Genomic DNA, 64,911 nt, shown 5'->3' with positions numbered 1-64,911 from the left:
GTGTAGGGATTGGTACAGGTGGAGACATCAGTGTAATGACTGGCACAGGGGGAGGCAGCAGTTTAGAGACTGGCACAGGGGGGAAGCATCAGTGTAGTGATTGGTACAGGGGGAGGCATCAGTGTAATGATTGGTACAGGAGGAGGCATCAGTGTAGTGACTGGTACAGGAGGAGGCATCAGTGTAGTGATTGGTACAGGGGGAGGCATCAGTGTAGTGACTGACACAGGAGGAGGCATCAGTGAAGTGATTGGTACAGGGGGAGGCATCAGTGTAGTGATTGGTACAGGGGGAGGCATCAGTGTAGTGATTGGTACAGGGGGAGGCATCAGTGTAGTGACTAGAAAAGGGGGAGACATCAGTGTAGTGATTGGTATGGGGGGAGGCATCAGTGTAGTGACTGGTACAGGAGGAGACATCAGTGTAGTGATTGGTACAGGGGGAGACATCAGTGTAGTCACTAGAACAGGGGGAGGCATCAGTGTAGTGACTGGTACAGGGGGAGGCATCAATGTAGTGAGTGGCACAGGGGGAGGCATCAGTGTAGTGACTGGTACAGGAGGCATCAGTGTAGTGATTGGTACAGGGGGAGACATCAGTGTAGTGACTAGAACAGGGGGAGACATCAGTGTAGTGATTGGTACAGGGGGAGGCATCAGTGTAGTGATTGGTACAGGGGGAGGCATCAGTGTATTGACTAGAACAGGGGGAGACATCAGTGTAGTGATTGGTATGGGGGGAGACATCAGTGTAGTCACTAGAACAGGGGGAGGCATCAGTGTAGTGACTGGTACAGGGGGAGGCATCAATGTAGTGAGTGGTACAGGGGGAGACATCAGTGTAGTCACTAGAACAGGGGGAGGCATCAGTGTAGTGACTAGAACAGGGGGAGACATCAGTGTAGTGATTGGTACAGGGGGAGACATCAGTGTAGTGACTGGTACAGGAGGCATCAGTGTAGTGATTGGTACAGGGGGAGGCATCAGTGTAGTGACTGGTACAGGGGGAGGCATCAGTGTAGTGACTAGAACAGGGGGGAGGCATTGGTACAGTGGCTGGACAGGGAGATCTGCCTGGCTGCTCCTATTGCTGTCTATGGGCAGAAGTGACATAGAAACAGGAACGTAGGCCCCACCTTGTGGGTAGAGCTAGCCGTCGGGGGGAATCCTAAGGAAACCTAGCTATAGCAGTGCAGTCTTTTGGCTTTACGTGCCTACTTAACCTTTTACTTGAGATCCTGTCTTAGTTATCAGGATGATAAGAGAGTACCCGCCCAACGTAGATAGAGTTGTGCCTTTTTTGTCCTGTTCACCTCAATGTCACCCTCTGTGTGCTTTCAGCCAGACATGGGGAAAATGAAGATGTTGGAGAATATAGAATCTTTTGGCTCATAGTCCTGTGCAGGGGACCTGGCCTTAGGCCAGGCCCTGAAAGAAAACGTCAGCAGGAGCTCCCTCTGGCGTGAACCTGTGAACCTCCCTCAGAGAGATCCTGACTGGAACTAATTGACTAGATTTCCCTCAGGGAATAAACTACTCTCTTATTGGCCATCGATTGGTGAGATCACATGAGGGACCCAGCTCAGGGATTGGTCAGGGGAAATCACCCCATCCAACAGTGGCATAGACACAAAAGACAATACATTTAGGCAGTTGGACAGTTAACCCTTTGTAAACAATCTCCTTCAGCTGTGCATACAGTACACAAAATACAGTGATATCAAGTGGTATGACACTTGATAAAGAAGTCAGTTCGACTTCGAAACGCATGGGAGAGATTTATCAAACATGGTGTAAAGTGAAACTGGCTCAGTTGCCCCTAGCAACCAATCAGATCCCACCTTACATTCCTCACAGACTCTTTGGTAAATGAAAGGTGGAATCTGATTGGTTGCTTGGGACAACTGAGCCAGTTTCACTTTACACCATGTTTGATAAATCTCCCCCATGGTGTCTAAATAAGTTTAAATTTTTTATCATACGTTGATTCCTGGACCTGTGCCCAGTGACCCATACTGGAGCAGAGGAAAGTTGTTGACAGTCACAACTACGACCTCTGTGACCCCTGAAGCCACTGTTATGCATACTGACCATCTTCTTTGAAAAGACCATCATCTCAGATCTCCGTCTCTATAGAAATGCTTGAAAGGACTGCAAGCAGGAATAAAGACTATAAAGACTTACATAAGGGTCTAGTCATCCATACATAGAAAGTCTGCAGCACACCAAAGTAAGTGCCCTATTTGACGAAACCATTATCGGTAACAGAGGCAGCTGCAGCAGGCCACAGCTATCTTCTATGGGCTGCCCGGACGATCTAGCGATCACCCGGGTAGCCCCCCTCAGCTCCCTGCGGCCCCCCTGCACCCGCCTGTTGTCAACGCATGTAATAGCGCCGGCAGCGAGCGGGAAACAAGGAGCAAGCGAGCACTGATAGCGCTCGTTTGCTTCTCTCCATCTCCCCGTATGATTTAGGCTTTAGGCGGTGCAGCCGGTGGGAACGGGGCACCTTTGTTATCAGGCTAGTTGGCACAGGTGCCCCTGCTAGGAGCTCCTTATCTAACTGTAAAAAGGATGTCCTTGCCATTGAAGATGATCTCCTGGCCCCCTCTGGTCTGTTTGAATCCACTAGAATGGAACAGAAAGCGCCAGAGTTGTGCAATTTGCATAACTCCCATTAAACCATCTTTGGGACGTCTCTGTGTTGCTCCAACATGATAATGTTATTCCTGTAGTTTCTCTGCCAGAGCAAGGAAGGAAGAGAAGACAGCAGAGTGCTGCACAGGTGTCATGAAGCAAAATTGGTAAAATAGGATGTGTACCATATACAAATATGTACAGCTAGGTTCATACAACGTTAAAAACAACAACAAAAAACAAAGCTAAATCTCTAGTGTAAACAAAACAGCATGTGAACAGATGAAAAAATTGCTGTGTTTTTGCAAATACAGGTGGTAAATAATGAGCATGTTCAATTTCCCATTGACATCAATAGAACGCATTTTATTGAAAAGAAGGCTGTATTTAAATTACGGCTGTATTTTACCTTTACGTTACAGTGTGTGAACATAGCCTAAAAGAGGACAAATGTGCTGTTTTTAGTACAGTAAAGAACCTTTTCCGAGCAAATAATCGGCCAGGAAAGTGCTCGCCAGTCAGCTGATTAGATCTTTTGACCAGCAGTAAAATCTACTGTTATCAGCCGCACATCTCTCTGTGTAAACCCTATGTACGGCTTGATATTTACAGTTAGGGCCAGAAATATTTGGACAGTGACACAAGTTTTGTTATTTTAGCTGTTTGCAAAAACATGTTCAGAAATACAATTATATACATAATATGGGCTGAAAGTGCACACTCCCAGCTGCAATATGAGAGTTTCCACATCCAAATCGGAGAAAGGGTTTAGGAATCATAGCTCTGTAATGCATAGCCTCCTCTTTTTCAAGGGACCAAAAGTAATTGGACAATGGACTCTAAGGGCTGCAATTAACTCTGAAGGCGTCTCCCTCGTTAACCTGTAATCAATTAAGTAGATTTAAGGTCTGGGGTTGATTTCAGGTGTGTGGTTTTGCATTTGGAAGCTGTTGCTGTGACTAAACAACATGCGGTCAAAGAAACTCTCAATTGAGGTGAAGCAGAACATCCTGAGGCTGAAAAAAAGAAAAAATCCATCAGAGAGATAGCAGACCTGCTTGGAGTAGCAAAATCAACAGTCGGGTACATTCTGAGAAAAAAGGAATTGACTGGTGAGCTTGGGAAAAGGCCTGGGCGTCCACGGAAGACAACAGTGGTGGATGATCGCCGCATACTTTCTTTGGTGAAGAAGAACCCGTTCACAACATGAACTGAAGTCCAGAACACTCTCAGGGAAGTAGGTGTATCTGTCTCTAAGTCAACAGTAAAGAGAAGACTCCATGAAAGTAAATACAAAGGGTTCACATGTAGATGCAAACCATTCATCAATTCCAAAAATAGACAGGCCAGAGTTAAATTTGCCGAAAAACACCTCAAGAAGCCAGCTCAGTTCTGAAAAAGTATTCTATGGACAGATGAGACAAAGATCAACCTGTACCAGAATGATGGGAAGAAAAAAGTTTGGAGAAGAAAGGGAACGGCACATGATCCAAGGCACACCACATCCTCTGTAAAACATGGTGGAGGCAACGTGATGGCATGGGCATGCATGGCTTTCAATGGCACTGGGTCACTTGTGTTTATTGATGACATAACAGCAGACAAGAGTAGCCGGATGAATTCTGAAGTGTACCGGGATATACTTTCAGCCCAGATTCAGACAAATGCTGCAAAGTTGATCGTAAAGCGCTTCATAGTACAAATGGACAATGACCCCAAGCATACAGCCAAAGCTACCCAGGAGTTCATGAGTGCAAAAAAGTGGAACATTCTGCAATGGCCAAGTCAATCACCAGATCTTAACCCAATTGAGCATGCATTTCACTTGCTCAAATCCAGACTTAAGACGGAAAGACCCACAAACAAGCAAGACCTGAAGGCTGCGGCTGTAAAGGCCTGGCAAAGCATTAAGGAGGAAACCCAGCGTTTGGTGATGTCCATGGGTTCCAGACTTAAGGCAGTGATTGCCTTCAAAGGATTCGCAACAAAATATTGAAAAAAAAATATTTTGTTTGGGTTATGTTTATTTGTCCAATTACTTTTGAGCTCCTAAAATGTGGAGTGTTTGTAAAGAAATGTGTACAATTCCTACATTTTCTATCAGATATTTTTGTTTAACCCTTCAAATTAATTGTTACAATCTGCACTTGAATTCTGTTGTAGAGGTTTCATTTCAAATCCAATGCGGTGGCATGCAGAGCCCAACTCGCGAAAATTGTGTCACTGTCCAAATATTTCTGGCCCTAACTGTATATGTGTATCTCTGTAATGTCTATGTATGTGCCCCCAGAATTGTAAATACTGTGGAATCTGTTGGCGCCATATAAATACAAATTATTACTATTCTACATGCAGCCCCCATATTATCCCCTTCAGTTCTTGGTAATGAAGAAAATGATAAGGTTCACCCCCATGTCCCCCATCATATAGCTGCAGCCTATGCACTAGCTGCCATTGATAGTGACCATACCTGTGATCGGAGATGATACTTACAATGTGTGCAGTCTGGTTATGGACAGAAGTGGTTGCTCTGGTGAAGCTTCGGTACCTGCAGTCGGATCTGTGCCCTTTTATATGTTCTGCTTATGTAACAACTGTAGCTTAATGCAAACTTATGCAGACTGCACTGAACACTTAGCTCTTGGCAATGCATGACTTACCACCAGCCGGAGCCTCATCGAGGTGACTAAATTACAATGGCTGAACCTTGTGATTATTGGAATATCTAAGTCAAGGGAAACAATCTTAAGTGGAAAAAAGGGTCTCTGTTTCAAGGTAATGTCTAGAAATGACCGAGATGACTCGTCCAAGCTCACTATTCGCTGAGTATTGAGGTACTTGAAAAGACGTGATACTCAAACTAATACCACGTGGTGCACAAATAATTCATAGTTTCCTTCCTGCATGTTTGGCAGCTTTACTTAGCCAATAAACATGCGGGGGAGGCACAGAGGTCCTGATACTTAGCAGCTATGTTGACCTGTATTATACAGTCTAAGCAGTGTCAGGCCATGTTCACATGGTTTATAACACCGGCCGTCCTCTGACCAGGCCGGATCACAGAACGGCCGTTGTTACTGAAGATCATCCCAGCCCAGAATTCAGGGTGCGCCCGCATCCAAATTCACCAATGCACGCTCCATTGTGTGAACTGACAGGTTCTCTGCGGCCGCTATTCATGTCAGTTTCTCGTGTGGCTGGATAGAATCCCGGTCGGAGCGTATACTATGTGTAATTTTCTGACTAGTGTTATCCTCTTCTGGAAAACAAACCCCAAATCATCTGCCATGCAGTACAGTACCAGTATTGTACGGTCTAATCAGTATCAAAGTACGACAGAGCACATGGGAAAGACTAGTGGAAATGGACGAGGCGTGGGCATACTGATGAGGGTGCCGGCAGAAGCCATGGACCTGGGCATGTTAAAACACAGCCTGCTGCTGAGGAAGAACAAGAACACGGCTTATGCAGGATCCCTGGCCACCGCTCCCGGTTATCAGGGCCGCGCAGTATGCCACTACTGAATACACAGCAGCCCAAGAGGGGGTTGATGTAGATGGTGGATAATGCAGCCAGTCAGTTTGTCATGTGTGGTGACCCCCAGTGTGGAGGTACGACAGGTCACTTGCTAGATGGTAAGGTGTGACGCCAGCACTATGGTGGTTGGCCTAGATGTAGCCGGGCCCAAACGTATGATGGCACACCTGCTTATAGTTTAGAGGACCGGTTACACCTTGTTTCCCTGTGGTCAGTGACCTGCTGGGTTGTTGCGGGGTCCCTGGGGCTATTATCACGGTGGTCCGGAGTGGAGTAGTGACCCACTATCGGTACTGCCACCCACAGAAAGGTAAATGTCACAAGGATTGTGTAGGTGCTGTGTTGGTGCTTGGTGAAGAATCACAGAGTCTCTTTATCATAAATAAAATCTGTTTATTCTGAGAGGACTTCTATGTAGCAGAACATATAGATATGCCTTGACAAAACACTTTCAAACTTAATAGTTCAGGATCCAGATCTGTAGTGAGAGTGTAGTGTAGTTCAGTCGTGCTGACTGGGTTGCGTGCTGAGAAGTAGTAAGGAGCAGGGGTCGTGAGAGTCCCAACCCAAGTAGTTGTGCTCTGCTGGGATTTTGAAGGTAGAAATAAGAGAATACTGAATACTTGTAAGAGAGTCAACACTTTTGCCCGTGCATCGACTTTTGTTGGAATGAACCATCCATTGCCCTACCAGTGTCGGGGGACCCGTCCTAGAGGGTGACGCAAGCCTCAGACCTTGTCACCTGGGATAAGTGGACTGCTGAGGGTTTCCTGCTGACAACCACGCTGCGAGAGAGAGTTCATAGGCTTTTAGCAACTTTGCTCTATCCAGATCAGTTCCTAGCTTTGGCTTTATGGAGACTGTCCTGCACTGTGACTCTCTGAGATGATCTCTGACTTGTCCTTTCTACGGAAGGGTTTAACACTGCCAGGGCCCAAAAGACTACTGTAGAGAGCGTTCTAGCTTGCGTACTTCCTCTACAAAGTCCAAACATAAAAGACTACTACACTTCCTCTACCCACGTGATTTCCTATCTACAGCCCCTGTTAGGTGTACAGCCCCTGTTGGGTAAAGAGGGCATAAAGAAGAAGTAAAGAGAGAGATGATAGGACAGAAGATTTTTTCAGAGGGTCACACCAGGCTCTCACCTCCAATATTTTTGAGAGGGTCACAACAGGCTCTTACCCACAATTATAAGGAGGGTCACAACAGGCTCTCTCCCACGATTTTTAAGAGGGTCACAACAGGCTCTTACCCACAATTATATGGAAGGCCACAACAGGCTCTCGTCCACAATTTTTACAGGGGTCACCACCAGGCTTTCGTACATATTTTTACCTTTTGTGCATAAGGCCTTATGTTATATGTAATGAAGGGTGTATGAGATTGCCTCTTTCCTTTAAATTTAAATAACCCACAGTTATGGGCTATGGCTTTCTCACAATGGAATGAAAAGAATGTAGCCATTGCAGACCTAAAGAGGGACTTCGGGCTGGGGTTATTTTTAGTGTATGGCCGGGGAGGGGTTGGATATAGACGCCGCCAGTCACTTACCTTCCCAGTTCCAGGACTGGGTCCCGGATCGCACAGCCCCGTTCTTCTGTCCCCCTGTTGCTTCCTGGTCTGAGCTGCGGCTTGAGATGTGACATCTCAAGGCAGCTCAGCCATTCAGCAGTTGTAGCGGGGTCCCGCCTCAGCCACTGAATGGCTGAGCTGTCTTGAGACGTCACATCTTCAAGCCGCAGCTCAGACCAGGAAGCAACAGGGGGACAGGAGAACGGGGCAGCGTGATCCGGGAGCTGGCGCTGGAACCGGGAAGGTAAGTGGCCGGCGGCTTCTATATCCACCTCCATCCCGGTCAAACACTAAAAAAAAACAACCTGGAGAACCCCTTTAAGTCATCAGATGCCGGGCTAATACATTACCTACCCGCACCCCCACCTGCTTCCCTGGCTCCCGGTCCCTAACATCACGATCAAACGACCAACAAGAAATTGTTCATTGTTCGTTTGTGCGGACGCCAGAATGATTGTTAATAATTCACTAATCATTCTCTGCATTCGTTTGCTGTAATTCCACATACTGTACCTTCATCATTTACTAATATTTCAGTGTAATGCTGCGTTTACACGTTTATCGTGCGAATTTGCATGATAACAATCGAATTCGAACGATAATCGTACGTGTAAACGCAGCGAACGATCAAGCGATGAGCGAGAAATCGTTCATTTTGATCGTTGAACAAGTTCTCAAATCGTCGTTGGTCATTTGCAAAAAATTCGCAGATCGTTCCGTGTAAACAGTCTTTCACCGATTTAACCTATGTGCGAGATAGGCTTAAGCGATCGCAAAACGATTTTTCCGTACGATATATTGTACGGAACAGGTAACAGGGTAAAAGGGGGTAAACAGGTCCTCAAGAAAGACTGATATACGAAGTTTGTGGTAGAGGAGTACATATATTTAATAAAAAATAAGGATAGAAGTATAGATAAAATCGAGCACAAGAATTGTAGATGTATAAATTTTCACATGCTGAATGATACACCTCAATTACGATACATGATTAAATAGAGGAGAACAAACATAAATAAAGCACATTAATAAAACACATTAAATAAAAACACATAGTGCATGATAATAGATAATGTGATAGAAATGATAATGAAAAGAAAGAAGGTTACTAATAAAAAATAATAATTGATAAAAAAGTGAAAAAATTAAAAACGAAAAACAAAAATAAAATAGTCCAAAAAAATAGTTCAAGAAAATTAAATGAATGCAAAGGTATTCATATATAGGCAGTAATTGGATGGTAATTAAACATATGTGGGGTGATCAATCCCAACGTTGTTAAAAATTCATATAGATAAGAAGTGGATGTATCTGTAGCCATATAAACGGCGTCTTGGCCGTGAATCAGGGCTAGATGGTACCGCTAGCGTACTGGCTGATGAGGCAGACCGCTGGGTTTAGTAAATGCAAAGTAACACCGTGTGTTAATCAGACTGTTGATCAATGTTCATTTAAGTTGTTACTTATTAGGTAATGTTCATAGAAAGAGACATTGGTGCTGAAAGCACCGCTCACCACTCCGGCCGCTTTAGACACTGCACCAACTGTCGGGCCGATGTATGGAGTTGGATGTCCCGATCTGTTCAGTTAGTGGTCCACGGCGTTTCCCTTTCGCAGGGCCAGCCTGAGTCTGATGTGAGTTTGCGTTGGCGGGCTTGCGCTCGCGTTAGGTGCTGTTTCCTTTTAAGATAACCCGGTCTTGCGCATGCGTATTAGCCTCTGTTGACCGCCGAACCTTGTGGGATATTTGGCGGCAATTTTGATTTGTATGTAATTCGTAGAAATAGATAGAGATGAATATAAAAAATATATGGATACTTAAAAAGAAAGTCTTATATCAATGCTGGACGTGTTTCAAAGCCTTCTTGGCTTTTTCCTCAGCAGCAAAAATGTAATAGTGGTAGAATGTGATATGTCTCATATTTGAAGGGTCACTGACATGTGTTTTAAGTCATCAATTAAGGGAAAAAGCTAAGGTTTGGACCGGACTGAGTAGTATAAAAAAGATGGTATGGATTGTTGTACATATACATGTATACTGTATACTAATGAGTATAGAGCAATATTGTAGCAAAATTAAAGGAGACCTGTCAGGCTTCGGGCGCTCATATCTCTGTGACCCGACCGGATCAGGAAGCGGGACCCGGCGGGATCAGGTGAGTATAGGGGGCTCTAACGGGGGGTCGGGAGCCTGTCACCCCAGCACGGGGGGTGACAGGTCCTCTTTAAATCACAATATAGTGAATGTAGGATTAACAAAAAGAATATATAGATAAGACAAAGATCGGTAAGAAATTAGATAGTGATAGAGTATGCAATAGTGTTGATAAATCTTTAGTAGATGTAGTATGGATTGTCATATGAATTGGTAAATACAGGGTAATAATGAATTAACAATTATGAACATTACCTAATAAGTAACAACTTAAATGAACATTGATCAACAGTCTGATTAACACACGGTGTTATTTTGCATTTACTAAACCCAGCGGTCTGCCTCATCAGCCCGTACGCTAGCGGTACCATCTAGCCCTGATTCACGGCCAAGACGCCGTTTATATGGCTACAGAACGTCTCATCCACTTCTTATCTATATGAATTTTAAACAACGTTGGGATTGATCACCCCACATATGTTTAATTACCATCCAATTACTGCTTATATATGAATACCTTTGCATTCATTTAATTTTCTTGCACTATTTTTTTGGCCTATTTTATTTTTGTTTTTCGTTTTTCATTTTTTCACTTTTTTTTCAATTATTTTTTTTTTTTATTAGTAACATTCTTTCTTTTCATTATCATTTCTATCACATTATCTATTATCATGCACTATGTGTTTTTATCTAATGTGTTTTATTAATGTGCTTTATTTATGTTTGTTATCCTCTATTTAATCATGTATCGCAATTGAGGTGTATCATTCAGCATGTGAAAATTTATACATCTACAATTCTTGTGCTCGATTTTATCTATACTTCTATCCTTATTTTTTTATTAAATATTTGTACTCCTCTACCACAACCTTCGTATATCAGTCTTTCTTGAGGACCTGTTACCCCCTTTTTTCTCTAAGTTTTATTCCACCTGGGTTAAGTACCTCTGTCAGGTATGGCATAAGGGGATGAAGGTGTTGTTAGTATATTTCCCCACTAGAGGTCTCACTCTGTTTTATAACTGTGTACCTGTCTCTATGAGCACAGCTGAAGACAATGGGTAACTTATGTTATTTGCCTGTCTACTGTTCTATCCAATCACAGGTGCAGTTGCCTCACACAGCTGGTCACCAATTACACATCTTCTCTCTCCTTTCCCCACACAGCTCCACCAATGGGAGATGGCCTTATAAAAGGGTGGTTAGTTCCTGATGGGAGGTCTTCGGTTGGTAGATGGTGGGAAAAGACACAACTAAGAGAGAAAGAGAGCTACTGCCGCAGTGAGGCTGGGCCTGGCCCAGGCCAGGACCCTTGTCAGGGACTAGAGACTTAACAGAGATTCTATGCAAGCAACTTGTTCCAGTATGCAGCCCTAAACCCTGAGGAGTAACCATGCCCACACCAGGGATCCTTCTCAAGTATTCTCAGGACAGTTACCAAAGCAAGGAACTGACCATTAAGACAAAAAGCAGAAAGCTATCTAAGTATCTTACTGACCTACGCATGGCTCTCCTGGGAGGTCTCGGGAAGTCTGCTGTACCCAGTAGTAAAGGCCTGGGGCTCATACTACCCAACTTGGCACTCGCTGAACTGATTGGGCAGAAGGCGGTCAGATCGTGAAGTATCCAAACATGAGTACGGGTATTCTTCTTCTACACTCTCCTATATCACAAATCCCGGCAGAATACAGTTACCTTGGTCAAGGCCCCCAAGATGGTCCCTACTCCTGCACTAAGTTACCTTTACCTTCTTTTCTACTCTTCACCTCACCTGCCTCACCTGCACCTACTGAATTTACTACTGTTATCTTTGTATTGCACTGAAGTCCTTTTCAAGTAAAAGTAATCTGTGGTTAATGCTGGACTCTCTGGTTCTATTTTTGTGTCCCCACACCTGCACCCACCACCTACACTTGGGCTACCCCTTTTCAAGCGCAGTGTCCGGGGCCGGGTACTACTACTGGCCACCGTGACAAGTGCCCAAGTCAACCCAGCCCACCTTGCTGTATACCACCACCACACAGCACCCGAGCCACGGCATATGTAAACATTATTGTATATCGTATAATACAGAAATGTTCCAGTATGAAGAACTGAAGGAATAGCATCACAATTAAACACTTAGTCATGGGGCTACATATGAATAATCCAAACAAGCTCATGAGAATAATAATCATATCAGTTGATGTAGAACAACACTTGTGATTACAGTCATACTCCATGGCTTCATGTAGATAAGCCAATGTGAATATAGTCATGTGGGTACATGGGGATAGGCCTGAGGATAGTTCCCAAAGAACTGATTACAGATAGAGCTTCATTAGAAACATCATTAACAGAACATGATGACCAGGAGGTTATGGCTCTACAGGGCATTCATGAACCCAAAGGGGGCTGTAACTGGAATATTCACCATCAGGTTGTTAAAGAGACTCTGCCAGAAGGTTCATGTTGCCCTATAAAAGCATAGCATAAACTAGCAACTTTAGTGCTTGACCTGTTGTGCTTCAGGAGGTGCTTGAGAAGAAGTAAGAGAGGTAGTTGTAGTGGTGCTTGTAAGGTAGAGGAGAGGTGAGGAGTTCCTTGGTGCTTAGCACAGCATACTGAACGTAGTGGTAGTAGCAAAAGAACTGTTGGTCTCTAACTGCATCTGTACACTTTTGTGTCTAGACTCAACTGCCTCCCCAACAGGCGTCCTGGCGTAAGCCAGGCCCTGGCTTAACTTCTGCAGAGACTGTTGCTTTTGTGTCCTTCCTCTCTGAGAATCTGGATAAGACTGAACTGCACTTCCTCCACCAGTGAAAACTCCTCCTACAGGGGCCTCTGTATGCCTGCCTGTGAGTGGTGGGGCTAAAATGCCTGTTTTAGGCGCAGATGAGCTTGATTGGCATAAAAATATTCGCAAATGGTATATTTGCAAATATTTCATTCCCCATATGTGCCTCCTACGCCAGTGGGACAAGGAGGGGGCGTTCCAGGGAGTGCGGCAGCACACATAGGGGGGCGCAGCCTCTGCATGCGCCACATTTATCATTTTTCGGGAGGAAAAATAACAGTGAAACCTACGCCAGCTCTGAGCTGGCGTAGGTTTCAATTTATTCGCATGGAGGGGTTCCGTGCGCACAGGATTTATGTACAGGAAGTGCGCAGAAGGAGAGGAAAGACACCTATGGTGGGACACCACACCATGAACACCCGCTCCCTTTGCCCACCGGCAGCTGACTGGCAGTTGTCTATCTATATTGTTTATATATACACTGCGTAGTAGGCAGACAGCTGTCAGTCAGCAACCGGAGGGCGGAAGGAATAGTGTGGCAACAAGCTCATTCTTCTACATATGAAGAGTGTATGGCCTCTGGGGGTCTCACCACTTACAGTATATGGGTACAACTGTATTGTTGCATCTTGTTGGTTGTTATTCAGTAGTCTGCACTGTTTAATGGCAGCTCACATGTACACAGAATAAAATGTCTGCCACTCATTACAGTGTGTGAGCATCTGCATGCAAAACCAATTAAGAGAACATGGTGGCAGTGTAGTGACTCGGTACTTGCCCCTAAGTTTCTATTGCACCTGAGTAAGGTAACTCCCTCAGGTTCACACAAGTGGGATGAAGTATCCACTGCAGTTAGTGTTTTTCCCACTAGGTGTCATTATTGTGTTTGTTCATAGTTTATGCTATGCACAGCTGGAGTATGCCAAGGGTTAACTATTGTATGTCACATGTTGCCTTTTGTCCACTTATAGGTGCAGGTGCTTTTCCCTCCTTTCCTGAGCCTTTTTTTCTTTTTTGTTTCTCTCTGCACACTCACAGCCCACCAATCAGAGACAGGGTTGGCCTCATTGAGGTGAGGAGGGGTGAGTGGCCTGTCTTAGAAGCAGTGGGTGTTACTGAGGGGGCGGGCTTAGCAGCAGTGGGTGTTACTGAGGGGATGGGCTTAGCAGCAGTGGGCATTACTTAGGGGCTGGCTTCACAGCAGAGGCTGTTACTGAGGAGAAGGGCTTAGCAGCAGTGGGCATTACTAAGGGGGCTGGCTTCACAGCAGTAGGTGTTACTGAGGGGGCGGGCTTAGCAGCAGTGGGTGTTACTGAGGGGACGGGCTTAGCAGCAGTGGGCATTACTTAGGGGGCTGGCTTCACAGCAGTGGGTGTTACTGAGGGGGCGGGCTTAGCAGCAGTGGGCATTACTGAGGGGGCTGGCTTCACAGCAGTGGGTGTTACTGAGGGGGCTGGCTTAGCAGCAATGGGTGTTACTGAGGGGACGGCTTAGCAACAGTGGGCATTACTTAGGGGGCTGGCTTCACAGCAGTGGATGTTACTGGGGGGGCGGGCTTAGCAGCAGTGGGTGTTACTAATGGGGCTGGCTTGCACACAAGGAATGCTGGCCTCAGTAGTTTAAGACGTCACAGGAAAACACAATATGAAACTTGAAGTGAAGAGACTATGGATTGTAGGGAACAGCTCCACAGCAGCCACAAAAAAAGATTATATAGTAGCGAAACTTGGCAGGGATATTTAGATAAGAGTTAGACACATCAGCATTTTTTATTTTTTTTGCTGATTGTTGAACAAACCCTTTAAGCCTGGGTCTTAGTCTGTTAGTTCCTGAGCTGTCAAGTACTGCTGTCTAAGAGGGAGTTTACCTCAGGGCCTGGCGTTTGTCGCCAGGTACCCACTCCAGCTACAGACCTGATTTATTTACAAGTTGCTACTCAACAGCATGGCCTGCTTACCCTAAAGAGGGGCAACTACCACTAAGGAACCTAACCTGTCTATGTCTGGGGTGAACACGTTCTAAAGGAAATACATCATCTGACCAAGACTATCCCCAGTGGTTGGCAAAACGCAAGTAAAGCAGAAGTACTCCACTGAACCTAACCATTGCTTTTGCTTCACCATCTTCAGCCAGGGGCATAGCTAATGTCTCATGGACCCTGGTGCAAGAGGTCAACTTGGGCTCCCCCCAGGCAATGCTGTGGTGTCCCACCATTGGTGTTCCTATTGGTTACACCCTTCACAAAAGCCTGTACTCAAGTGTAAGTGGTAATGTAGAAGTACCAGAGTTTTACCACCAGATGTTGTTGTTGTATCCTATTGTATTTTGATATTGCACAGCTGTAGGAACCAAAGGGTTACTGTTTTTTATGAACCACCTGAATCTTTACACCAATGAGAGGTCTTTCTTTTCCTAACCTATCCTCTTTCTTCTTGTATCTCATGCACTTCACACCTTATATGAGCTGTAGGAAGGAATTCACATGGGTAGAGGAAGTGTAGGGTCTTTTTGCCTTGGATTCTGTAGAGGAAAGACGCAAGCAAGGATGCTACCTACAGTAGTTCAGTTGAGCCCTGGCTCCTGCCAGGTCCCCCAGTTCCAAGCAGTTGTAGTTGTAGTCTAGACGTGAACACATGCACATGTGGGACCTAGACACAGTTTTTCCTCCAGCAACACTAAAGAACACTATGCAGTGTTAAACCAATACTAGAGAGGACAGGAATCATCCTAACCCAATGCTGAGAACCAGAAAGAGCACAGTGCAGGACAGTATCAATCAAGAGTAAAGGAACTAATCCGGATAGAGCAAAGTTTCTAGAAGCCTAAGCACTCTATCTCGCAGCGCGGGTGTAAGCAGGGAACCCTCAGCATACCGCTCATCCCAGGTAACAGGGTCTGGGGCTTGTGTCACCCTCGAGGACTGGTCATCTGACACTAGTGGGCATTAGGTGGTATCAGAATCAAAGAGTCAAAACATGGGCACAAGTATTCTCTTCTTTCTCTCAAGTATTCTACTTATTCTACCCTTCGAAATTGCGGCAGAGTACAGTACTACTTGGATTGGGACTCTCTCGACCTCCTCCTCTCTACTCCTCTGAACTATCTACCCTTCAGCACGTAACTCCAACACGGTTGTAGTTTTCACAAGTTTTCAAGCACAGTGTCAAAGCAAAGCTGTATAACCTGCTTCCGAACTTATATAAACCGATTCTATTTATTCAAAAGGGACTGTGATTCTTCACCAAACACTTACACAGTATTCACCACATCCTTGGGTCATCTCCCCTTTTTGTGGGTGTCAGTGGCAGCAGTCCGGGTGGGTCATTACTCCACTCCGGACCACCATGATAATTGCCCAAGGGACCCCCAAACAGCCAGCCTACTCCACATAAAAGCAGGTGTGCCAACATACCTGTGTGCCCAACCGGCACTGGCGTCACAACAACCTAACATCTGGCTGGGCTGTGCCTCGACCAACCACTATAAGAGTGATGTCACCCATCAACACCTGGCAGGTGACTGGTGGCTCCGCCCCACAGAGGTGAGGCACCACAATGCCACGCAACTTCAAGTGCCACTTTCAACCACAACCTGTTTGTCATAGCAGCCACAGATTTATTGAAGGCTTCCAGGCCTGCCACAATTTTGCGACAAAGATACCGGGGGGATCTCTCCTCACTGTACATATACCATCATACCGGGGGGCCCCGCCGCAGCCTGTGATTGGCTGAGTGTGGCCTGTCAGCTGACCGGCCATTCTGAAGATAGAGCGCGCGGGACCTGGGGATGAAGACAGCGTGGAGAAGAAGCCTGGACAGGTAATGTATGATGCTGCAAGGGCTGCGAGGACATCGGTAACGATGTCCTTGCAGCCCTAGCTCAACGATCATCGGGCCGTGGAATAGGCCCAGTAAACGAGCGGCGATCTAGCAGATCGCCGCTCGTTTACATCGTTGATCGTGCCCTTCTCGGCCCATGGAATAGGACCCATAGTGTGGCTGGTCTGTAGGGTTTCCCAAATGGTCAGTAACCTGCCGTGTTGTGAAGGGTCCCTTTGGCTCTTGTCACAGTAGTTCTGAGTGGCAATCGACCCACCCGTACTATCGGTACCACCACCCACAGAAGGGGGAAAAATAACCCAAGGTGTGCGGTTAGTGTGTATAGGTGCTGGTGCAGGGGAAAAGATGATATAAAAATATAACAGCTTTACTGTACAGTCTCTTGGTAATACAATATACTTTTGTAGAAAATAGATAAATCTTTATACGGACTTTAGTACTTGAACTAGTTTGTGCTGAGGAGATGCTTGAAGAACTAGAGAAGAGGTAGTTGTAGCAGTGCTTGAAGAGTTGGAAGTAGAGTAGCGTAGAGGAGAAAAGTTTGTTGAGGGAGTCCTAACCCAATGTAGCAATGTACTCTGCTGGAACTTGAGAGAGTACTTTAGATTGAGAAGTTACTTGTACTGTGTATAGACTTTAGTCTTACCACCTTCTGCCCTACCCGCCTGTCCGCTCCCTCTCCTCTCCGCTCAAAGAATGAACATGTTCACTGAGCGGAGAGACAGGCGTACGCTCCCCCATAAGCTAAAAGCAGCACACTGAGCACGGACGGATTCTGTTAAGTATATAATGTGCACAGTATGTGTATTGTGTGAGTACAAAATGTCTGTATGTCTGTACAGTATGGGTGTATATGATGTATGTATATGGTGTATGCATCTACAGTATGGGTGTATAATATGATGTATGTTTATGGTGTATGCATGTACAGTATGGATGTATATGATGTATGAATATGGTGTATGCATGTACAGTATGGGTGTATATCATGTATGAATATGGTGAATGCATGTACAGTATGGGTTTATATAATGCCAGTATATGGTGTATGCAAGTACAGTATGGGTGTAGGTGTATATGATGTATGTATATGGTGTATGCATGTACAGTATGTGTGTGTATCATGTATGTATATGGTGTATGCATGTGCAGTATGTGTGTATATCAGGGCTGTGGAGTTGGAGTCGTGGAGTCGGAGCTAGTTTTGGCTGGAGTCGGAAAAAAATGTTCTGACTCCAGCTTTAAAAAAAATCTTTAAAAAATTTAGAATTGGGTTTTGATATGAATTTTATAAGTTTTGCTCATCAATATATTTTTTGAGCAACATTCTAATAGGATACTGGCCCTATTACATAAGGGTGGTCGGGGAATATATCAATAATAGGACACTGGCCCTATTACATATGGGTGGTCAGGGAAAAGTAGTCAGCCACTATTTGGCAGCTTGTTTCTGAGCTGGAAGAGTCCATTGTGTGGGGGGAGATCTGTGCTGGTCTCTTCCTGGATGCTGGATGACTGTATATGAGCAGCAGTGTAATATGAAGATATGCTGTGTAATATAGAGGAGGAGAAGACATAAGTAGTGTAGCAGTAACCTCTGTCCTCAGTGTGGTGTTTCCTCTCTGGGAGAAGATTGTGTTTTTCTTCAGTGTTCTATGGCAGCAGCTGTGTGTGTGCTATGGCTGCAGCAGGCTTTGTGTGTGTGTGTGTGTGTGTGTATGTATGTAAGTGTGCTATGGCTGCAGCAGGCTGTGTGTGTGCTATGGCTGCAGCAAGCTGTGTGTGTGTGTGTGTGTGTGCATGCTATTGTTTGCCCCCTATGTGTGACCCCTCTCTATCAGTATGACTGACCCCTCTGTATCACAGGGATCTGGCATTGTTAGCAGTGTTTCTTTGTGTATGGTGACTGTTTAGTTAGAAACATAGAAGACTGTCAGCAGGAAAAACCACCCGCTCCATCTAGTCTAGTTCTGAGTTGTTCGGGACATGGAGGCTGGAGACTGGCTGCATCCTCTGCACACACAGGAGAATCTGCTTTATATACAGTATTCCTTTATTCACTCAGAAGTTGCACCAGGATAATGTAGGACATTAGGGAGAAGCTGCTGAGCCAGTGTGATGAAAAACTCCCCTGGTATCTGACTGGCCATTTATGAAGGAGCAGGAGTCGGAGTCGGTCCTGATAAAATTCAGGAGTCGGAGTCGGAGTTGGAGTCGGAGCTGCGGCTTACCGACTCCACAGCCCTGGTGTATATGATGTATGTATATGGTGTATGCATGTACAGTATGTGTGTATATGATGTATGAATATGGTGTATGCATGTACAGTATGGGTGTAGATGATGTATGAATATGGTGTATGCATGTACAGTATGGGTGTATATCATGTATGAATATGGTGTATGCATGTACAGTATGGGTGTAGATGATGTATGAATATGGTGTATGCATGTACAGTATGGGTGTATATCATGTATGGATATGGTGTATGCATGTACAGTGCAGTGGCCCAGAACGGAGGTTTTCTCAAATTTCTTTCAAAAGTGTATATTGGTGTCAGGATTTGTTCTTATTTGTGTGTTTCCTAATTGTTCCTGTTCTGGAAAAGTGGTCCCACTGCAAACTGTTTGTATTATGTCGGCTTCCCCCCCCCCCCCCCCAGTGTCCAAGTATGGTGCTTCTCATGTATATTCATCTACCTATGGTCCAATGGTGTGATAATGCAATAGGCTTGGTGAGTCACGTGACTGTTCCCCTACTGCCATGGTAACTTCAATAGCCGTCGAGCTTTGACTAGGGATACCATGTCACTTCCTGTCTACCTCAGTAGTCTTCTCCCAACCTTCAAGGGAGGAGGTTGTGTAGTCCTTTCCTCTTCCTTCAAGAGGGAAGGTTGTGTGTGGTCTCTCTCCACTGTTAGGAGAGAAGGACGTGTGCTATGCTGCTCCAGTGCTGACCAGAAGTAGTCCAGTCGGAACCTGGTTCCTTATTCTCAAGTTCTCCAAGACTCTCGTCTCTAACAAAGATCTGGGTGTCGTTCTTTAGTCACTATTCTCATCATCATCTATTATCATCAACATCAAGTATTCATTTCAACTCAATTCCGCCCAGTATCATATCTTCAGGAAACATTCAAAGGAAAAAGGGTGGGTGGATCCAGCACTTCCAAAAACATTAAAGTAAATACTGTTAAAACTTCATACTTCATTTCATCCTGATTAAAAAGCTGTGGTGCACTCTGGCGAGTGCAGTGACTGGATGACGCGTTTCGCGCATGCGCGCTTAATCATGTCTACAAGCCAAATCCAAATGCGTAGGTTAAAAGGCCAAAATTGGCCAATAGAAACAGTTGTAGTGTGTCACGTGTTTGTGAACACATGTTGCGTAAGAACGCAGATGTATTAGACACAATGATTGCCAGCAAGTATATCCCGCATTTAAACCATATGACTGTTGCATTTATGCTTGTACTTGCGTTACCATTAGGAGTACATTATTGAGGTCACTGATTGTTTGTTGAAACACAATTTTTTTACATTTAATGGTGATTTTTTTCTGCAGGTACAAGGAGCTCCTATGGGTGCTCGCTTCTCACCCACGTTAGCTGGATTGTACATGGCGTGGTGGGAGGAGAAGCATATTTTTTAATCTGCTAATCCCTTTCGCCAGTCCATACGGCGGTATGGTCGTTTTATAGACGACATACTCATCGTATGGACTGGCAATCCTGCAAATATAACTGATTTTGCACAGTACATTAATCAGAATGATTTAAATTTACACTTCACGCATGAAGTACATAATACTCAAATTGCATTTCTAGACATCAGTTTAAGGGCCTCCGAAACAACAGGACAGGTAATAACTTTTTTATACCACAAGCCCACGGCAGGGAACACAATATTGCATGCCAGTAGCGAACACCCAGCCCATACAATACGAGCTATACCAGTGGGTGAGTTCACACGGATTAAGAGAGCGTGCTCAAATGAGGAGTCCACTAAACAACATCTAAATGAAGCAACAAAGCGTCTTACCCAACGGGGTTACAGCTCCAAAAACATTCAGAGAGCACGTAGCATAGTTGCAGGGAAATCAAGAACAGACCTATTAAGGGAAAAACAAAAGAGAAACAGACAATTAGATGACAGTAAAAATACAAACAGTCAATGCAAGGATGATAGACTAGAAGAGGAAAAAGATCAGACAAACACTACACCCATAACCTTTTCCACCTGCTATTCCCAACAATATCATAAAATTGTTAAAATATTGCATAAAAATATCAATATCCTCAGACAAGATGAAACACTTGGCAACATAATAGAGGGTGGACACCGCTGCGTTTCTCACAGAGGAAAAACACTGGGGGACATAATATCACCCAGCATGCTAAAAACCAATCCCCCACAAACATTACGGGCCAAATATTTGGGTTCCCACAAATGTGGACAAACACGTTGCAGTACGTGCAAGTACACTAAAAGTACGTACACATACACTAATAGCTCATATACTAATGAACGTCAAATCCGAGACTTTATAAATTGTGAATCACACCACATTGTATATGTTATAGAATGTACCACATGTAAACTCAAATATATAGGATGCACAATTCGCAAACTAAAAAATCGCATCAGTGAACACATAGCGGATATTAGAAAGGGTATAACCTGTAAATGCTCAGGAGCTGCCAAATACTTCTCTCAGATCCATGCAGGCAATGTTTCTTCTTTTCTTTTTTATGGAATTACAAAAGTGAACAAACCCATCAGAGGCGGGGATTGGCAGAAAAAATTGCTCCACATTGAAGCCGAACACATTTTCCGCTTGGACACAAGGGCCCCAAAGGGTTTAAATTTTAAGAATGACCTTCTGTTCCATTATTAGTATGCACATTGGGGCCCACTTTGCACTCCATTTTCCATGTTGGAATCCAGTGTATACATATCAAACTGTATATTGATGTCTATGAGAAATTAAAGTGTCACTGTCGTGATTTTTTTTTTTGCAGAAATCAATAGTCCAGGCGATTTTAAGAAACTTTCTAATTGGGTTTATTATCCGAAAAATGCATTTTTATCATGAAAAAGCAGTTTGAAGCTCTCCCCCCTGTCTTCATTGTTCTCCTATGGAGAGAGCTAAAGAAAAGACCAAAACAGGACAACAAAGAGTTAATCTACAAATCCCTCACCCGTTATCTGTTCTGACCATCACCAGTGACCTGTCTGAGCTCGGATTACAGCTGTCACCCAGCTCTGTGCCTGTAATCCTCTGTTATCTGCTTTCTGCTGCCGGCTAACTCCCTCCTTCCTCCTCCCCCCTCCCCTCTCCCTAGAGCAGACAGGGGACGTCTCCTGCAACAAGTCACAATTTTCAGATTTTTCAGAGTGGATGAAAAAGAGGAAGGAGGGGGGGACCTGGGAAAAGGCTTTTTACATGCAGATAATGGCAGATTTGGCTAATAAACCCAATTACAAAGTTTCTTAAAATCGCCTGGACTATTGATTTCTGCAAAAAAAAAAAATACGACAGTGACTCTTTAAGGGCCAATTCACACGGCATGCGTTTTCCATCTTACATATTATATCGCAGTGCCTCTTGTAATGATATGGTCTAGGCAAGAGAGTAAAATGCATGTTTTCTATACACTTTATCTGTGCACTAAATACCATGTATGTATTCTACAATCTGTATTTTCTCGGTATTTTCTGGAATCTCAGAATTGCAATTTTTGGAATCTTTAAATTGCATTTTTTCCAAGCAACACAGATTTACATAGTATTTATCAGCTATAGAATTGCAAAGTATTGTATTGGCTTGTTTTTCGTAGTTTGGTATAGTGCGCAGTGTATGTTCATAACACTTGTTCACACTAACAGAAATGTAATTAACCATAATTGCGTTTTTTTGCACATACACACCATGTTTTATTGTAATAGCTATATGCAACCATATGGTAACAGGCCAGTAGTTTATTGGTTACTTATGGTAATATAATAGTAACGCAAGTACAAGCATAAATGCACCAGTCATATGGTTTAAATGCGGGATATACTTGCTGGCAATCATTGTGTCTAATACATCTGCGTTCTTACGCAACATGTGTTCACAAACACGTGACACACTACAACTGTTTCTATTGGCCAATTTTGGCCTTTTAACCTACGCATTTGGATTTGGCTTGTAGACATGATTAAGCGCGCATGCGCGAATCGCGTCGTGCAGTCACTGCACTCGCCAGAGTGCACCACAGCTTTTTAATCAGGATGAAATAAAGTATGAAGTTTTAACAGCATTTACTTTAATGTTTTTGGAAGTGCTGGATCCACCCACCCTTTTTCCTTTGAATGTTTCTTGTATCAGCGGGCTGGCTACCCGGGATCCGTGCACCCCCTCCTTAATCAATAATCGGTCCAGGACAAACACAGGTGAGCTGACATTTCTTACTATTTCCACGTATGTTATCATATCTTCAGCACTACTACTCCCATCAGTCTCCTTTCTTCAAGTAACGCTATCATCACAGCCTATTGTAGCATCATCCATTTCACAGTTATATTCAAGTCCACCTCAATCCTGGTTGCATCCAGAGAGACTGTTGCTATTGGTTACCTCGGTTATAATAAACGCACAACTAGAACCGTTGTTTCTGAACCCTGGCATTGGTCTAGTTATTAGTACCTTGACTAGGGACAACAAAGAATTGCTCGGGCCCCGCATGGTCAGGTTCCCGTGGGTTAGTCAGCTCCCCTTGTGCCAATACCGTGACCTAACATCTGGCAACTGGCTACCCGGGTCCTACCCAGTACTACCACCTACTACTACCCTCAACGGGAGGTCCCAGCGCACAGTATGTGTGTATATGGTGAATGCATGTACAGTATGGGTGTATATGATGCCAGTATATGGTGTATGCAAGTACAATATGGGTGTATATGATGTATGTATGTGGTGTATGCATGTACAGTATGGGTGTATATCATGTATGTATATGGTGTATGCATGTGCAGTATGTGTGTATATGATGTATGTATATGGTGTATGCATGTAGAGTATGGGTGTATATGATGTATGAATATGGTATATGCATGTACAGTATGGGTGTATATGATGTATGAATATGATGTATGCATGTACAGTATGTGTGTATATCATGTATATGGTGTATGCATGTACAGTTTGGGTGAATATCATGTATGTATATGGTGTATGCAAGTACAGTATGGGTGTATATCATGTATGTATATGGTGTATGTGCAGTATGTGTGTATATGATGTATGTATATTCTGTATGCGGGTCCTACCCAGTACTACCACCTACTACTACCCCCAGCGGGAGGCCCCAGCGCACAGTATGTGTGTATATGATGTGTGTATATGGTGAATGCATGTACAGTATGCAGGGCTCCAGATGGCGACCAAACTGGTCGCCAATGCGACTGACCTTTTGCAAATGGCGCCCAGATTTATTAATCTGGGCGCCATTTGCGACTGGCCCCGGCGGCGGCGCGCTGTCTCTTTAAGATGCGCGGCTGATGCGCTGATGCGCAGCTGCCGGGGGTGTCCCGTCCTATCCCCGGCAGCGCGGCTCATCAGTGAGCTGCCTGGGGCCCTGACTTCCGGCACAGGAAGCGCGCGTCAGAGACTCTTCCTGTGTCAGAAGTCACAGCCCCGGCGTACAGGGAGCTCACTGACGCGCCGCGCTGCCGGGGATAGGACGGGACACCCCCGGCAGCCGCGCATCAGCCGGGGACAGCGTCCGAAGAAGAAGAGGATCGCCGGGGGAGCGGGTTGTCAGGTGAGTTTGTGTGTTTGTTTTTTTTAAATACTGCTTAGCATAGAGGAAAGGGGGGGGGGGCTTTATAATGGGGGGGAAGAGAAGGGGGGCATCTATAATGGGGGGAGAAGAGGGGGCATCTATAATGGGGGGGAGAGGGGGCATCTATAATGGGGGGGAGAGGGGGCATCTATAATGGGGGGGAGGAGGGGGAATCTATAATGGGGGGGAGGAGGGGGCATCTATAATGGGGGGGAGGAGGGGGCATCTATAATGGGGGGGGAGGAGGGGGCATCTATAATGGGGGGGGGGGAGAGGGGGCATCTATAATGGGGGTAGAGGGGGTCATCCATAAGGGGAGGGGGTATCTATAAGGGGGGGAGAAGAGGGGGCATCTATAATGGGGGGGGGGGAGAGGGGGCATCTATAATGGGGGGGGAGGAGGGGGCATCTATAATGGGGGTAGAGGGGGGCATCTATAAGGGGAGGGGGCCATCTATAAGTGTAGGGCAAACTGGCTGCAGACACTGGGAGATAGATATATGCACAATTATTATTATCAGGGCCCCTCAGGTGTCTGTATTGTAGGGGGTCACTTGCATTAGTCACTAGGTGAGAGATATATCTATCTATATATATATATAAGTCTAGCTCAGTATGTATAGACTGTTGCAAGCTTTTAAAGGGAACCTGTCTCCCCCGGTGACGGGGTGACAGGCTCCCAACCCCCCGTTAGAGCCCCCTATACTCACCTCATCGCGCCGGGTCCCGCTTCTGAAGATGGTCGGGTCACGGAGATCTCAGCCGCTGCAGCCCGGCGCGCACACTGAGAGATGAGTCCAACGCTCATAGAGAATGACAGAGCACTGGACTCTCCCGTCATTCTCTATGAGCGTTGGACTCATCTCTCAGCGCACGCCGGGCTGCAGCGGCTGAGATCTCCGTGACCCGACCATCTTCAGAAGCGGGGTGAAGATGAGGTGAGTATAGGGGGCTCTAACGGGGGGTTGGGAGCCTGTCACCCCGGTACGGGGGTCGACAGGTTCCCTTTAAGTTCAAGTTCAGAAGAGTAAGCCTCATTAAAAGGCTAGCCAAGTGAAGCTGAAGTACTGAGTCAGACTGGATATGGTTGTCAGACTGTATATGGTTGTCAAGTTGCAAGTTTCCATGTTGAACGTTTTCAAACTAAGAAAAGAAAGGATCTAAAGGAGGAGGATGCTGTGGCCTCTGCACACAGTAAGTCCCAAGTAACATAACATTAATTTTACATGGTTTAAAATGTTGGCGACCAAATATTCTATTTGGCGCCTAAATTTTTCAGGTTAGGAGCCAATGGCTCCCAGGTAAATTTTTTAGTCTGGAGCCCTGGTATGGGTGTATATGATGCCAGTATATGGTGTATGCAAGTACAATATAGGTGTATATGATGTATGTATGTATGTATGTGGCGTATGTATGTACAGTATGGGTGTATATCATGTATGTATATGGTGTATGCATGTGCAGTATGTGTGTATATCATGTATATGGTGTATGCATGTACAGTATGGGTGTATATCATGTATGTATATGGTGTATGCAAGTACAGTATGGGTGTATATCATGTATGTATATGGTGTATGTGCGATGCCCTGGCCCCTGGGGGCCACTTCCACAGTGCTGGTGTTATGAGCGGGCAATGACCGGGGCAGCTGCAGGGGTTATACTTGTCACGGTATAGGCCTGAGGGCAGCACAGCTGTAGGGCCGGTCTGTGGAATCTGCGGGTGATGATGGGCATGCGATTCTTCGCTGCACTTAGTCAGGGCACCAGTTAGTGGACACCAATGCCAGGGTTCAGTAACAGCGGTTTTATTATAGATGAGGTAACTAGTAGCAACAGTTCTGTCCGGATGCAACCGGGTATATAGCAGGCTTTGACAAATAAGGCAGGAGTGGTGCTGCATAGGCTGTGAGAATACGTGCCGGATGATGGGAGTAGGAGTATGAGAGAAATAGCGGTGCTGGGTGGATTAGCTTGAGAATAATACTTGCTGTGAATCCTTGCAGCGATGAGGAGAGATATCGGAATGACACCCAGATGAGAGAGAAGAATCCGGACACTTGAGCAGGCAGATACAGCCGAAGACTTGAATACAGCAGAGCACTCGATCCACAACTCCTCTGAGGCAGGAGAGGGACGACACACACATCCTCCTTGCTTGGAAGCAGGGGGAAGACTAACTTGTTAGGAGGAAGTGGGAGGTCACATGGTTGCTCCTGGCCAGAACTAGTCGGCCATTGGAGGAACCATGGTTACAGGTCACGTGATCAACAGCCTTGCATACCACTGTACACTGTAATAATACACAGGAATACATGACAATACACATGAAAATGCACATTACCAGAGAATACTAGGGGAAAACCAGCAGCAGTTGCAGTGCAAACACTTACCAGAACAGGCATTGACACAGAAATAGAAATGGCCATAATAGGAGTAGTAGTCTGCATGTTCTGGGACACTGCATACCTCCCTAGCAAATTTGAGCCGACCTCGGCGAATCTAGAAGGCAGCAAACATGAATAGACTGGACAATCAAACAACAGGAATGAATGATGAGAGTGAGTGTGATGAGGTGTGTGTTTCCCACGCCCAAGGCACAGGTGAGAAGAGAGAGAGGATGAGAAACCCTAGTGGCAGGACCTCACCTAGGGGTGCCTAACGTACTCTGGCGACCAGGTAGCTAGTGCGTGAACCATCTGACGTGTAAGCCAGGACAACTTAACTGCTGGCGGGTGACCCTCAATATTCCAGCCAGTTAGACAGTAGGTTTTCTGTTAAATGTGTTACCCTACTGGAAAAGAGAACTGTGAAGACCTGTGTACTACCTTGGCGTGTCTGAGTAGTGTCTTGGATACCTGGAAGAGAAAAGAACAAAATAATAAAAGCAAACATACATGGGGAGCTCCCTTTCATAACGCTCAATCACACAAACAAGCACTCCACAGGCCAAACACACGAAAAGATATCCAAGGTGCGATATGTATGGACAAGTGTGAAGGTTAGGTATGACTATGTGTGATAACTACTGTGTTGGGACAAGACAGAGGTGAACAAATACTGGAACCAAAAGGAAGGAAACACAAGGGACAACAAATACTGCGAGGTCTTGAGGAGAACTGGCTCACATGAATCTGAATGAAACCTGAGAAAAATCTGAATGAAAATCTGAGAAAAATCTGAATGAAAATCTGAGAAAAATCTGCAAACGAACTGGCTCAACTAAATCTTTCCAGCTATAGATATGATAATAATACACAATACTGAGACTGGATGAGAAAATACACTCCTACATAAACTGGACTTTCTCTGAGGTATATGTAACCTGACTTCTCTTACTCAGAGGAGGAGCTATCTGACTTAGACACTGGAAAATATACTGTTTTACAAAAGAGGCGCTCTACTCTGAGGCAATCTATGTAACCTTGTGCTTACTCAGAGGAGGAAATACAAAGACTTCAATAACACTGGAATGCAATAGTACAATAAGTGCAATAAAGAAATAAGTGCAATAATACCCTGTGTGGAACACACAATCACAGGAAAGTGCATTAGGAAGGAATGGGTTAAGTGTCTCTGTTAGGTAGAGTCTCTTGTAGGCAATTGGAACATCGTCCATGTAAAAGGCTCTGGGACAGGCACTAGAGAACCTTTTGTTACTGTAAGTGTCCATCAGCTCATGGCTGGTTAGTACAGGGAACTTGGTCAGGAGGACCAGGCACGAACCTTGAACGTTGCATAGCAGGAACTAAATGGTGAAACAGCACACAAAAAAAAAAAAACACAGTCATAGAACTCAGCCTTTGAAGAGAACACCTAATAGAGGTGTCCTGGAAGACCCCAAGTGGCACCCCTCTTCTTCTCCCAGGGGTAATACCGGGAGGAAGCCGGAGCAGGAGCCTCATCTGCTGCGGTGTTGACCACGAGGCTAGGGGTCACGGTGGTCACAGGAGAGACAGTAGGGGCCACATGGTAGGTAGCGATGGTGGTCGCAGCTTTAGCCACGGCAGTGGTAGGGGCAGTCACCGTAGTAGCCATGGTGAGGGGGGCTTTAGCCACCGGAGGTAGCAAGGTTAGGGCCTGCTTGATCTCATCCGACAACTTCTTGATAACTGGGTCGTCCCCAAACACCCACTGAGGCAGGGATGGTGACTCGGGCCCGGGGAGCCTCCAGGGACTGGCGTAGCAGGTGGCCTTAAAGTTATCCCCCTGGCTAGAGGCAGGAAGAGGGGCGCCCGGAACCCCGGTACTCACGGATCCATCGTTTTCTGGCGAGGTCGATCCTCCTGTGGAGAAGGCAACCTCGGGAGTGCTGGAGCAACGAGATCCCGGTGAGACGCTGGCGATGGAGACAGGCTCTTCCTCCGGACCGTTGGAGACTGGGGTAGAGCCCCAACTGATATCGCTGTCGGAGGGGGGCGGCATTAAAAGGCACGCAGGATTGAGCAGAGGCAGACTCTCAGGCAGTGTAGGCATCACAAGCGCTGGGGCTGCAGGCAGGTGCTCTTCATAGGCCGCCATCTTGCGTTCCACTGGCCGGAACTTGTAGCAGGAAGGGGAGGAGCGCCAGGCTGGAGGACCAGGCTCCAAAGTCTGCCCAGCAACAATGACGTCAGTGGAAGCGGCCGGCCAATCAGGAGAGACACAGTCATTATCAATGGCGCCAAGCAATTCCCGCTTCTCGGCCGCATGGCAGTTAACCCTCTCGTCACTGGGGGATGGCGCAGGTAGAAATAACAGCAAGAAGCGGCCATTTTGTGTACAGTCCCAGCCGTGCAGCGACTCAGTTATCAGAACTCCCATGGCAATTTTAGCAAAGTCTCTGGAGACGATATTAAACTGTAGATCTGGTACACCGCATGGCGGGTATATCCTGTTCGTGACGCCAAAAATGCGATGCCCTGGCCCCTGGGGGCCACTTCCACAGTGCTGGTGTTATGAGCGGGCAATGACCGGGGCAGCTGCAGGGGTTATACTTGTCACGGTATAGGCCTGAGGGCAGCACAGCTGTAGGGCCGGTCTGTGGAATCTGCGGGTGATGATGGGCATGCGATTCTTCGCTGCACTTAGTCAGGGCACCAGTTAGTGGACACCAATGCCAGGGTTCAGTAACAGCGGTTTTATTATAGATGAGGTAACTAGTAGCAACAGTTCTGTCCGGATGCAACCGGGTATATAGCAGGCTTTGACAAATAAGGCAGGAGTGGTGCTGCATAGGCTGTGAGAATACGTGCCGGATGATGGGAGTAGGAGTATGAGAGAAATAGCGGTGCTGGGTGGATTAGCTTGAGAATAATACTTGCTGTGAATCCTTGCAGCGATGAGCCACTGTACAATGTAATAATACACAGGAATACATGACAATACACATGAAAATGCACATTACCAGAGAATACTAGGGGAAAACCAGCAGCAGTTGCAGTGCAAACACTTACCAGAACAGGCATTGACACAGAAATAGAAATGGCCATAATAGGAGTAGTAGTCTGCATGTTCTGGGACACTGCATATGCATGTACAGTATGGGTGTTTATCATGTATGTATATGGTGTATGCATGTACAGTATGGGTGTATATCATATATGCAGAGCAGAGGGGCTACATCATGTAAACTTTATGAGGAGTGGGGCCACTCTTGAGGTCTTTGCACTGGGCCCACCAGTGTATTAAAATGGCTCTGAGTTTCTGGCTATGGACACTACATCTGCACCCTCTATAGATGTACTCCAAGTTTTGGTCACTTTTAGAAATATGTTCATAATCTCATGTTCTCAGTGTTGTTGATGTCGCTGAATATAAGAAAGTAACACGACTGCAGGTTCATTATATACTGATTTATTTACCATTATGGTGACATGATTCATAGAAAAGCTGCTATTATAGATCACAATTCAAACATTGCGTGTGGTAAATGATTATTTTTTCAGCTTGTTAATCTTAAATGCAATACATATTGTATAAGGAGGATGCATACAGAAAGGAGGATGGACAGAAATGGTCCTCCTCCTGGGGTCGGCCATCTTCTTTCCTTTCCCTTGGTGTAGAGATGCATTGGGACTGTTGGGCTTCGTCCCCTCTCGCTATTTTAACTAACAATATGGAGACGGGAGAGTCCTGTCCTCTGGCCATGGAGTAGGAGATGAAGGGTAACCTAAGCTAGGCCTCCATTTTACTAGGCCCCAAAGAAGTTGCCATGGTTACCTATCAAAATATGATGTGTAGCATCTAACAGGAACAATATGGGATTTGTGTATATTGTAGCTTTAGCTGTAAATCTGGCTATACACCTTCACTAACTGTTTGGCCATTAGTTATCGCTCTCATCTACCGCCCGTCCTCTCCATAAACAAGAACGCTCAGAGTGGCCCCATTCATCTCTGAGTGGCAGAGGGTACGGCCGGCTATAATCTAAGGTGTATGGGGACCTTAAGTCTATTTAAACTATTATGCTATAATATGAAGGAATCTAGAAGGAGATTATTATAAGGGTCCTCAGACTTAAAGGGCTTGTCCAGGTTCTTAAAAACATTGCTGCCTTATATAAAAACAGCTTACAGCTTAGCCCTTTTCTCGTCAGCCATGTTTTTATGATCCTGGAAAAGGAGGAATTAAATGGAGAAAACCACCTAAATGTAGTTTCTGATATGTAAGATCCCACTGGCCCATCAGAATACCTATCCTTCCCTGGGCTCAAGTACGTACACCGTAATAAGCCCCAAAGGTCACGCAGAAGACATCAGTTGACATTGTTCATGTTGGCTGATCGTTCCAGTCGTTTGTCTTTAAAACATGTTGAAAAACAAACGACTGTGATAGCAGCGATCTGCTGCCATCGCTCCGTGGAATCGGAGCAGCGGCAGCAGACCGCCACTATCCACTATAGGCTGCCCAGACAATCCAGCGATCACCCAGGCAGCTGATAGCGCTTGTTTGCTCCTCACTGTCGGCCCAAGGCATAGGGGCTTTAGGTCCTAACCTTCCACAGCCTCCCATGCTGGAGTGGGTATGGAGTGTCTGTGGGTGCTCACTGTAGTTACACTCCTGTTAGGGATCTCTCTGCCACCATTCTTCTGTCCTCAGGGGGGTGGTTTGGTGACTGACTGGGGGTGTTTGCATAGGAAAGGGTTGCGAGTAGTGCTATTAGGAGGTCACTATCACTAATGAAGATGCTCTTTGGGGGTAGTTCACTGTATTAGGTGGTCTCTACAATTACAGAGGGCGAGCTGGAGGTTTACTGCATTTAATGAAGAAAGGTGAACTATAAAGCATGGTGAGGGATCAGGTGGTGATGTGGGTCCCATGCTTTATAATTAATCATCTCACCATCTCATCCTTTAAGCCATCACATTACTGCCCCTTGCCCCATTGGGCATGCGATGATGAATTATCGGCCCTGCTCTCATCCAGAACCCTATTATGGAGGTGTGAATAAGATAATCTCCTTCAACATTGTAGTGTTTGCTATATAGTATAATGATTATTTGCTTAGCTTAGGTTGTAATCATGACAATTTGGCCACTATGCAATAGCTCCATTAGACCGCCATTGCCTGTTTGATAACTATTTTGCAGCAGGGGGTAATGGGTTATCAGTTGGGGGGGTTGATGTATTTAAGATTCTCATATCTCGGCAGTGCAGCACAGGCTCTTTACCCAGGCCAAGCTGGTAGGTCCAGATATATATCTTATGCTTAGGCTGCAGAGTAATGGTGACAGTCTCCTCAACTTGGGTAGCTTCGTTCCAGCTTTCTCTGTCTGTGTTGACACTGGATCCACCATATTCAGCTGTCATAGAGAACTGAGTCTTGGCAATTGCGGCCGTCAGAGCACCACTTTCTACTGAGACGGTAGCTGACACATTCCAGTTATGCTCTAAACTAGACATCTTCTCCTTTTCATATCCAATCGTCTTAGTGATCTTCTTCTCCCACTGAACAGGAGAATCAGAATCATTACTGATGGTCTTGATACATACCCAGTTACCAAAAGCTGGACCCTTGGTAATGCTTAAACCTCCTGGTAGAAAGCTGATGACACTGGGATGGAAGGAGAAGCTCTCAGAATTCTCATTTTTACTGAAGTCAGTGCTTCTTAGGTATTGGAATCCCCACTCATCTTGAGGCTTCAAAAAATAATAGTACAAAGTGGTGCCAAAATAGTAAAGTCCATCCTTACATTTGGCGTGTAGAGGATATTCTACACTGTCTGTGTCCTCGTGCATATTCTTGGTTTTACGGTAAACACCGCGGCTCTGATAGATGATATAAAAGTTATCATAAGCTGACAAGTAGTGGTCTCCTCCCTGGCATTTGGGATGTAAGGTGTACACCACGGCATCACCATCTGTGTTCATGTTTGACACACGGCGATAACTATTCCCCTTAATTATGTAGAAGAGGTCAGCTTTATGACCCAGGTAATGATCTCCATCTCTACAGGCTGGATGCAACTTGAAGATTGAGAGATCTTCACCACTGTGGAAGCTGGTTGATTTCATGTAACAATTAAGATCGGATCTGATGATGTAAAAATATTTGTCGGTAGCACAGATATCCACCCCTTTGGCCAGTTTCTTTGGGACAATTTTTCCAGTCATGATTCTGGTTCTGAAAGAGACAAAAAGTCAACATTTTCTAGAAAAGCAAACGGCCACAGAAGTCATCTTACAAGAAAACCAGATAGTCAGTTGTGCTGCTGATTCTTGAAGAATAAGGACCCTATTACACAGAGCGATAAATGTCAGAATCAGGTCAATCTGGCTGATTATCGCTTATAGAGATACAGTAGTTTCTTTAGGTCCAGAGTCCAGACCTAAAATTATCAGACAAAGGGTGCACATCACTACGTGTAATAGCTATGTGTAATATAGATGCGTGGCCGACAGTTGATGATTGTAGTATAGAATAATAACATATTAACTCACCTCACCATGGTCCTTGGAGACCTTCTCCGCTGTCTGCAGCTCTGCCTTCTGTTACAGTATTTGCACTGACAGGCCGCGGCCACTCAGCCAATCACTGGCCACGGCCTGTCTCGGCCAATGGTCGGCTGAGTGCCGCAGCCTGTCGTTGCAGAGACTGGAACAGAAGGCAGAGCTGCAGATACCAGAGAAAGCCTCCAAGGACACTTGGGAACGTGGTTAGACGAGTTAATACTTTATTATTTTACAGTAAAGGCAAGGGCTGCACGGACATCGCTAAGGATGTCCGTGCAGCCCTTGCTGCCCAATAGTCTGCCTGTGTAATAGCTCTAGGCTCAAGAGTCTAGCAGATCAGCACTCATTTACAGTTTATGATCGGGCCGTCTAAGAAGACCCTAAAAGCCTCTTAGTTTAATCAAGATTATTTTTATTTGATAAAAAGCCATAGATGGAGGCAGCTATAGGTGGCGCAGAGGAGGCAGCCAAATCTGGGACATGGGTCTTGAGGGGGCTCAACCGTCCCTTTGTTTTATAGAAGACACCTTTACTATAAATGGCATATGATAGTGTGGGAGAGGAGCCATTACTGATTGAATAGAGCACAGTTAAGGGGCAGACACCTTCAATAACTGTCAGCCAAACGTTTAGGCAACAGTTATCTCCCATCCTCATCAAGCACATGAACATTGGGCACAGCCTCACATTACTGTGTTCTCTATGGGGATGGGTAAACCGCAGTCAAACTGCTCTGGTGACAGCTTATCTCTCAGGCAGTGTCAGGCAGTGAACTTCAAACATGCCAGACCTTTATCTTCACCCACATAATATAAAATAAATAACTAAAATAAAAAAAAAAAATAAAAAAATTAAAATATGGCCATATTTTCAGAATCATAATATTTTCAGTATCATAATGTGCTCTGTTGAAGCCAAAATTGAACGGGTCCTGGTACGGCTGGTCCACTAAGTTTATACCACCTGGGTAACCTACCTCTGTCAGGTATATTTATATGTATCTTCATGTTGGAAACCAAAGTTACACTACCACTTTTCCACCACTAGGTGTCACTAGAGCCTATGTGAAGTCCTGTATTCTCTATGCACAGCTGACGGAAAAGGGTTAACTTGTGTGTGTTCTGGGTTATGTAATGTTTTGACCAATTACAGGTGCAGGTGCCTCACACACCAAAGAGCCAACCACAGTCTTTCTTACACTTTTTTCCTCTCATTTCTCCACCAATCAGGGTTAGCCTTAGTTTCCCCTATAAAAGGGTGGTTAGTTCCTGGTTAGTTTTTCTTGTTGGCTGCAGTGAGGAGAACACGAGAGAGAGAGTTGTTGCTGCAATTTCCAGCCAGACCTGGCTTAGGCCAGGGCCCTGGGAGGTCTTTTGTCAGTAGTGGTGGGGAGGGACAGAGACACAGAGTCAAAGCTGCTGCTAAAACTTACATCCAGGCCTGGGATTCAGTACGAGTCTTATCTCCCTAGCCATGTCGGGCTAGTGTCCTGAGTTGGTGAGGCTACTGTCAAGCATAGTTGCCAACATTTGAAAAATTTTTCTAAGGACACTTTAGCATTAAAAGGGGTGTGGCTTATTTTGGGTGTGGTCTTGGTGGGGTGTGGCCTATCACGGGTGTGGGTTCAAAATTTTCCAGTTAGAATTTACAGTCAGAACAACACAAAAGGAGCATTACACACCCCAGGATTAGGTCCCCAGTACAGTACACAGCCCAGTATTAGGTCCCCAGTATATTACACACCCCAGTTACAGGTCCCCAGTATATTACATACCCCAGTATTAGGTCCCCAGTACAGTACACACCCCATTATTAGGTCCCCAGTTACAGGTCCCCAGGATACTACACACCCCAGTTGCAGGTCCCCAGTATATTACACACCCCACTCAGAGTAGGCTGAGACTCAGAGATAGCACTTTACTGACTGACCTTATATACTGGAAGTTTGTACCCATACGATGCAGCTGCATCATCCTACTACCCCCTTCATCCTCTTGCCCCTCCATCATCATATTACTACCCCTTCATCATCCTCCTACCCCTCCATCATCATACTACTACCCCCTTCATCCTCCTGCCCTTTCATCATGATAGTACTACCCCTCTTATCCTCCTTCTTGCACCTCTTAGTAAAGAGACAGGAAAATTGGGGCAGGGCTTTTTTAATTTTTTAATTTATGACTGGTGTACCAGTAGACCAGTCTTAATAAATCTCCCACTGTGTGCAAAAAGTGCAAACATGTTGATACATATGCCCCTATGGGTTTGAGTGCCATGAGTGACGTGTGAAAAGTTTTGATTGGTTAGGGTCTGAGTGTTTACTTCGACCAATCAGGAAAACAAACCGGAATAAGTCCATGCTCTGGCGTGCCCACTTCTGGCTCTGTGTCACTTCCTGACTGTACAGACTTAGTCAGCCGCATAAAGTTTCATTATGCGGCCATCCAAGTGTAACGCCCGGAGTAGTGGATCCACTGGACCGGCACCAGCGATGGCACAAACCTCACCAGGGAGCGGAGTCTAAGGGGCCGCTGGTTTTCACCAGAGCCCGCCGCAAGGCGGGATGGACTTGCTGCGGCAGGCGACCCCCAGGTCGCTACCCCTGGCTTGGTTGCTGGTGTCGGCAGGCGAGGCGTGGCAGGAGCAGTAGGCAGGAGATGGCACTGGCAATGGTCTGCAGGTGAGAGCGCAAGTGACAGGCTGAACGCAGGAACAGATGGAGTGACAGGGAAACAGGAACCAGGAACAGGGACTAGGGACCGGGTAACGGATAGGACTCAGGAACAGGGACTTGGGACCAGGTAACGGATAGGACTCAGGAACAACAGGGGGCTGGGCCAACGCTATGGGAAGCATGTAGAGGCTCCAACACTAAGGACAGGGCATGCTGGGATTTATAGGGGAGTGATTGGTGACACTAACCAATTAGGAGCGCACTGCCCCTTTAAATCTGAGACAGCCGGCGCGCGCGCGCCCTAGGAGGCGGGGACGCGCGCGCCGGCCGGCACAGACCGCGACATGCACGGAGGAGAGGTGAGGCGCCCCAGGGGCCGAAGCAGCAGCAGCGCCGGGTCCCTACACAAGGACCCCGGCGGCTGCACGGGACAGGAGGCGGTCGCGGCGGCAACCCGGAACGCGGGAAGCCGCCGCGGCCGTGACAGTACCCCCCCCCTTTGGCCTCCCCCTCTTTCTTGCCTGCAAATGGCACAGGAAGCCACAAAGTCTTTGACATCTTGGGATAGGCTGGGCCACCAGTAGTGGCGAGAGATCCGTTGGCCGGTCTTAAGGACTCCAGGGTGCCCGGCCTCCAACGAGGAATGTCCCCACTTCAAAATACCTCTTCGAAGCGCAGGGTGAACATGAGTCTTTCCGGGGGGTACTCTCTGAAGAGTGGAGGTGACGACTGGTACTAGGCGATCAGGCGGTATAACGTGGCAAGGGACTGTGGGTCTGTGGACGAGGACCTTCTGTAAGTTCTTCCGGTGGTGAGAGGACACGACCTTAGTCTTGGGTACGGGGAGAGGGTACACCTCGGCAGAGAAGGCATCCGCCGAGTCTTGGTCTTCTGCCGGTAGGCCGGATAGAGGCTTGGCCGGGACAGGAAATGACATAATACACTTGGTCTGAGGTGACTTGAGACACTGGTGGGAACAGTCCTGACCCCAACTGAGAATCTCCCCGGTTCTCCAGTCCAGCTGAGGGGCATGTTCTTGTAGCCACGGGAGTCCCAGGAGGACCGCGGGGGAAGAATGGGGCAGGACGTAGAAGGATATCTCTTCTTGATGTAAAGGACCCACCTGGAGGACTAAAGATGCGGTCTGGTAGTACACACGGTCGGTAAGAATTTCGCCCGTGACCGAGGAGATAGTCAGGGGCCTGGCTAGTCGGGTCACGGGTAGCCGCCATCTTTGGACCAATGTTGCCGCAATAAAACTGCCTGCTGAGCCAGAATCGAGGAAGGCAGTAGTCTGATGATTCTGTCCTGAGGGAGTCCGGATGGAAACTGGCATAGACAGACTTGGAATGGTGGCATTCGCACCTAGGGACACCTGTCCCACCGGACCTAGGTGCGAGCATCCTCCGGATGTTTGGGGACGTAGGGGACATCCCAGCCGGAAGTGATCGGAACCACCGCAATAGAGACAGAGGTTCTGCTCCAGGCGCCGGATTCTTTCATCAGGCGTCAGGTGAGCCCGTTCCACCTGCATAGGAATCTCAGGAGAGGGTTGGGACATCGAAAGGTCAGGATTCTGGAAAACCGGCGCCAGCTGGGGATGGCGACGGGAATGGGTTAGTAAATGTTCATGCCGAACCTCCTCCTCCCTCTCCGAAAAACGAGTATCAACTCGGGTGGCCAGTAGAATGAGTTCGTTCAGGGAGGTAGGCAGGTCTCGGGCAGCGAGCACGTCTCTCACTCGACTAGACAGGCCCTTCTTGAAGGTGGCCAATAGGGCGGCCTCGTTCCAGTCCAATTCAGCTGCCAGGGTGCGGAACTGGATGGCGTAGTCACCAACAGAGGAGCTGCCTTGAGAGAGGTTGAGGAGAGCAGTCTCGGCTGAAGAAGCACGGGCAGGTTCCTCAAAGACGGAGCGAAACTCGAATAGGAAGGCCCGGAGATTGGCAGCAACAGGATCATCCCGGTCCCACAGTGGCGTGGCCCAGGCCAGGGCTCTACCTTCTAATAGGCTGATGATGAAAGCCACTTTAGAGCGCTCGGTGGAAAACTGACTACTCAAAAGTTCAATGTGCATGGTGCACTGAGTCAGGAATCCTCTGCACAACTTAGAGTCCCCAGAGTACTTGCTTGGGAGGGCCAGTCGGAGTGAAAAAGCAGCGTCAGGAGATGGTGTGCGCTGGGCAGTAGTCTGCTGCTGTAAGGCGGCAGTGAGTTGCTGGATCTGCTGTGACTGTTTCTGGATTTGTTGAGCCTGTTGCGCGACCACTCTGGCGACGTCACGGAGATCAGGCACCTCGCCGGGATCCATGGTTGGAGCCTACTGTAACGCCCGGAGTAGTGGATCCACTGGACCGGCACCAGCGATGGCACAAACCTCACCAGGGAGCGGAGTCTAAGGGGCCGCTGGTTTTCACCAGAGCCCGCCGCAAGGCGGGATGGACTTGCTGCGGCAGGCGACCCCCAGGTCGCTACCCCTGGCTTGGTTGCTGGTGTCGGCAGGCGAGGCGTGGCAGGAGCAGTAGGCAGGAGATGGCACTGGCAATGGTCTGCAGGTGAGAGCGCAAGTGACAGGCTGAACGCAGGAACAGATGGAGTGACAGGGAAACAGGAACCAGGAACAGGGACTAGGGACCGGGTAACGGATAGGACTCAGGAACAGGGACTTGGGACCAGGTAACGGATAGGACTCAGGAACAACAGGGGGCTGGGCCAACGCTATGGGAAGCATGTAGAGGCTCCAACACTAAGGACAGGGCATGCTGGGATTTATAGGGGAGTGATTGGTGACACTAACCAATTAGGAGCGCACTGCCCCTTTAAATCTGAGACAGCCGGCGCGCGCGCGCCCGAGGAGGCGGGGACGCGCGCGCCGGCCGGCACAGACCGCGACATGCACGGAGGAGAGGTGAGGCGCCCCAGGGGCCGAAGCAGCAGCAGCGCCGGGTCCCTACACAAGGACCCCGGCGGCTGCACGGGACAGGAGGCGGTCGCGGCGGCAACCCGGAACGCGGGAAGCCGCCGCGGCCGTGACACCAAGTCACATTACACAAAGCCAGGAGAGACAGTTCAGTGAGCTCACTTCTCCCGTCTCGTTCTCCTGATCAGTCATGGTCACTCTGACAAATCAGGAGGTACTCTTTAACTAATCAGACAAAGCTGAATCCCCAATAAAATTTTGAAAAATTAAGTATTCTTGTGTCTATCACTCTGTGGCTACTAATTTCATGGGGGGATATTATGGCCTAAGGGGTATGAATTGGCCTAGGCTAATTTATACTTTCAGGTAAATATAACCAGGATATAATCTAGCCCAGGCCACTTTAACCCAAAATAAAGTCCAGACATTGGGTATACTCTGGCCTGTCACATTGTGTTTAATCTGGGAAGGAGTTATTTTGCCTGCTTCACCGGGATTCTTACATTTCCCTGGAATCCTCCTTTATTGTACGCAAAAAAGGTTCCGTGGAGCCTCAGTTACAAGTCTCAAATCACAGGAATAGCTAGATATCCTTCCAGGGGAGGGAAGCCTGTTGCCAAGGGGGTGCCTCCCAGTGGGGAGATCACCAAACCACCCTGATACGCAGCCCTTTAAGCCCCACTCGGTTGCGAGTACTGGAACATAAATAGGGAAACGGTGGCCCCTTTTGTGTCAAATTCTAACTCTGCGGCGAGTATCGTCACATGACAAGGGTTGCCAAGGCTAGGCATCTGCCCACAGACAGCTGTTTCGGGGTATTTGCCCCTCATCAGTGTAGAGCAGGATTCTGGCTATCGGGGGCAATGAAAAACAGACCAACAAAACACAGCAATCACTGATCTCAAGGAGATCAGCGACAAAAAATCCAATGGAGTACTCACTCAAGAGTCTCCGCTGATACATTGCCCACTATAAATTTAAATATGCAAAAAAGGGTCCGTGGAGCCTCAGTCACGAGTCTCAAAACACGGGAATAGCAAAATATCCCTCCTTTATTGTACGTGGCACTAAAAGGAGCGTTGTGGGCTGTAGCAGGATGAGAAATGTGTGCAAAAACAAGAAAAGTAATCATGGTGGTCTGGGCCAAGTGGAGAAGACAAGAGAAAATGAATGACCCAGATGATACTGTATGGTGGAATGACAAATAGAAGCCTTACAGAGAGAGGCTCTTTTTGCCCCTTTTGACAATGGACCCCTATGGAGACATTTAGTGTGTGCACATTGGGACTAGGAGCTGATCAGTGCACTGAATAGAAGGGATAAGTTTGATATGTATTTATGTAATATATGGGTCTGGGAGCTTGTGCCCCTTATCTTCTAAGACCCTGCAGTGCAGCTTAGAGCCACAATGACCCTCAAGCCCTTAGCTGTGCCCCTGATGCTCTCTATGTGTTGTAGCTAAAAATCTGTAAATTAGATGATGCTCTTCCCAAAGAGATGGTTGATCCTTTGGAGAAATCTCATAGTGTATGTTACCCAAATAGTCATTGCAATAGAGAAAAGTAATTGTCATAGTTAAGATCAAGTATGGGAGCTTTAGCCAAGAAAAATATAATATATATAATACAATACATACATACATACATACATACATAATATAATACAACGGCGCAGTCATGGGGAAGCTGATGCCGTGGTCCGTTTTTTGAACCGTTGTCCACAGGTACCTGACCGGGGCTGAAGCACTGGAGGTGGGCCGGCCCGCCCCCAGTGGGAGAAAACCCGCACCCCTCCATGATGCGGCTCCAATAATTCTAATGGAGCCGCGTCATAGAGGGGAGGGAATTCCCTCTCACTGGGGGCGGGCCGGCCCACCTCCAGTGCCTGAGCCCCAGCCCGGTACCCGTGGATAGAACGGTGCCGTACACGGGAACTGGGCCGCAGTTCAAAAAACGGACTGCGGTACCGGCTTCCCTGTGACGGCACCGTTCTATCCTCATATTAAAGAGGATGTACCTGATGGTACATCCTCTTTAAACTTAATCTTGCTAAAACTAAACTTCTTGTATTTCTTTCCTCTGCTAACCGCCCACTACCTGACATTTCCATCTCTATCTGTGGTGCAACCATAACCCCTACACAGCAAACCCGCTGCCTTGGGGTAGGGCTGGGCGATATTGGCCTAAATTAATATCGCGGTTTATCGTAGATGTAGCCGCGGTAATGATAATTGAACGATAATTATGACACGACCTGTTTGCAAGCCACACCCCTTTTGCAAGCCACGCCCATTTGGCCATGTCAAACTGACAATTTTGTTTCAATAATTTTTTTTTTAAAAAAAAGGAACTCACTGAGCAGCAACGCAAGGCAGGGCCATTTACTCTATAGTCATTATTATTTGTCATTATTAGGGGGTCTCAGAAGAGACCTGGACGTGTATAACCAGGTATACAGCCATACCTGTATATACAGCATACCTGTATATACACATCCCGTATTGTGTACCTAGCTGTATATCTGTATGTACACGTCCCGTAAAGTGTACCTAGCTGTATACCTTTATGTACACATTCCGTAGTATGTACATGGCTGTATACACACACGTCCTGCAGTGTGTACATAGTATGTACATATGACAGGATGTGTATTTACAGGTATACAGCCATGTACACACTACAGCTGTAGGAGCAGTGCAGACTAGGAAGGCAGGGTGAAAACCCCTGTAGGTGCAGTCCTCTGGATCTTACTGAGGAAAATATTCCCCCTCAGATGTGTCATCTGTTTTTATACCGGAAAGTCCGAGGTTGGTATATCCCATATTGTAGCGTATGCACTGCATTAAAGTCTATTATGATCAGGTACTGCTATAAGACAGAACTTCCTATATATATATATATATATATATTATATATATACACACACACACACACACACACACACACACACCACACACACACACTGAGGCTGTTCACATTGATGTCACATTCCATTATCACTTACAGAAATAAAATATGGAACCCAATAGCCCCCCTGTCTGTTATTGGGGTTCACCAGGTGCAGGTCAAGTGTGGCTGGATCCTGCACTGTTCTCAACGAAAACTTGGACACAGGTGTGAAAAGAGCAATAAAGTGACAGTACAATAAAGTGACCAGATCACAAGGGGTCCAATCCCATGTAAAGAAAGCTCCAGCTCCTGCTAATTGTCAGCGCTATATAGCAAGTAGGCCATGTGATAGCTTCACACTAGGATAGATTCTCCATTTAAATCTCATTTTTTTTCCCCTTTATGCTAAATAAACAGAACATTTGAGACAACAACTATATTGCTTCCCAGTGTATATAGTATCTCCTATAGTATAGGAGATCTTTGTGCTTCCATCTAGGTAGGGTATAGTAGTGGAGGTATAGTGAATAAGGGTTGTAGTAGTACAGCTATAGAGCAGGGGTGTAGTAGTAGTACAGCTATAGAGCAGGGGTGTAGTAGTAGTAGTACAGCTATAGATGAGGGTGTAGTGGTAGTACAGGTATAGAGGAGGGGTGTAGTAGTAGTAGTACAGGTATAGAGGAGGGGTGTAGTAGTAGTACAGCTATAGATGAGGGTGTAGTGGTAGTACAGGTATAGAGGAGGGGTGTAGTAGTGGTAGTACAGGTATAGAGGAGGGGTGTAGTAATAGTACAGGTATAGAGGAGGGGTGTAGTAGTGGTAGTACAGGTATAGAGGAGGGGTGTAGTAGTAGTACAGCTATAGAGGAGGGGTGTAGTAGTAGTACAGCTATAGAGGAGGGGTGTAGTAGTAGTACAGCTATAGAGGAGGGGTGTAGTAGTAGTACAGCTATAGAGGAGGGGTGTAGTAGTAGTACAGCTATAGAGGAGGGGTGTATTAGTAGTACAGGTATAGATGAGGGTTTAGTAGTAGTACAGGTATAGATGAGGGGTGTAGTAGTAGTACAGCTATAGATGAGGGGTGTAGTAGTAGTACAGGTATAGAGTAGGGGTGTAGTAGCAGTACAGGTATAGATGAGGGGTGCAGTAGTAGTACAGGTACAGATGAGGGGTGCAGTAGTAGTACAGGTATAGGATGAGGGGTGTAGTAGTAGTACAGGTATAGATGAGGGGTGCAGTAGTAGTACAGGTACAGATGAGGGGTGCAGTAGTAGTACAGGTATAGGATGAGGGGTGTAGTAGTAGTACAGGTATAGATGAGGGGTGTAGTAGTACAGGTATAGATGAGGGGTGTGGTGGTAGTAGTACAGGTATAGCTGAGGGGTGTAGTGGTAGTACAGGTATAGATGAGGGGTGTAGTAGTACAGGTATAGATGAGAGGTGTAGTAGTAGTACAGGTATAGCTGAGGGGTGTAGTAGTAGTAGTACAGGTACAGATGAGGGGTGTAGTAGTACAGGTATAGATGAGGGGTGTAGTAGTACAGGTATAGATGAGGGGTGTAGTAGTACAGGTATAGAGGAGGGGTGTAGTAGTACAGGTATAGAGGAGGGGTGTAGTAGTAGTACAGGTATAGATGAGGGGTGTAGTAGTACAGGTATATAGGAGGGGTGTAGTAGTAGTACAGGTATAGCTGAGGGGTGTAGTAGTAGTAGTAGTACAGGTATATAGGAGGGGTGTAGTAGTAGTACAGGTACAGATGAGGGGTGTAGTAGTAGTACAGGTACAGATGAGGGGTGTAGTAGTAAAGGTATAGAGGAGGGGTGTAGTAGTAGTACAGGTACAGATGAGGGGTGTAGTAGTACAGGTATAGATGAGGGGTGTAGTAGTACAGGTATAGATGAGGGGTGTAGTAGTACAGGTATAGAGGAGGGGCGTAGTAGTACAGGTATAGATGAGGAGTGTAGTAGTACAGGTATATAGGAGGGGTGTAGTAGTAGTACAGGTATAGCTGAGGGGTGTAGTAGTACAGGTATATAGGAGGGGTGTAGTAGTAGTACAGGTATAGATGAGGGGTGTAGTAGTACAGGTATATAGGAGGGGTGTAGTAGTAGTACAGGTATAGCTGAGGGGTGTAGTAGTAGTACAGGTACAGATGAGGGGTGTAGTAGTAGTACAGGTACAGATGAGGGGTGTAGTAGTAAAGGTATAGAGGAGGGGTGTAGTAGTAGTAGTACAGGTACAGATGAGGGGTGTTGTAGTAGTAGTACAGGTATAGAGGAGGGGTGTAGTAGTAGTACAGGTACAGATGAGGGGTGTAGTAGTAGTACAGGTACAGATGAGGGGTGTAGTAGTAGTAGTACAGGTATAGAGGAGGGGTGTAGTAATAGTACAGGTACAGATGAGGGGTGTAGTAATAGTACAGGTACACATGAGGGGTGTAGTAATAGTACAGGTACACATGAGGGGTGTAGTAGTACAGGTATAGTTGAGGGACAGACTGGCGGGCGATCACACTAATCAGCTGTTTGAAGGGCCTGCAGCCTTTTTAAACAGCTGATCAGCAAGTGAGCTGACATGCTGACCCCCACCATACCGATTCTTGTGGCCTATCCTGAGGATATATTATTTTTTAAAGATTGGATAGCCACTTTAGGCCACAATCTCACATGCATGCAAATGCATTCTAATCCCAGAAACATTGTGCAACTGCTGGAGAATGCCATTGGCTAGGTTTCAAGCACATGTGTTTGCATGCATGTGGTAATGTGGCCTTAAAAGGGGTTGGCTATCTTATAGCTGTTCTTAAATAAAATAGCATTGTTAAAAATATTGGATTTACTGTCTTTGTGCTGTATAATAAAACTTTACACCTGTTGTCCCTCATTATAGCGGCCAGCTATATGGCTTTCCTCTGCCTCTCCAGAGCGGTGCAATGCACCCAGAAAACAGGCACAGTTATGCAGCTGTTGGGTATGCTGGGGGCAGTAGTTATGCACCGTTTGAGCTATGATGGATGCTGAGGGCAGTAGTTATGCACTGTATCAGCTGTTGGGTATGCTGGGGGCAGTAGTTATGCACCGTTTGAGCTATGATGGATGCTGAGGGCAGTAGTTATGCACTGTATCAGCTGTTGGGTATGCTGGGGGCAGTAGTTATGCACCGTTTCAGCTATGATGGATGCTGGGGGCAGTAGTTATGCACCGTTTCAGCTATGATGGATGCTGGGGGCAGTAGTTATGCACTGTATCAGCTGTTGGGTATGCTGGGGGCAGTAGTTATGCACTGTATCAGCTGTTGGGTATGCTGGGGCAGTAGTTATGCACTGTTTCAGCTCTTGGGTATGCTGGGGGCAGTAGTTATGCACCGTTTCAGCTATGATGGATGCTGGGGGCAGTAGTTATGCACTGTTTCAGCTGTTGGGTATGCTGGGGGCAGTAGTTATGCACTGTTTCAGCTGTTGGGGTATGATGGGGGCAGTAGTTATGCACTGTTTCAGCTGTTGGGTATGCTGGGGGCAGTAGTTATGCACTGTTTCAGCTGTTGGGTATGCTGGGGGATGTAGTTATGCACTGTTTCAGCTGTTGGGTATGCTGGGGGCAGTAGTTATGCACTGTTTCAGCTGTTGGGTATGCTGGGGGCAGTAGTTATGCACTGTTTCAGCTGTTGGGTATGCTGGGGGCAGTAGTTATGCACTGTTTCAGCTGTTGGGTATGCTGGGGGCAGTAGTTATGCACTGTTTCAGCTGTTGGGTATGCTGGGGGCAGTAGTTATGCACTGTTTCAGCTGTTGGGGTATGCTGGGGGCAGTAGTTATGTACTGTTTCAGCTGTTGGGTATGCTGGGGGCAGTAGTTATGTACTGTTTCAGCTGTTGGGTATGCTGGGGGCAGTAGTTATGCACTGTATCAGCTGTTGGGTATGCTGGGGGCAGTAGGTATGTACTGTTTCAGCTGTTGGGGTATGATGGGAGTAGTAGCTAGACAGAGGAGAGAGAAGACTTACAGCATGGGCAAAGGATACTGGACGCTGCAGGAATTGCTGAGGAGGGAGGAGGCACACGGCCTGGCAGAGGTCACAGGTCACCACACAGAACGCCGCAGCTCACTGGTTTCTGCCCTGATCTGTCCGTCACACAGATCAGCAGGCTGCAATGTCGGGGGCTGCAGCGTCCTCCTCACACACCCTGCTTCCCTGTCAGTGTGATGAATTGATTCCCACCGCATTATCACTGATCTCCGCAGCGGCAGACTCCTGAGTCCCGGCCTCCCCCACCTCACAGCCGCGCTGATCCTCACAGGCACATCTCCTCCTCCGCTCTCTGCATTGCCACCACTGCCCCAATCACAGGAACTCAGCTGTCCCTGCGGCCCCCTCCTCCTCCAGAGACCGGAGAGCTCGTTCCGTTATAGGAAGGAGCAGGTCAGTGCCGGCTCAGCCCTACTCCACACCCCTCTATCTCCAGCATCTGGCACCCCCGCAGCGGTACTCTGGGACCTCTCCCTATAACTGCGCGCAGCCCCCTCCCCAGCCTCAGCACGGCACCTGTTGGTGTCAGTGCTCGGTTCACCGCCGGTCCCCGCATCACGTCTCAAGGCAAGGGAGCGCGGCCCGGGACCCCCAGCACTGTATGCTGTATATAGAAGATGCTGTGAGAGCGGCCGGAAGGGGAGTATAACCTGTCAGTGTCCTGGGGCGGGCGGGTGAAAATACCGCAGATACCGTCCTGGCGAACTTGAGGTCGGTTAACCGAAGCCAGGGACGGTATCGGTATTTTCACGGTATACCGCCCAGCCCTACCTTGGGGTTATGTTAGACTCTGATCTTTCACTCCTCATGTTCAGTCTCTTTCCACCCCCATCAAGCACTTAGACCTGCAGCATTCAGGCTTTCATTTGTGACTGATTCACCCCCCCCCCCCCCCCTTACCTGCACCGTCCTATTTATATAAATGGCGGGACCATAGTAACAATGAAGCACTTTTCCCCCTCTGGCTTTTGTCTCCATCCTCTCCTCATAGACTGTAAGCTCTTGTGAGCAGGGTCCTCACTCCTCATGTACGGCGTGATAATTACATGTATCTGTTGAATCTGTTGGCACTATATAAATACAAATTATTACTATTCTACATGCAGCCCCCATATTATCCCCTTCAGTTCTTGGTAATGAAGAAAATGATAAGGTTCACCCCCATGTCCCCCATCATATAGCTGCAGCCTATGCACCAGCTGCCATTGATAGTGACCATACCTGTGATCGGAGATGATACTTACAATGTGTGCAGTCTGGTTATGGACAGAAGTGGTTGCTCTTGTGAAGCTTCGGTACCTGCAGTCGGATCTGTGCTCTTTATATGTTCTTCTTATGTAACAACTATAGCTTAATGCAAACTTATGCAGACTGCACTGAACACTTAGCTCTTGGCAATGCATGACTTACCACCAGCCGGAGCCTCATCGAGGTGACTTAAGTACAATGGCTGAACCTTGTGATTATTGGAATATCTAAGCCAAGTGAAACAATCCTAAGTGAAAATAAAAGGGTCTCTGTTTCAATGGATCTTTTCTTAAAACAGGTAGGGTCTAGAGATGACCGAACATCATTCGAGTTCAAGTTCACTATTCGCTCGAGTATCGGGGTACTTGAAAGTACTCGATACTACTGGGTCAACACCAGGCTCTTCCCTCCAATTATAATTTTTATAGCGTATGCGTAAGGCCTTTCTTTATGTGTAATGAAGGGCGGATGGAATTGCGCAGCCCATGCACATGGCGTATTGGTGCATTGGCTTGATGAGTCTATGAAGTCTATGAAGTTCATCCTTCAAAATTTAAACAGAGTGGGTCTGACCATATCACACACACAATGACAGTTACCGGTGGGTGTAGTTTGAGTTCCCCCTCGTCTACGACATCTATGGTTGTCTGAAATGACGGGAACTAAGGTGAGAGATGGGCCAGCTTTTAACCTCTTGGGGACCAATGACGTAGCGGGTCTTTTAAACAATCGCAGGAGGATGGCTGCTGTTTTCTACAGCAGGCCATCTTCCCTTTACATGGAGGGGGAAGTTTGACCCCCCACCCCCCGTGACGCCGATCACCATGATTGGCTGGCCAGTTGAATTCCGGGTCATGTGATGCTGCTGACCCTGAATTCAGTGGTGATTGGCGGTGTCCGTGACCCTGCCAATCACCATCATGCATGGAGGGGGTGAGTTGCCGGTCTGCAGGGTGCCCTATCACCCGGATTGGCCGGTTACCACCGGCCGGCCAATCTCGGGTGAACCGGGCAATGTGATTAACTGATCCCTCCCTGCGCGCCGATCCTGAGGCGAGCAGGGAGGGATCCATGAATTACATTGCCCGGTAACGGTTCCCGCCATCCCCGTGCTGCCCCCATGTGCTACCGTGCTGCCAGTGTCATTGGTGGCACAGTGGATGCAGGGAAATCCTGCTAGCGTGCTCTGCCTCCCCCTGTCACCAGCATCCCCCTCACTATCCATCCCGCTCCCCCTCACTATCCACCCTGCTCCCTTGTCATTCATCCATCCTGCTCCTCTGTCATCCATCCATCCTGCTCCTCTGTCATCCATCCATCCTGCTCCCTTGTCATTCATCCATCCTGCTCCTCTGTCATCCATCCATCCTGCTCCTCTGTCATCCATCCATCCTGCTCCCCTGTCATCCATCCTGCTCCCCTGTCATCCATCCATCCTGCTCCTCTGTCATCCATCCTGCTCCCCTGTCATCCATCCATCCTGCTCCTCTGTCATCCATCCATCCTGCTCCCCTGTCATCCATCCATCCTGCTCCTCTGTCATCCATCCATCCTGCTCCCCTGTCATCCATCCATCCTGCTCCCCTGTCATCCATCCATCCTGCTCCCCTGTCATCCATCCATCCTGCTCCCCTGTCATCCATCCATCCTGGGGCATCGGCGCTGCCTAAGCGACGGTGCCTTTGACTGACGGGGCCAAGGGTTTAGAGGAGGGCACTAATTTTTTTCCAGCCGGGCTAGGGTCATCTCTGATTGGCTGGGGGGCGGGCTCACCTGGAAGCTGTACAGCGGAGCCCGGAAGTCACGTGTCACTCGCCCCCAGCGTCCGGCACCAGAGAAGACAGCGGACGTATCCTGGAGAGGAGTTGGGGGTTTGAAATGGATACGGGTTCTGTCCGAGGTTGTTTCCATCAGCAAGTCAGTTAAAGGCCCGGTAGTTCTTTTAATCCATGCTGGGGGAAATGACCTTTGCTCGGTCCGCCTGGCCGAGTTGATCTCTGTTGTCAGATCTGACATGTTGCGTATGGTTGATTTTTTCACTGATTGCATCCTGGTATGGTCGGAAATAGTACCGCGAGTGGTTTGGAACGGGGCTCGGAACCCCGGGGCAATAGAAAGGGCCAGACGGATATTGAACACTAGAGTGTCGCGTTTTGTTCGTGCAAAAGGAGGTATAGTCATCAGGCATAGACAGCTGGAGGGGGACAACCGTCCTTTAATGTTACAGGACGGTGTCCATTTAAACGACATCGGGCTCGACATATTTTTGTCAGGTTTGCAGGATGCCATAGAGCGTGGCCTTTTTACTTTGGCCAGTGGGGGAAGGTGCGCAGTGTAGGTGTACACTGCCCACCTGGTGGCGGGGGGAAGGACCTTGCGGTGGTTGACGGAGAACGGTCGGCGAGGCACCTTGGCGCACCAACGAGGACATGCCCACCGCAGGAGCGGTGGCCTGGCATGCAGGTAGCCTCGCAAAGAAGATAGCGCAAGGTCCTTTTCCCTTCCCTATTGTTATGTCTTTATTGTTTCAATTTGTTAGACAAATAAACAAGCTGTGGCCTTCCCCCACGCATCAAAAGTATTGGAGTCTCTGTCTTAATTATTACTATTACAAGTATCTGGGTAATGTGGTCATGGTAGTGTCCAACAAAAGGGGGGTGCGGTTACCGGCAGTCTGGGGCATCGGCGCTGCCTAAGCGACGGTGCCTTTGACTGACGGGGCCAAGGGTTTAGAGGAGGGCACTAATTTTTTTCCAGCCGGGCTAGGGTCATCTCTGATTGGCTGGGGGGCGGGCTCACCTGGAAGCTGTACAGCGGAGCCCGGAAGTCACGTGTCACTCGCCCCCAGCGTCCGGCACCAGAGAAGACCGTTTCCCACCCTCCCTCCCTTTGATCTTTGGGTTTTTCTTGTTCAAATTTTTCTTTCTTATGGGTTTTTCTCATATTAGGGTGAGGGTATTTTGCTACATTTTGTGTTGCGATCGTTGTCACAGCTTGGCGGGGGGAAGGACCTTGCGGTGGTTGACGGAGAACGGTCGGCGAGGCACCTTGGCGCACCAACGAGGACATGCCCACCGCAGGAGCGGTGGCCTGGCATGCAGGTAGCCTCGCAAAGAAGATAGCGCAAGGTCCTTTTCCCTTCCCTATTGTTATGTCTTTATTGTTTCAATTTGTTAGACAAATAAACAAGCTGTGGCCTTCCCCCACGCATCAAAAGTATTGGAGTCTCTGTCTTAATTATTACTATTACAAGTATCTGGGTAATGTGGTCATGGTAGTGTCCAACAAAAGGGGGGTGCGGTTACCGGCAGTCTGCTCCCCTGTCATCCATCCATCCTGCTCCCCTGTCATCCATCCATCCTGCTCCCCTGTCATCCATCCATCCTGCTCCCCTGTCATCCATCCATCCTGCTCCCCTGTCATCCATCCATCCTGCTCCTCTGTCATCCATCCATCCTGCTCCCCTGTCATCCATCCATCCTGCTCCCCTGTCATCCATCCTGCTCCCCTGTCATCCATCCATCCCGCTCCCCTGTCATCCATCCATCCCGCTCCCCTGTCATCCATCCATCCTGCTCCCCTGTCATCCATCCATCCTGCTCCCCTGTCATCCATCCATCCTGCTCCCCTGTCATCCATCCATCCTGCTCCCCTGTCATCCATCCATCCTGCTCCCCCTGTCATCCATCCATCCTGCTCCCCTGTCATCCATCCATCCTGCTCCCCTGTCATCCATCCATCCTGCTCCCCTGTCACCCATCCATCCTGCTTCTCTGTCATCCATCCATCCTGCTCCCCTGTCATCCATCCTGCTCCCCTGTCATCCATCCATCCTGCTCCCCTGTCATCCATCCATCCTGCTCCTCTGTCATCCATCCATCCTGCTCCCCTGTCATCCATCCATCCTGCTCCCCTGTCATCCATCCATCCTGCTCCCCTGTCATCCATCCATCCTGCTCCCCTGTCATCCATCCATCCTGCTCCCCTGTCATCCATCCATCCTGCTCCTCTGTCATCCATCCATCCTGCTCCCCTGTCATCCATCCATCCTGCTCCCCTGTCATCCATCCATCCTGCTCCTCTGTCATCCATCCATCCTGCTCCCCTGTCATCCATCCTGCTCCCCTGTCATCCATCCATCCTGCTCCTCTGTCATCCATCCATCCTGCTCCCCTGTCATCCATCCTGCTCCCCTGTCATCCATCCATCCTGCTCCCCTGTCATCCATCCTGCTCCCCTGTCATCCATCCATCCCGCTCCCCTGTCATCCATCCATCCTGCTCCCCTGTCATCCATCCATCCTGCTCCCCTGTCATCCATCCATCCTGCTCCCCTGTCATCCATCCATCCTGCTCCCCTGTCATCCATCCATCCTGCTCCCCTGTCATCCATCCATCCTGCTCCCCTGTCATCCATCCATCCTGCTCCCCTGTCATCCATCCATCCTGCTCCCTCTGTCATCCATCCATCCTGCTCCCCTGTCATCCATCCATCCTGCTCCCCTGTCATCCATCCATCCTGCTCCCCTGTCATCCATCCATCCTGCTCCCCTGTCATCCATCCATCCTGCTCCCTCTGTCATCCATCCATCCTGCTCCCCTGTCATCCATCCATCCTGCTCCCCTGTCATCCATCCATCCTGCTCCTCTGTCATCCATCCATCCTGCTCCCCTGTCATCCATCCTGCTCCCCTGTCATCCATCCATCCTGCTCCTCTGTCATCCATCCATCCTGCTCCCCTGTCATCCATCCTGCTCCCCTGTCATCCATCCATCCTGCTCCCCTGTCATCCATCCTGCTCCCCTGTCATCCATCCATCCCGCTCCCCTGTCATCCATCCATCCTGCTCCCCTGTCATCCATCCATCCTGCTCCTCTGTCATCCATCCATCCTGCTCCCCTGTCATCCATCCATCCTGCTCCCCTGTCATCCATCCATCCTGCTCCCCTGTCATCCATCCATCCTGCTCCCCTGTCATCCATCCATCCTGCTCCCCAGTCATCCATCCATCCTGCTCCCCTGTCATCCATCCATCCTGCTCCTCTGTCATCCATCCTGCTCCTCTGCCATCCATCCATCCTGCTCCTCTGTCATCCATCCATCCTGCTCCCCTGTCATCCATCCATCCTGCTCCCCTGTCATCCATCCATCCTGCTCCCCTGTCATCCATCCATCCTGCTCCTCTGTCATCCATCCTGCTCCCCTGCCATCCATCCATCCTGCTCCCCTGTCATCCATCCTGCTCCTCTGTCATCCATCCATCCCGCTCCCCTGTCATCCATCCTGCTCCTCTGTCATCCATCCATCCTGCTCCCCTGTCATCCATCCTGCTCCTCTGTCATCCATCCATCCCGCTCCCCTGTCATCCATCCTGCTCCTCTGTCATCCATCCATCCTGCTCCCCTGTCATCCATCCTGCTCCCCTGTCATCCATCCTGCTCCTCTGTCATCCATCCTGCTCCCCTGTCATCCATCCTGCTCCCCTGTCATCCATCCCGCTCCCCTGTCATCCATCCATCCTGCTCCCCTGCCATCCATCCATCCTGCTCCCCTGCCATCCATCCTGCTCCCCTGTCATCCATCCATCCCGCTCCCCTGTCATCCATCCATCCTGCTCCTCTGTCATCCATCCATCCTGCTCCTCTGTCATCCATCCTGCTCCCCTGTCATCCATCCTGCTCCCCTGTCATCCATCCCGCTCCCCTGTCATCCATCCACCCTGCTCCCCTGTCATCCATCCATCCTGCTCCCCTGCCATCCATCCATCCTGCTCCCCTGTCATCCATCCATCCTGCTCCCCTGTCATCCATCCATCCTGCTCCCCTGTCATCCATCCATCCTGCTCCCCTGTCATCCATCCATCCTGCTCCCCTGTCATCCATCCATCCTGCTCCCCTGCCATCCATCCATCCTGCTCCCCTGTCATCCATCCATCCCGCTCCCCTGTCATCCATCCATCCCGCTCCCCTGTCATCCATCCATCCCGCTCCCCTGTCATCCATCATCCTGCTCCCCTGTCATCCATCCATCCTGCTCCCCTGTCATCCATCCATCCTGCTCCCCTGTCATCCATCCATCCTGCTCCCCTGTCATCCATCCATCCTGCTCCCCTGTCATCCATCCATCCTGCTCCCCTGTCATCCATCCATCCTGCTCCTCTGTCATCCATCCATCCTGCTCCCCTGTCATCCATCCATCCTGCTCCCTGTCATCCATCCATCCTGCTCCCCTGTCATCCATCCATCCTGCTCCCCTGTCATCCATCCATCCTGCTCCCCTGTCATCCATCCATCCTGCTCCCCCTGTCATCCATCCATCCTGCTCCCCTGTCATCCATCCATCCTGCTCCTCTGTCATCCATCCATCCTGCTCCCCATGTCATCCATCCATCCTGCTCCCTGTCATCCATCCATCCTGCTCCCCTGTCATCCATCCATCCTGCTCCCTGTCATCCATCCATCCTGCTCCTCTGTTCATCATCCATCCTGCTCCCTGTCACCCATCCCATCTGCTCCTCGTCATCCATCCCCAGCTCCCCTGCTCATCCATCCATCCTGCTCCCCTGTCACCCATCCATCTGCTCCTCTGTCATCATCCATCCTGCTCCCCTGTCATCCATCCATCCCGCTCCTCTGTCAATCCATCTGCTCCCCTGTCATCCATCCATCCTGCTCCCCTGGTCATCCACTCCTGCTCCCCTGTCATCCATCCATCCTGCTCCCCTGTCATCCATCCATCCTGCTCCCCTGTCATCCATCCATCCCGCTCCCCCATCCATCCATCCTGCTCCCCTGTCATCCATCCATCCTGCTCCCCTGTCATCCATCCATCCTGCTCCCCTGTCATCCATCCATCCTGCTCCCCTGGCATCCATCCATCCTGCTCCTCTGTCATCCATCCATCCTGCTCCCCTGTCATCCATCCATCCTGCTCCCCTGTCATCCATCCATCCTGCTCCCCTGTCATCCATCCATCCTGCTCCTCTGTCATCCATCCATCCTGCTCCCCTGTCATCCATCCATCCTGCTCCCCTGTCATCCATCCATCCTGCTCCCCTGTCATCCATCCTGCTCCCCTGTCATCCATCCATCCCGCTCCCCTGTCATCCATCCATCCCGCTCCCCTGTCATCCATCCATCCTGCTCCCCTGTCATCCATCCATCCTGCTCCCCTGTCATCCATCCTGCTCCACTGTCATCCATCCTGCTCCTCTGTCATCCATCCTGCTCCCCTGTCATCCATCCATCCTGCTCCCCTGTCATCCATCCTGCTCCACTGTCATCCATCCATCCATCCTGCTCCTCTGTCATCCATCCTGCTCCCCTGTCATCCATCCATCCTGCTCCTCTGTCATCCATCCATCCTGCTCCCCTGTCATCCATCCTGCTCCCCTGTCATCCATCCTGCTCCCCTGTCATCCATCCTGCTCCCCTGTCATCCATCCATCCTGCTCCCCTGTCATCCATCCTGCTCCCCTGTCATCCATCCTGCTCCCCTGTCATCCATCCATCCTGCTCCTCTGTCATCCATCCTGCTCCCCTGTCATCCATCCATCCTGCTCCCCTGTCATTCATCCATCCTGCTCCCCTGTCATCCATCCTGCTCCTCTGTCATCCATCCTGCTCCCCTGTCATCCATCCATCCTGCTCCTCTGTCATCCATCCATCCTGCTCCTCTGTCATCCATCCATCCTGCTCCTCTGTCATCCATCCATCCTGCTCCTCTGTCATCCATCCATCCTGCTCCCCTGTCATCCATCCTGCTCCCCTGTCATCCATCCTGCTCCCCTGTCATCCATCCTGCTCCTCTGTCATCCATCCATCCTGCTCCCCTCTCATCCATCCTGCTCCTCTGTCATCCATCCATCCTGCTCCCCTGTCATCCATCCTGCTCCCCTGTCATCCATCCCGCTCCCCTGTCATCCATCCACCCTGCTCCCCTGCCATCCATCCATCCTGCTCCCCTGCATCCATCCTGCTCCCCTGTCATCCATCCATCCCGCTCCCCTGTCATCCATCCATCCCGCTCCCCTGTCATCCATCCATCCCGCTCCCCTGTCATCCATCCATCCCGCTCCCCTGTCATCCATCCATCCCGCTCCCCTGTCATCCATCCATCCTGCTCCTCTGTCATCCATCCTGCTCCCCTGTCATCCATCCATCCTGCTCCCCTGTCATCCATCCATCCTGCTCCCCTGTCATCCATCCATCCTGCTCCCCTGTCATCCATCCATCCTGCTCCCCTGTCATCCATCCATCCTGCTCCCCTGTCATCCATCCATCCTGCTCCTCTGTCATCCATCCATCCTGCTCCCCTGTCATCCATCCATCCTGCTCCCCTGTCATCCATCCATCCTGCTCCCCTGTCATCCATCCATCCTGCTCCCCTGTCATCCATCCGTCCTGCTCCTCTGTCATCCATCCATCCTGCTCCCCTGTCATCCATCCATCCTGCTCCCCTGTCATCCATCCATCCTGCTCCTCTGTCATCCATCCTGCTCCCCTGCCATCCATCCATCCTGCTCCCCTGTCATCCATCCTGCTCCTCTGTCATCCATCCATCCCGCTCCCCTGTCATCCATCCTGCTCCTCTGTCATCCATCCATCCTGCTCCCCTGTCATCCATCCTGCTCCTCTGTCATCCATCCATCCTGCTCCCCTGTCATCCATCCTGCTCCCCTGTCATCCATCCTGCTCCTCTGTCATCCATCCTGCTCCCCTGTCATCCATCCATCCTGCTCCTGTCATCCATCCATCCTGCTCCCCTGTCATCCATCCATCCTGCTCCCCTGTCATCCATCCATCCTGCTCCCCTGTCATCCATCCATCCTGCTCCCCTGTCATCCATCCTGCTCCCCTGTCATCCGTCCTGCTCCCCTGTCATTCATCCATCCTGCTCCTCTGTCATCCATCCTGCTCCCCTGTCATCCATCCATCCTGCTCCTCTGTCATTCATCCATCCTGCTCCCCTGTCATCCATCCTGCTCCCCTGTCATCCATCCATCCTGCTCCCCTGTCATCCATCCTGCTCCCCTGTCATCCATCCGTCCTGCTCCCCTGTCATTCATCCATCCTGCTCCTCTGTCATCCATCCATCCTGCTCCCCTGTCACCCATCCATCCTGCTCCCCTGTCATCCATCCTGCTCCCCTGTCATCCATCCATCCTGCTCCCCTGTCATCCATCCATCCTGCTCCCGTCATCCATCCTGCTCCCCTGTCATCCATCCATCCTGCTCCCCTGTCATCCATCCATCCTGCTCCTCTGTCATCCATCCATCCTGCTCCTCTGTCATCCATCCATCCTGCTCCCCTGTCATCCATCCATCCTGCTCCTTTCTGTCATCCATTCATCATGCTCCCCTGTCATCCATCCATCCTGCTCCCCTGTCATCCATCCATCCTGCTCCTCTGTCATCCATCCATCCTGCTCCCCTGTCATCCATCCATCCTGCTCCCCTGTCATCCATCCATCCTGCTCCTCTGTCATCCTTCCACCCTCTTCTCTCCATCCTGCCACCCCTCTCGCATTTCCTGTCACCCTCTCCCCTCTCCTGCCACCCTCTACTCTCTCTTGCCACCCTCTACTCTCTCTTGCCACCCTGTCATGCCACCCTCCATCCTGCCACCCTCTTCCATCTCCTGCCACCCTTTCCTTTTTCCTGCCACCCTCTCCTCTCTCTTTCCACCCTCTCCTCTGTCCTGCCAACCTATCCCCTCTCTGCTGCCACCCTATCCTCTCTCCTCTTACCCTCACCCCTCGCCTGCCACTCTCAACTCCGTCCTGCGGCCCCTCTCACCTCTCCTGTCACCCTCTCCCCTCTCCTGCCGCTCTTCTCGCCTCTCCTGTCACCCTCTCCCATCTCCTGCCACCCTTCTTTTTTTCCTGCCACCCTCTCCTCTCTCTTGCCACCCTCTCCTCTGTCCTGCCACCCTCTGTCTTGCCACCCTCTCCTCTGTCCTGCCACCCTCTGTCTTGCCACCCTCTCTTATCTCCTGCCAACCTATCCCCGCTCCTCTTACCCTCTCCTGCCGACCCTCTCCCCTCCATCCTGCTGCCCCTCTCCTGCCACCCTCTCCCCTCCATCCTGCCGCCTCTCTCCTGCCAACCTTTCCCCTCCATCCTGCCGCCCTTCTCCCCTCTGTCCTACCGCCCCTCTCCTGCCACCCTCTCCCTTCCGTCCGGCTGCCCCGCTCCCGCCACCCTCCATCCTGCCACCCTCTTCCATCTCCTGCCACCCTTTCCTTTTTCCTGCCACCCTCTCCTCTCTCTTTCCACCCTCTCCTCTGTCCTGCAAACCTATCCCCTCTCTGCTGCCACCCTATCCCCTCTCCTCTTACCCTCTCCTGCCGACCCTCTCCCCTCCATCCTGCCGCCTCTCTCCTGCCAACCTTTCCCCTCCATCCTGCCGCCCTTCTCCCCTCTGTCCTGCCACCCTCTCCCCTCTTCTGTCACCACCTCCTGCCACCCTCTCCCTTCCGTCCGTCCGGCCGCCCCGCTCCCGCCACCCTCCCCCCTGGATCGGTGGTGATATAGTGTCCCCTGCCTCTGCCGTTTTTTAGGGTTTTTTTTTCACACACACAAAATGTAAAAACAGTACATAAAACACACACTTACACATGTAAAAGCATAACACTTACACACCCCCTCTGAGGGTGCCTTCACACACACGGTAGCGGATTTCACATTGTGGATTCGCAGCGAAATCCGCTGCGGATCCAGTGTCAGTGCATCCCTATCAGAATACGTGCACGCGAATCCGCAACGTGAAATCTGGTGTGTGTGAAGGCATCTTAAAGAAAAAAAACAAAAAAAATGGCCCAAAGGTTGTTCTCGGCTGAGGAGGCATACGCCTGGATTGCCTCCGATACTGAGACAACCAGTGAGGGAGAAGAAGAAGACTTCTCATTCCTTCTTTCTTCCTCTTCTTCCTCATCGTCATCATCATTTAGTGATGATAAGCCCACAAGGCGCCACCCCAGGACTAGGCCCCAGGAAGCCCCTCTAGTGACCCCCCACCCTGTACGAACCACAGATTCCTGAGATTGTTGGGGGGTCACTTGTGGGGGGTTTACAATGTTTTTGCCGCACGGGGCTCTGCGAACCAGACATGGCCTTCGTCCTCTATTCTGGCCAAATCCATCTTCCAAAAACCAAATTGCGCTCCTTCCCTTTGGAGGCTTTCCGTGCGCCGTCTTTGAACTTTGTGTCCACATGTGGGGTACTCCTGTAATCGGGGGAAATTGCTCTACATGATTAGCGGTTAATTTTTTCTATTATCCCCTTGTGAACATAAAAAATTCCAAGTTACACCAACGTTTTAGTGTAAAAAATTTTAATTTTTCATTTTCACTGCACATTGTTCCACATTTGTATCTGTCACCAGTGGGGTCCATATTCTCCCTATACTTCTTCTTACATTCTATGAGGGGTGTAGTTTCCATAATGGGGTCACTTGTGGGGTATTTACAATGTTTTGGCAACACAGAGGCTTTGTAAACCCGACATGGCCTCCGTCCTCCTTTCTGGCCAAATCCCGCTTCCAAAAGCCAAAAAGTGCTCCTTCCTTTTTGAGGCGTATCCTGCGCCCGCATGATACATTATGTCCCCATGTGGGGTACTTTTGTACTTGGGGGAAATATTTCTACAAGTTTTATGTTTTTTTTCTTTTTAACCTTTTTTCCTTGTCAACCTCAAAAATTTAAGGCTAGACCAAGTTTTAGTCTAAAATAATTAAATTTTTCAATTTCACAACACATTGTCTGTCACCAGTGGGGTCCATGTGCTCACTATACCCCTTGTTATATTCCTCGAGGGGTGTAGTTTCCTAAATGGTGTCCCATTAGCGGTGTTTGTTAGGTTTTGGCACCCCAGAGCCTCTGCCAACCAGAAGTGGTACTTTGAAAATTGGCCATTTGTAAGGAGGCTTCAAAATTCACTAGACGCTCCTTTACATCTGAGGCTTGTGGTTGCGTCAAATGGCACAATAGGGCCACATATCATATATTTCTATAAACTGCAGAAATGGGGCAAAAAATATTTTAGTGCATTTCTCTGGAAATAGGTTTTCTATTATGAGATATTGGATCACAATATAATTTCTGCAAAGAAAATTTAAATGTTAAATTTTCTCACACACTTAGCTTTTATTTTGTGACTCACCTAAAGGGTTAAAAAAAACTTCGTGGAATTGATTTTGAACGGTTTGGGGGGTGCAGTTTCTGAAATGGGGTGCTTTGTGGGGCTTCATAAAATACGGCCCCCTCAAATACACTTCAAACGTGAACTGGTCCCTTGAAAAATCAAATTTTGAAATTCTTGTGAAAATTTGGAAAAATGCTGCTAAACTTTGAAGCTTTCTATTGTCTTAAAAAATTGAAGGCAAATTTAATAAATGCCGCCAACATAAAGTAGACTTATTGCTAATGCTATTTAACCCCTTCCCCCAATATGACGTCCAGGGACGTCATGAAAAGCAGTGGCAGAATGCATCATGACGTCCCTGGACGTCATGGTTTCCCTGCCTCCCCCCTCTGTCTCTATCTAAGATCGAGCAGCAAGAGGAGGCTGTGTGACACAGCCTCCTCCTGCTGCCTCTGCCCGGAGGGGAGCCGCGCTCCCCCCGGGCAGTTAACCCCATAAGCGCCGCGGTCAATGCGACCGCAGTGTCTATGGGGAGACTCCGTGTCCTCCCGCCGATCGGGCGGCGGGGCGAGGCTGCAGAATGTTGCCTCCCCCCACCGACACTACATTTATGTCCTCCGGTACCCTCCCCTCGTCCTCCGATACCGGCGGATCGCCGCTATTACCGTTATAGCCGCGATCCGCCAGTATCGGGCATTACCGGCGCCGCCGCCTTACATCTCCCCCCGCCCTAGTGGGCGATCACTATCCCTCCCCTCCCCGGGCAGCCATCACATCCAAGATGGCCGCCCCCATCCCTGCGAACAAACAATGTTTGTTCGCAGGGATGGAAATGAATAAATGATCAAAGCCCCATGCTCTCCGCCACAGGAGGTAGCGGAGAGCATGGGGCAGTGATCGGGGCCCCCCCCCCCGTGTGGTCTCGGAGCAGGCGATCGGTGGTATATACTATATACCGCTGATCGCCTGTTCCCAGTGCAAAAAAGCACTTTTTATCCCCTGTCACCATAAATCCTTGGTGACAGGGGATAAAAAGTGACACAGTGTCGCCCCCCAAGTCCCCCCCCACCCCCCCAGTCACCCCCCTCCCCCATATACATTACCTGATCCAGGGAGCTCCTTCCTCCTCGGCGTCCAGGCTGATTCTGAAGTGCGCATGCGCTCCAGCATCAGTTATCTCGGAAAATTTAAAGTGACAGAGACCAATTTGGTCTCTGTCACTGAACTATGATTACTGTGATAGAAAATATCACAGTATTCATAGTAATATAGTGAAAATGAATATGTATAAAGTAAATGTATAAAGTACAAAAAGTGAAAAACATACAAAAAAATAAAACACACACTTTTTATTATAGTAATAATTGCAGTTTATTTCCAGATTACCCGTAACCACCGCAGGTTGCCCGTAATCACGCCAGATTGCACGTGATCATCGCACGTTGTTTCTAACCACCGCACGTTGCCCCTAACCACCGCACGTTGCCCCTAACCACCGCACGCGTTGCCCATAACCAGCGCACGTTGCCCATAACCTCCGCATGTTGCCGCACGTTGCCCGTAACCACCGCACGTTGCCCGTAACCACCGCAAGTTGCCCGTAACCACCGCACGTTGCCCGTAACCACCGCACATTGCCCGTAACCACCACATGTTGACCATAACCACCGCGAATTGCCAGTGACCCTCTCCAGATGGTCTGTAATCAGCCCCGATTGCCCGTAACCCCCCAGATTGCATGTGACCACCGCACGTTGCCTCTGACCACCGCACGTTGCCTCTGACCACCGCACGTTGCCAGTGACCCCCTCCAGATTGCCCGTAACCACACCAGATTGCTGTAACCACCCAAAATTACATGTACCCACCCCTGATTACCTATAAGCACTTCAGTTTATCCGTAACCACCACAGATTGTCTGTAACCCCCCCAGGTTGCCCCTAATCACACGTAATTCCCTCCAGATTGCCTTTGACCACCGCACGTTGCCCCCGACCACCGCACGTTGCCTCCAACCACCCCAAATTGCCAGTGACCCCCTCCAGATTGCCCATAACCACCCTAAATTACAGGTACCCATCCCAGATTACCTATAAGCACTTCAGTTTATCCGTAACCACCCCACGTTGCCCGTAACCACCCCAGGCTGCCCGTGACCACCCCAGGTTGCCCATGACCACCCCACATTACCTGTAATCTAATTTTTTATTGTATTTTAGTAACTGCGCTATTCTAATAACTATTACTATCTGCGGTTTTGCTCCAGCAAATTGGCGCTCCCTTCCTTCTGAGCCCTGCTGTGTGCCCATACAGTGGTTTATGCCCACATATGGGGTACCGTTTTACTCAGAAGAAGCTGCGTTACAGATTTTGGGGTACGTTTTTTCTCCCATTCCTCGTGAAATTGAGAAATTTTAAACTAAACGAACATATTATTGGAAAAGTTCGAGTTTTTCATTTTTACTGTCTTATTTTGAATACTTTCCTCCAATACCTGTGGGGTCAAACCGCTCACTGCACCCCAAGATGAGTTCTTTGAGGGGTGTACTTTCCTAAATGGGGTGACTTTTGGGGGGGTTCTATTCTGCTGACACTACAGGAACGCTGCAAACGCACCTGGCGCTCAGAAACCTCTTCGGAAAAATCTACACTGAAAATAATTGGCGCTCCTTCCCTTCTGAGCCCGGCTGTGTGCCCATACAGTGGTTTATGCCCACATATGGGGTACCGTTCTACTCAGGAGAACCTGCGTTACAGATTTTGGGGTACGTTTTCTCTCCTGTTCCTAGTGAAATTGAGAAATTTCAAACTAAACGAACATATTATTGGAAAAATTCGTGTTTTTCAATTTTACTATCTACTTTTGAATACTTTCCTCTAATACCTGTGGGGTCAAAATGGTCACCCCACCCCAAGATGAATTCTTTCAGGGGTGCACTTTCCAAAATGGGGTGACTTTAGGGGGGGTTCTATTCTGCTGACACTACAGGGGCACTGCAAACGCACCTGGCGCTCAGAAACTACTTCAGCAAAATCTGAACTGAAAATGCTAATTGGCGCTCCCTTCCTTCTGAGCCCGGCTGTGTGCCCATACAGTGGTTTATGCCCACATATGGGGTACCGTTCTACTCAGGAGAACCTGCGTTACAAAGTTTGGGGTGTGGATTCTCTCATGTTCCTTGTGAAATTTCAAACTAAACAAACATATTATTGGAAAAATTTGAGTTTTTCATTTTTACTGTCTAATTTTAAATACTTTCCTCTAATACCTGTGGGGTCAAAATGGTCACCACACCCAAAGATGAATTCTTTGAGGGGAGCACTTTCCAAAATGGGGTGACTTTTGGGGGGGTTCTCTTCTGCGGAAACTACAGGGGCACTGCAAACGCACCTGGCGCTAAGAAACTTCTTCAGCAAAATCTGCATTAAAAAAGCTAATTGGCGCTCCTTCCCTTCTGAGCCCTGCTGTGTGCCCATACAGTGGTTTATGCCCACATATCAGGTACCGTTGTATTCAGGAGAACCTGCGTTACGAATTTTGCTGTACTTTTTTTCTCTTGTTCCTCGTGAAATTGAGAAATTTCAAACTAAACTAACATATTATTGGAAAAATTCGTGTTTTTCATTTTTACTGTCTAATTCTGAATACTTTCCTCTAATACCTGTGGGGTCAAAATGCTCATCCTATCTAAAGATGAATTCTTTGAGGGGTGTACTTTTGAAAATGGGGTGACTTTTGGGGGGATTCTGTTCTGCGGACACTACAGGGGCTCTGCAAACGCACCTGGCGCTCAGAAATTTCTTCAGCAAAATCTGTATTAAAAAAGCTAATTGGCGCTCCTTCCCTTCTGAGCCCTGCTGTGTGCCCATACAGTGGTTTATGCCCACATATGGGGTGCCGTTCTACTCAGGAGAACCTGCGTTACAGATTTTGGCATGCTTTTTTTTATCATGTTCCTTTTGAAAATGAGAAACTTTAATCTAAACGTATATATTATTTGTAATTTTTCATTTTCGATTTTTTTACGGCCTAATTGTGAATACTTTCCTCCAGCCCCTGTAGGGTTAAAATGCTCATTATAACCCTAGATTAATTCTTTAAGGTGTCTAGTTTCCAAAATGGGGTCACTTATGGGGGTTTTCAGGATACCAGACTTCTAAATCCATTTAAAAAAAAGAACTGGCCCCTAAAAAAATCAGTTTTGGAAACTTTCACAAAATGTGATAATTTGCTAATAAATTTCTAAGCCCCATAACACCCTAAAAAAGTAATTATGTTTCCCAAATTATGCCAGAATAAAGAAGACATATTGGTAATGTGATTTAGTAACTAATTTATGTGCTATGACTTCCTTTTTTAGAAGCAGAGAATTTCAGAAGTTCATAAAATGCAAAATTTTCTAATTTTTCATGATATTTTGATGTTTTTCACAAAAAAACACACAAAGTAGTGACCAAATTTTGCCACTAATATAAAGTGTCATATGTGACGAAAAAACTATCTCAGAATCGCTAGCATACGTTAAAGCATCACAGAGCTATAAGAGCATAAAGTGAGACAGGTCAGATTTAAAAAAATGAGCCTGGTCATTAACCCCTTAAGGTCAAAGCCTATTTTCGTTTTTGCGCTTTTGCTTATTCCATTTTAAGTTTAAAAGTCCATAGCGCTTGCATTTTTTCACCTAGAGACGTATATGAGCACTTATTTTTTGCGAAACCAATTGTACTTTGCAATGACAGGCATTATTTTTCCATAACATATGCTGCGAAACCGGAAAAAAATCATTTGCGCTGTCAAATTGAAAAAAAAACTAATTTTGTTTTGATTTCGGGGAGTTTTGCATTTACGCCGTCCGTCCTATGGTAAAACTGACTTGTTATGCATGTTCCTCAAGTCGTTACGATTACTATGATATATAACATGTATAACTTATATTGTATCGGATGGCCTGTAAAAAATTCAAACCATTGTTAACAAATATACGTTCCTTAAAATCGCTCCATTCCCAGGCTTATAGCGCTTTTATCCTTTGGTCTATGGGGCTGTGTGAGGTGTCAGTTTTTGCGCCATGATGTGTTCTTTCTATCGGTACCTTGATTGCGCATATACGACTTTTTGATCGTTTTTTATTACATTTTTTCTGGATTTGATGCGACCAAAAATGCGCAATTTTGCACTTTGGAATTTTTTTGCGCTGACGCCGTTTACCGTACGAGATCAGGAATGTGATTAATTAATAGTTCGGGCGATTACGCGCGCGGCGATACCAAACATGTTTATTTATTTATTTATTAATTTATATTTATAAAATGGGAAAAGGGGGGTGATTTGGACTTTTATTAGGGGAGGGGATTTTTTATTAATAAAAACACTTTTTTACTTTTTTTTTTACTGTAACTAGAAGCCCCCCTGGGGGACTTGTATATACACAGCACTGATCTCTCATAGAGATCAATGCTGTGTATATACACAGTAAAGATCGATTAGATCAGTGATAGATTACTATGGCCTGCTGCAGGCCATAGCAATCTATTGCCGAGCCGGGATCAGCGTCATTCCGACGCTGAGGCCCGGCACGGGCAGAAGAACGGATCCGTCCCACTAGACACCAGGGACGTGCGGCGCAGTGCCTCTAAATGCAGCTGTCAGGTTTGACAGCTGCACTTAGAGGCTTAATTAGCCGGCGCGGCAACGGGACCCGCGCCGGCTAATAGAGGCACGTGCAGCCGGGATCAGCG

General features: G+C 48.1%; 1 protein-coding gene across 1 annotated transcript; it reads right to left on the bottom strand.

Annotated features, from left to right (window-relative positions):
- Positions 1-30,161: 30,161 nt before the first annotated feature.
- Positions 30,162-47,092, bottom strand: LOC138801972 (uncharacterized). The gene is made up of 2 exons (XM_069985067.1): positions 47,027-47,092; positions 30,162-32,947 (listed from the first exon to the last, which is right to left on the bottom strand). The coding sequence occupies exon 2, from the start codon at positions 32,935-32,937 to the stop codon at positions 31,903-31,905; it is 1,035 nt and encodes a 344-aa protein (XP_069841168.1). The 5' UTR covers positions 32,938-32,947; positions 47,027-47,092; the 3' UTR covers positions 30,162-31,902.
- Positions 47,093-64,911: the final 17,819 nt, after the last annotated feature.

The sequence above is a fragment of the Dendropsophus ebraccatus genome, chromosome 9 (assembly GCF_027789765.1).
Source record: "Dendropsophus ebraccatus isolate aDenEbr1 chromosome 9, aDenEbr1.pat, whole genome shotgun sequence".
Taxonomy (NCBI): domain Eukaryota; kingdom Metazoa; phylum Chordata; class Amphibia; order Anura; family Hylidae; genus Dendropsophus; species Dendropsophus ebraccatus.
The sequence above is the reverse complement of the archived record's forward strand: the minus strand, read 5'-3'. Positions and strand labels throughout refer to the sequence as shown.

Bases quoted from the DNA above. Each gene is read 5' to 3' on its own strand.
- LOC138801972 (XM_069985067.1), bottom strand. From the start codon at position 32,937: ATGACTGGAAAAATTGTCCCAAAGAAACTGGCCAAAGGGGTGGATATC.